This window comes from Pelodiscus sinensis, chromosome 3 (genome assembly GCF_052426305.1).
Source record: "Pelodiscus sinensis isolate ZL-2025 chromosome 3, ASM5242630v1, whole genome shotgun sequence".
NCBI classification, from domain to species: Eukaryota; Metazoa; Chordata; order Testudines; family Trionychidae; genus Pelodiscus; species Pelodiscus sinensis.
In genome coordinates this window covers 119,347,381-119,419,469 of record NC_143054.1, presented here as the reverse complement: position 1 = coordinate 119,419,469, position 72,089 = coordinate 119,347,381, and the positions used below count along the sequence as shown (strand labels likewise).

At 42.2% G+C, this 72,089-nt stretch overlaps 1 long non-coding RNA gene across 1 annotated transcript; it reads left to right on the top strand.

The window, feature by feature from the left end:
- The first annotated feature begins 32,560 nt into the window (after positions 1-32,560).
- On the top strand, positions 32,561-52,595 carry LOC112544035 (uncharacterized). The gene is made up of 3 exons (XR_016349053.1): positions 32,561-32,762; positions 41,315-41,455; positions 49,447-52,595. It is a non-coding gene; the product is annotated as an uncharacterized LOC112544035 (long non-coding RNA).
- The last annotated feature ends 19,494 nt before the right edge of the window (positions 52,596-72,089 follow it).

Genomic DNA, 72,089 nt, shown 5'->3' with positions numbered 1-72,089 from the left:
AACTTGTGGTCCACTATGACCCCTAGATCCCTTTCCGCCATGCTCCTTCCTAGACAGTCGCTTCCCATCTTGTATGTATGGAACTGATTGTTCCTTCCTAAGTGGAGCACTTTGCATTTCTCTTTATTAAACTTCATCCTGTTTACCTCTGACCATTTCTCTAACTTGCTAAGGTCATTTTGAATTATGTCCCTATCCTCCAAAGAAGTTGCAACCCCACCCAGTTTGGTATCATCTGCAAACTTAATAAGCGTACTCTCTATCCCAATATCTACATCATTGAAGAAGATATTGAACAGTACGGGTCCCAAAACAGACCCTTGCGGAACTCCACTTGTTATCCCTTTCCAGCAGGATTTAGCACTGTTAACAACAACTCTCTGACTACAGTTATCCAGCCAATTATGCACCCACCTTATCGTGGCCCTATCTAAGTTATATTTGCCTAGTTTATCAATAAGAATATCATGCGAGAACATGGCTGGTTGAAACCATCTCAAAAACTAAGTCAAGTTCTTCTAGTTAAGTGCAGATGGAAAAAAATGGATGCTCAGCTACTGCTACTACCTACTCACTTAGGAATGCACCAGAATCTAATAAGATTGCCAGATTTTGAACTCATGTATCAATTACAGATGTACTCCTTGAATCAAGGGGGCCAGAGAGTTGGCAGAAACTTGTAACTTCCCATAATCTGCCACTGTTATCTCTGTTTATCCAGACTGAACTGTGGCCCACTATCCCTTACGTATGTCCTTAGTCTTGCAGAGGTGGATTGTTCTACTGTATTTGCATTTGTACCCTCGGTATCAGCACACTGTTTAATACACTGCAGTCTGTCTATCCACACTGTCTTCCAGTATCTTCTGTATTAATAATGAATAGCAAGAGTGACTGACAAAACTGTCTCTGGCAGCACCCCAGGGGAGAGGTCCCCGGGGGCACTACTTTCTGAGACCTCTTGGAAAGACACATATGCAGCCTGCTAGAGAATATATGTTTATGCTTGACAGTGGCTGCAAATGTGTTAATAAAATCTTGTGGTCAGTAGTAATAAAAAAATCTGTTGATAAATAAAAGAAGACCCTTAGGATCATAGAAACTTGATACATTGCTTACAGGAGATAATCCATCAGGACAACCAATGCCGTTTCAATCCTGAATGGCCAGATATAAAATTTGACTGACTGAAACACTAGAATATTCTCTCTGATCTTTGCCAATACCAGGTGACTAGAAACAATTGGAACTGTTAACAAATGTGCTAAGATGACCCTACCCCTCGCAGTCTCCTGCCCTGGGGTAATGTTGACCTGCTCAGCCAACAGAGCCAGTACCTGTTGCTGACCTTCACTAACAATGAAGGATGTGGTTGTTGCCTGTGGGGTATTGCCTGAAGCACCCACAGCATTTCCTAAATCTCACTAAGCCACACTGGCCAAAAATTCAGCAAAATAGATTTAGTATCTATACCCTATAGATGCTGAGCAGCCCCCACTGCTGTAAATAGCACACAGAAGTTATTACACGACTAGAGGTCAATGGGCATCACTCTGGATTTATTCTGGTGTAACAGGTCTTGTCTATAAACCAATGCAACTCTAAATAACATTTCTAATCAGTTTAAAAACTGATTTAATAAAATAATTGAAAGCACTCTGTAGACTCAGAATTCAATTTAAACCTGACTTATGAGTGTCCAGAAAAAGTTTTGTAACAATTTAAATCAGTCGGTTTGAAATCTCACCTTTAATTAAATTGGTGCCACTTCAAATGTAGATAAGTCTTCAGACCCAAATGTGGGTACCTGTCTTGTGGCCTGAGTTTCTGGGGTGACATTTGTCTGAGAAATGAAGAGTCCTATGTTCACGACTTCTTGTTACTGCACTCAAGAATCTTGTTTCTCTTACATCATAGTTATGGAAAATAATGTTTTCTTTCCCTAAATGAAAATGGTTGTCTTTTAGAGTTTTGTAGAAGCATTTCTTGTCATCTAGCGTAATGGCCTTCCATAGCCATTTCTGAAGAAAAGCTCTCAAAATAGGAGTTCCTGTCACTTGCATTACCACTCTGATATTTTTGGACCATATTGTATTTGTTTGAATTGGATTTCTACTCCAAACCTCAAAATCCTAGTTTTTTTTTCATTATCATCATTCTCATCACGATGCCAAATCCCAAAGGGACATGGCCTCCTTGCAGATTGAGTACTAGCTGGATCAGTCTTTGTTTTAGTCTTTAAGGTGGACTGGTTGGATATTCAAGTTACATCTGTCACTGGCAATCTTATGGTGCCACTAAAGCTTGTGGTGTCTGCATCTACCTGAGCGGCCATGTAGCAGTATGCCTTGATACACAGATACTTCAGAATTAATTGGTCTTCTTTCTGGTAATATGTCTACACCAAGCAAATCTCCAAAACCAAACTAGTGCTGTTGGAGGTGATTGCTGGGTTTGTCTTCAAATAGCTTCATTTTTTTATCTTGTCCTGCAACTTGATATAGAGCAGTTGATGAAGATGGCAAGATTCAAAAACAACATTCTTTGGTCTGCTTTCCTCAGCAGCCATGTTTCAGTGCTGAACAGAAGACCCAGTATAACTCTGGCTCTGTAGACCCATAGTTTCATAGTCAATTTGATGTCCCAGAGTCCCCAGAGAGGTCACTAAAGGGCTTGACAGATGGCAGCAGCTGATGCTATATGAGTATCCACGTCCTTCACACATCTTCCAACACTGTCACTGAGGCTGCCCAAATATTTGCCAGTGTCTCCTGCTCAATGTCCCATCTGAACAGGTTAATTCTGAGCTGGCTGTAATCTGGAGCGGTATCTGGATTCATAACCAGACCAATGCACACTGCTTGTTGCCCAACCAGATCAGCCACCAGCCGCAGTGATTCACCAAACCTAGCCAACAAGACAACATCATCAGCAAATCTGAGATCTCAGGGCAGAATGATATTCCGCTTAACACCACCAACAGCTGCCTCTTCTATCCATCAACAAATCAATGCTGATATTGAACTACGATGATGACAAAATACAGCCTTGCTGAACTCCCATGGAGATAAGAAACCATTTCATGTACCTGCCACTGACTCAAATACAGTTTTCTGTTCCATTACAGAGTTCTTCTACCAATGATTGTATCTTCCCAGGAATGCAGTGTCGCCTCATCGGATCCTGCAGACTTGCTTGATGCTCTAAATTAAAGGCCTAACTGAAGTCAATATAAAGGGCTGCACACAACTTATTAAATTCAACCATCTTCTCAAAAGGCTGCCTCAAGGTAAAGATGTAGTTAAAACTGGAACAGCCAGGTTAAAAGTGTGGGAATATCAGTAAAAAACAATCCTCAATTGTCCATTGACCGCAGTCTCTCTTCCACTGAAAAGGACTGAAGTTCCAGAACAGCCACTGTCTTTTGACCATGGAAAGAACCAGATCACAGTCCATAAGCTAAAGTTTATAATATCATAAGTTTATAATATCGCCCAACTTGCAGAAAACGGGTGGAGGACTTCATGGCTGATATAATTTCATTTCTGTTTCATAACTATGCAATATAACTCTGGCATTTCAGTCTTTCAAACATTTAGTTTATCTTAGTATGTCTCAGGGCCACTGTTAATGAAATAGCATTTAATAAAAGCCATTGAGCTAAAAGCTATTAGTACAGCTCAACATGAGTTACAGTGATTTGGCAAAAAAGTCATCCAAAATCACAACAATTTCTATTGGGCTTTTTTCACTAGGAGGTGCTTTTAGACCTCTTCCTAGTGGCACAATACTCAGACCATTAAAATTGGCATCTTTCTTGTCATTCTCAGCAGATCAATAGCAATGAACTAGCTTCTTATTCCTAGAGGTAGTCTTTCCAGGACATGTAAAGTTCACTGTTGAGGCATCACAGGGAAAACTTGCAGTGCTGTTCTCTTTGCAACTGATCTTACAGACAGTCTTGTGATATTTTAGGGCTTAAGCCCAGGCCTTGCATAGTGCATCCATAGAGAAAAAGTGCAAAAACTCAGTCTTCCATGCTAAAAATTTGAAATCTTGCTGTTTACAAGATATGTAATTTTTGCTTGAAGTCTCAGATTTTTCCATGGGAAAGAGGCAAGATAAAAATTGGGGGATTTCTTTATGGCTCCAAGTATCATTGTCCAGCATATAATTGTAGCTAAACATAGCTAAGTCATGTAACTTGTTCAATGTAATAATTTATAAAGTGAGACTTTTTTCTAACTGGAATATAACCATTGCTTGGACAGGTAAATTTATTATTATTATTTTATGAATTTAAAATGTATATAGCAGTTTGAACTGTTTTTCAGCTTGCTTTTTTTTTCTCTTTTTTTTTTTTTGTGGGGGAATCTTTTTTCCATTGTCCTATAATGCCGTAGTTTCCTTTCTTATGATATCACATTATAGCTCTTAAGCAAAGTAAGCTGTCATAGGATAAGAGGGAAAATCCTTTTCAGGGATCAGTAACTGGTTAAAAGATAGGAAACAAAGGTTTGGAATTCATGGCCTGTTTTCAGAATGGAGAAAGGTAAGTAGTGATATTCCCCAGAAGTCTGTATAAGGACCATTGATGTTCAACATACTCATAAATGATCAGTGAGATGGCAAAAATTGCAGATGATACAAAATTACTCAAGATAATTTAGTCCAAAGCAGATTGTGAAGAGCTATAAAGGGCTCTCACAAAACTAGGTGACTGGGCAGTAAAATGGCAGATGAAATTCAATTTTGATAAATGCAAAGTAATGCACATTGGAAATACAGCCCTCCACTATCCATATCAAATGATGGGATCTCAATTAGCTGTTACCATTTAAGAAAGATATCTTGGAGTCACTGTGGGTCATTCTTTGAAAACATCCACTTGTTCAGTGGCAGTCAAAAAACTAACCATGTTGGGAATTATTAGGAAAGGGATAAATCATAAAAGAGAAAATATATTGCCTCCATATAAATCCATGCTATGCCCATATCTTGTATACTGAGCATAGATTTGGTCGTCCCAATATAAATATATTGGAAAAGGTACAGAAAAGAGCAACAGAAATGATGAGGGGTACAGAATAGCTTCCATACACAGATAGGTTAAAAAGGTTGGAACTGTTCAGCTTGGAAAAGAGATAACCGAGACTATGATAGAGGTCTATAAAATCATGATTGGTGTGGAGAAGTGTTTACTCTTCATAACACAAGAACTGAGAGTCACCAAATGAAATTAACAGGCAGCAGGTTTAAAACTCACCATAAGAAGTATTACTTCACACAATGCACAGTCGACTTGTGGAACTCTTTGCCAGAGTAAGTTGTGAAGGCCAACACTAAAACCAGGTTCAAAAAAGTACTAGATATGTTCATGGAGGATAGGTCCAGCAATGGCTATTGGCCAGAATGGTCATGGATGTAATCCTACATTATAGGTGTGTCTAGTCTCTGACTGCAAGATGCTGGGATGCTGGGACTGGATAACAGGGAATAGATCACTTGATAAGTGTCCTATTCTGTTCAGTGTCTCTGAAGCATTGGCCACTGTTGGAAGACAGGATACTGGGCTTGATGGACAATTGGTCTAATCAGTTATGGCTCTTCGTATGTTCTAAACTGGAGACAAAATGTATATCAATAGCTTTGACGATGTACATCAGAGGACATAAAGGTTGCATCCGAGTCAAGAAAAGAATGTTCAATGGTATTGTTCCTTAGTGGAAATGTGCATTACATTAGACAGTTCAAGGGTATTAAAATGCGCACCACAATGTAAGCTAGCAAAGATAACTGTGGCCATTTTAGGAACCACCTGAACTTTTCAAACAAGTGTGACTCATCCCTGTATCATACTACATAGGAATTGTGCTCTTATTTCAAAGTTCGCTTATCTATAGCACAATATAATACTGTCTATATTTTTTCTCTCTTTTTCTCTGCATGTATGCATATTAATTCTATAGGCAACTTCGACTGTGTTAAATAAAAAATAAATGTGCTATTAAGCGTTGAAAAACTCAGATACCTATCCAGAAATTGGGAGTGGACAACAGGGGATGGATCACTCAATGACTTCCTGTTCTGTTAATTCTCTCTGTAGCACTAGGCTTTGGCTGCTGCTGCAAGACAGGGTACTGGACTAGATGGGCCATGGGTCTGACCCCGTGTGGCCATTCAAATATTCTTAACAGTATTTTCATCAGAGCACTCTTGCCTGTGAGACTCTGAATGATGAGTAAAGCTCAAACATCTGGTATTCTGTCTTGATTAGGTCGGTCACACAATAGTTTGGATGCTTGTCAGGTTTAACCAAACACTTCCAACTCTGAGCCTATAAATTAGGTTGACAATATAAAAAAATCCTTTTTTGCTTATGAGCAATGTAGTCTTTCCTCTTATATGCTGGTCTAAGAGTATTATATGAATAACCTTTTTCATGGTACTCAGGAACCTTGCATTTCTGGTCCTATAGGCACTGACTTTTTGGTTTTGTTGGTAGATACCCTGTCCTGGCGCCTCCCCATCCTTCAAGGCCCCACCTCCACTCCATCTCTTCCCGGCCCTGCTCTGTCCCTTTACCCTGAGTTGAGAAGCTGCCTGCTTTTACCTGTTCCCAACCACAGTCTCCTGCAGCCAGCCAAGCTTGGAGAGCTGTACTTGTCATGTTTGGAATTTCATCTTTTACTTTTAAGTATCTCCATGATGGGCAAAACACAAGGTGTGATTTTATTACATGATATTAATATATTTTGTATTTGTTTTATTGGTACATACTTCTATTACTTAGCATGATATGAAATATTCTGAACATTAATTAATAAATACCAAAAATCACTGTTTTAATGAAGCTCAAAGAGCATGCATTGTGACAGTTTGGGGGATATATCTGTGTCCAAATATGAATTCCTCTGTTTTATAGTATTTGACTATAACCTTGAGAAGATATTTAACTTCTCTTTTTGTAGCAGATATCATGCTGCCTGGAAACTGAACCATGGCCACCAACAAGTCATCAACTCTAATTAGTTCTACCCTAAGTTAGAGACAGATCTCTTGACTTCTGACAACTTTTAGCCAGCAGTACCATACAGGGTTGCAGGGTGGAAGATCCCAGCAGGACAGGACCACAGAACAGTTGTCACTGTTTCTAAAAATGACATGGTCTTCAAGCATGGGGTGTCATGTCATTGCTAGAACTGGACGTCTTAGCAGAAAGAATGGAGTCAGTGGGGATCTGGCCTCCCTTAAGGATTTGAACCAAACCCAGAGACTCACAATGGAGGTGAAACCAATCTAAGTGGGACTGTATTCAGAAGCTTTGTGTTAAGAAGCCTAATTCTTAACACTTGTGCTGTGTGGGTTGGGGGGGGGGGGTGCTTTACAAAGGAACTTGTGTTCCTTGCTTGAATGTCCTGTAGTTCCAAAGAGTTAAATTATAATCCAGAATGTCTGTGGGTATAGACAGTGGGAGAGCGCATAAGCTACTGGAATGGCTTGGGAGGTTCAGAATGTGTTTCAGTGTTGAGGGAAGATGGGATTGTGTAATCTTCATGCCAGAGATCGGTGACAGACACTGAATATGCTTAACTGCCCACTTATCTACCCCCAGCCCCCTGTGGGCAGCAGAGAAGCTGCTAGCCTGCCCAGGCTGTCAGCCCTCAGCCCCAGCCTTCTGCAGCCAGCCAAGAAGATGCTGTGTCCCTGATGGCCCCAGCCCAATTCCCTCTACCCTGGAAAAAGGCTCACCTGCCTACAGTCAGAGCCAGGCTGGTAACTGCAACCATTACACACTGGGCCTACGGCTACACTGCCATTTTTTTTGCATAAGAGGATATGCAAACGGCGTGCTCATTTGCATATCTCCTGATTCTTTTTGCGGAAGAGGTTTTGACGCTAAAAAGCCCCATGTAGATAGGGCCATTTTTCTAACTCCTTTTTCACAAGATCCCCTATTCCTCAAAAATTGAGATTTACGGGATCTTGCAAAAAATCCCTGACATTTTTTCCTGACATTTGACCCCGTCTATATGGAGCTTTTTAGTAGCAAAACCTCTTCCGCAAAAAGAATGAGTGCACCATTTGCATATCCTCTTATGCAAAAAAACAAAAAACAAAAACAAAACGCAGGGTAGACATAGACTGGGAGAACAGCTGGATTGGCTTCTGGCCAAATAGATGATGAAGGCTTTGCACCAAAGAGCTCAGTGGCCAGATGGGGAGAGCTAGTTGGCTTCAGTGCCTGGAAACAGCTGATGAAACTACCCAAGCAGTAGCTTATTCGCTGTAGCTTACTGGCTGTCAGCAGCTTATCTTTCCCTGGAGCACCCACTATTTTTTTGCATGGGTGCTCCAGCCCCAGAACTTCCACAGAGAAGGCACTTATATCTGGCCCTGAATCAACCCCCCAAAACGTTGAGTCATGATAATGGAAAAAGGAGTCAACTGAATATTTTCAAGACTCTAAAGTGTTTTTATTTCTACAAGAAAAGCAAATATATAGAAATGTGTGGAGGTGAAGTTTTTCTAGAAGTGATTCTATTCTGTGTAAAATACTAGTTTTTTGTGGATTAGGTCCATGGACTGTGCTGGAGTTACTCTGGATTTGTCCAGGAATAAGTGAAAGTTGGACTTTCAGCTTGGTTGGGAGTATTGTGAGAATTGCCTTTCTTACAATATTTGTTTTTGGAGACTTTGTGAAAACCAGCAATTAAAAAATTATGTCTCTGTACAAGGGAAAATCTAATAAACACTGAATTAAAAAAAACACTTTGATATTTGATTCTTAATGTAACTGACCTGATTTTCTCCATTGCTTATATCCTATTATTTTTATTATCCTGTCTTCCCCAGCATGCTTATTTATCTTTCCCATGTGTTAGCATTCCTGTTAGATTGGAAGTAATTTGGAGCAGGAACTGTCATTTGCAATGTTTGTACAGTGACACACACAATGGAGTCTGGCTGGCTGCTAGGCATTAATACAGTGTAAATGTTAACTAATAGTGAGGTTTAGATTTCTCACCCACCTATGATGGAGAGATTTCACCCAACACAAACCTCTGGATCTGAAAATTCCTGAATGTTGACAGAGCTTACATACAGAATTGGATCCAAACTTTAGGCGTGGGTTTGTTTCCTGTGTAAAACCAATTATTCAGATTAATCTCTGATGGTACTCCTTTGACATCGCTGCAATACTATCAGAGAAGAATCTGGCCTCTTAGGCTTCATCTACACTGCACAATTATTTCAGAATAAGATATTCCAGAATAGTTATTCTGAAATATCTTATTTCAAAATAGCACATCTACACTGCAGGGAAACCTCAAAATTAATCTGAGGCAGGCGTCCCTAATGTAGACATGCTATCTCGATTTAGAGCCCCAGGAGGAATAACTTAGAATGGCCCTGGTGAGGGACTATTTCAAAATAGCAGAAGTGGAGCGTCTACACAGCCCCTAGTCTGAAATAACTATTTCAGAATAGGGGTTATTCTTCGTAGAATGAGGTTTGAAGAAGTTGAAATAAGCTGTCCGTTATTTTGAAATTATTTTGAAATAACTGAATTGCTGCGTAGATGCCTGCATAGTTATTTTAAAATAACGGCCATTATTCCAAAATAACTTTGCAGTGTAGACACACCCTCATTGTTTCCCTTGGGCACATTTTTTCTTCAAAGCAACACTGAAATTCCATGGCAAAGTGGTCTGGGAGAACTGGCCTTCCGTTCTATTGGAACTGTTTGATAAATAGAGTGATAGAGAGCTTCAGAGAAGTGCTTTGTCACTTTCAAGAGGAGTAAAATGTGTTTAATTAAAGTAATCGCTGTTTAGATTAAAATAAATCATTTTAATGCCAAGGGTGTTTTTTTTAATGATTATGGGCTGTCATTCAAAGGAAGGGCAGGAAGCTGATAAAGTACTTAGAGCTTCATTTCCTAGGCTCTTACGATCAATCACTAATGGGATGTGCCCTGCCAAGAAAATAATGTTTGTTAAGCAGTTTTCCCACAAAACCCCAAGTAATTAATTGGACACCCAACATTAAAACAACAACAAACCAATGGTTTGGAGAAGCTTCAAAGAAGCAGGAGCTGTCCAACATATCAGAGGAACCCTTTCCTCTTTTTTCTTTTTTAAAAAGCCGCTCTGCGGGGACTAAGGTTTTCCAAGTGTAGTCTGATCACTTAGTACTTCAGTGTTTGCCAAAAAAAAAAATTGTTATGCATGTGGAGAGGCTCATAATATTAGGGTTTTCACTTATAGCTATATGGACCCATATAGCAGACTGGGAAAGTAGAGGATTAGTGTTTTTCCATTTGTAAGGCCACTAGTACTTCATTCTCTTATCTTATTCTGTCCTAGAGGGTCTCAATCTTTTTAGACTACTGTACCCCTTTCAGAAGTTTGATTTGTCTCTTGTACCCCAGAGTTTCTGCTCACTTAAAAACTACTTACATAGAAAATCAGCCATAAAAATGTAAGTGTCACAGCACACGATTACTGGAAAACTGCTTACTTTCTTATTTTTTCCATGTAATTATAAAATCAATGGGAATAGAAATATTATATTTGCAGTTCAGTGTATAGTATATAGATAGGGCCCTACCAAATCCAATTTGGTCACTTTCACGGTCATAGGATTTTTAAAATAATAAATTTCACTATTTCAACTACAGGCAGTCCCCGGGTTACGTACAAGATAGGGACTGTAGGTTTGTTCTTAAGTTAAATTTGTATGTAAGTCGGAACTGGTACATATTGTAGGGGAAACTCTAGCCAAACATTTCTCCAGAGCTCAGTTTTATTCTCCCACACCTCACTTCCCTCAGTCCTTTATTCTCAAGCTGAGGTGTCTGCTGAGAAAAGCCGCTCCGCGTCTCCCTGGTCTGCTGGGGGGGGGGAGGCGCTAGCTTCGCATCTCCCTGGTCTGCTGGGGGAAGTAGCTAGTGCGGGGTTGGTTCACCCCGTTTGTAAGTAGGGATCCGATGTAAGTCGGATCCATGTAACCCGGGGACTGCCTGTATTTAAATCTGAAATGTCATGCTATTATAATTGTAGGAGTCCTAGCCCAAAAGAGAGTTGTGGGGGGCGGATCACAAGCTTATTGTGGTGGGGAGTTGCTGTAGTGCTACCCTTACTGCTGCTGGTAGCAATGCTGTCATCAGAGCTGGGCAGCTGGAGAGTGGTGGCTGCTGGCTTGGAGCCCAGTTCTGAAGGCAAAGCAACTACGAGCAGTAGCGCAGACGTAAGGATCACAGAGAATGGTATTGCCACCTTTATGTCTGTTTTAGTGCCTGCAAAGATGGGCCCTCAGTTACCAGCTGACGCTCTCTGGATGCTCAGCTCTGAAGGAAGCAGCACAGAAGTAAGAATGACATGTTATGGTATTGCCACCCTTACTTCTGTGCTGCTGCTGGTGGGGTCTTGCCTTCAAAAATAGGTGCCTGACCTGCAGCTGCTGCTCTCCCTCTCACCAGCTTTTGAAGGCAGTGCAGAAGAAAGGGTGGCAGTACCATAGCCTCCCTAAAAAAGCCTTGTGACCTTCCTGCAACTCCCTTTTGAGTCAGGACCCCCAATTTGAGAAATGCTGGTCTCCCCATGAGGCTTTTGTAAGAGAGTTTAAAATGACTTGAACCTGGGCTTAGAGAAGCATACATTCCATTAGATTTGAGAGTGTGCAACTGAATGGGTAAGCATTTTAATGTTGGCTGGAATAATTCCTTCTACTGGATCTGATTCTCTGTTGCTTACAGCTGAACTATTCAAGTAAATGAGATTGGGTAGTGATGTCTGGGGGAAGACCTGAGCCCCTGAAGCTGGTGATGCCTGGGAAGCACTGAGCAAGATAATATGGTGATTGTTATAGGACAGTCAAAACCAGTTACAACATGCAAGTTTCAGGACTGAAAACGGATGCAATCTGCAGGGGCTGCTGGATCACAAAAGACCTTTTTAGGCTGAGCTTTAGATACTATTAGTTTGAATAAATAGTAGTGCATCACCTTCAGTCCATTGTATCTCTGGATATCACTGTCACCAAAGAAATCTTGTAGTAGAAAGATGGTATTGGAAAACATGATGTTGAAGTTGTTTGTGGCTGCTTTGGGGGCTGTTTTTAAGAAAGGAGATTAAAGTTGGGTACTTAACTGGATTTATGGAAGCCCTGTGAGTCTGGACTAAGGCCCAATGATGCAAATGGAAAGAGTCCCAGACTTTGATGGCCTTTAGATTAGGCTCCTGGTGAATACCATACCTTTTAGAGTATCATACCTTTTATCTGGATTTCTCATCTCTTTTGCACTTTTAATCTATTCTCCTTTAAAATGGTATTTGTAACTGGGGAGTGGGTGGGTTGTGATGACTGATGGAAGCTTCAAAAGGCAGGGGAGCATTTCTTGTAATGGTAGTTCAGGATTTCCAGGCTTGGAGAATCATGGGATCATAAAAATCCAGATCTGGAAGGGACATTGTGAGGTCATCTTGTACCAGCCCCCTGCACTAAGGTAAATCTAGACCATCCCTGGCAGGTGTGTATCTAATCTATTCCTTAAAACTCCCAATGATTGGGGTTCCACAGCTTCCTTTGGAATCCCATTCCCGTGCTTAACTATCTTTATTCTGTAGTTGAAAGTTTTTCCTAATATCTCACCTAAAGCTTCATTGCTCCAATGCCCCTTTACTACTTGTCTACTTTCAGTGGACATGGAGAACAACTGATCATAATCTTCTTGATAACCATCCTTTCATATTTAAAGACTGATATAAAGTCCCCCTTCAATCTGTTCTTTCGGGGTATGTCTACACTACCCCGCTAGTTCGAACTAGCGGGGTAATGTATGCATACCGCACTTGCTAATGAAGCCCGGGATTTGAATTTCCCGGGCTTCATTAGCATAAGCGGGGAGCCGCCATTTTTAAATCCCCGCTGCTTCGAACCCCGTGTAGCGCGGCTACACGGGGCTCGAACTAGGTAGTTCGGACTAGGGTGCCTATTCCGAACTACCGGTACTCCTCGTTTCACGAGGAGTAACGGTAGTTCGGAATAGGACCCTAGTCCGAACTACCTAGTTCGAGCCCCGTGTAGCCGCGCTACACGGGGTTCGAAGCAGCGGGGATTTAAAAATGGCGGCTCCCCGCTTATGCTAATGAAGCCCGGGAAATTCAAATCCCGGGCTTCATTAGCAAGTGCGGTATGCATACATTACCCCGCTAGTTCGAACTAGCGGGGTAGTGTAGACATACCCTCTGAAGACTAAACATGCTCAGGTTTTAAAATCTTTCCTCACAGGTTAGGTTTTCTGAACCTGTTATCTTTGTTTGTTTGTTTGTTCTCCTCTGAACTCCCTCCTTTTCATCCACATCTTTCCCAAGTGTGGCACCCAGAACTGGACACAGTACTGAAGCGGAATCTTTTCCAATGCTGAGTAGAACAGTGCAATTACCTTCTGTTTCTTTAATACAATACTTCTATTAGTACACCCCAGAATGATATGAGATTTTTTTTGCAGTGGCATCACATTGTTGATTCATATTCAGTTTGTGATTGACTATAATGCCTTGATCTTTTTCAGTAGTATTACTGGCTAACCAGTTATTCTCTCTTTTGCACATTTAATTTTTCTGTCTTAAGTGTAGTATTTTGCACTTGTCTTTTACTGAATTTCATCTCACTGACTTCAGACCAATTCTTCAGTTTGTCAAGGCCATTTGGAAATGTAATCCTCTTCTCCAGAGTGCCAGCAATTCCTCCCAGCCTGGTATTGCCCACAAATGTTATAAACCCACCTTCTGTTCCATTATCCAATTGATTAATAAAATATTAAACAGTACTGATCTTGAGACAGCCCCCCAGCAAGAGCCCACTTGATACTGCTGGCTGAGTTTGTGTCTTCTGCAGATGCTTTTTTTTAAGTTGCTATGACTCCTTTCCAAGTACCTGGTGGCAGTAAAGTAGAAATGACTAACACTACAGTCTTTGGGTATATATAAAATTGGTTTAAAAGTTTGGGAAAGGGTGCACCACTTGATATGGAAAGCAATTGCTGTACATTGAGCCACTCACAGAGCTGGATTTAAGTCATAAACACAGTACTTAGGCACTATTTCAGATGAAGACAGCACTTAGCTATATATGGCTTGTGCTATGGCTAAAGATAAAATTACAATATTTTAAACATTAGTAGGTGGGAAAAAGCTTTTTAAAAATAAGTGTATCACCTTAGAAACTATGCTGTGATAATTGGCCTACAAATTTACCCTAATTGTAAAAAGTGAGTTGATAAAATGTCACAACCTATAACAAATGTTAATGGGAAAAGGTGCAAAAGGGAGACAGAGAAAGCAAAGTAACCTGCTGATATAATTCAAGAGCTGTTAAGATCATGTCTGGTGAACAAGAAAAGAATGGGACTGGAAATCAATGGCCCAAAATTGGTGTAAGAAAGCAGGCCTAACTGATGAACAAAATAAGAGGATAGACTTTTCCACCCATGCCTCTCTTTTGTGCTTCTTACAAAGAAATGGTTTGGGTGGGGAAATAAGCAGAGGAATTAGCTATCTGACAAGAACTGCTGACTAGGAGATGGGTGAATAGAATATGAGTAGACTTTCAGCATCATGGGTGCCATCTCCACTGTTTCCTGGGATTCATCGTGTGACTGTTGGCCCTAGTGGGGACAAAGAGAGACAGGCACCCAGATGACCTTGCTATCTCTGCCATCTCCAGATAAATCCCAACCACAACATGGGATATGAGACTGTGTCACTCCATCCCCATGTGTCCTTTTTTCTTCTCTGCATTGTTGTCTTTCTTATCCTTCTCCTTTTGCTTCTGTCTAATATGGGTCTGAATTAGTTGGTCAACAATATATATATTTGGCAACAAGGCTGTGAGCCTGGGATGAAAGAGGCAACTAAATTCAGTGCCTTAATTAGCTCAAGGTTGGTATGAATTTGCCAGATCTCAGAGAGGCTACTAAGACCAAGTGCCATGCCTGGGTTTTTCCAGTAGTGGGGGTGTAACGGAGAGTCAGCATCAGAGATATATGTATCACCCACCTTTGCTGTTCTTTTTATGTTCTTTTTGTCTGTGTTGGTTTTGTTTTGTTTTTTGTTTTGTTTCTAGCAAACGGGGTTAGACTCACAATGACCTACCTAGCAACATTCCCAATGGCTAGTGGGACAGGTCCTACCTCCAGGATGTGGGAGGTCTGGAATGGGGGTGGGCAGCGTTGCAGTGTTGGGCCTGGCCTGCATTCACCCTGCAGTAGTGACAGCTCCTCAGCTCCAACACTCATGTGCATCAGGCTAGGGGAATGGCTGTGGAAAGGCTTGGGGCTGGAGCGAGGAACAAATGGTAGAGCAGGGAGGGGAGGGGCTGTGAGGGAAGAAGGGGAGCAAATTGCAATGCCCGAGGTGAGGAGCTGAGCCTAGCCAGCCCTGCAGGACAGGAGCTGCTTCAATTGTGATAGGGGCTTTGATAAGGTGGGATAGCCCTGCAAAACCTGGGACTGTTGGGTAGTCTGCAACAATAACTGCTCTAGCTGTCTAAGCTCACTTTTTCCCACAGGACTGTTATTACTAGCTGAAAGATAGTTCAGTGGGGGTGGGTTGGGTTTCCAATACTCTCTGTAGCTAAAAGGAACAAAAGTGTTGTTAAAATAAATGCCTCATTTCATGCTTTAAGTGTTAATGCTTTAACTGCTTTTCTTTCTGTTACTGAAGCTTTGATAAAAGGCCAAGAGAGATTTTAATAACGCATTTACCATAGTACAAAGCAGGCTGGAGTCTTTGTAAACCAAATCATGAACCCTGCACAAAACTGTTCAACAATGGGTCATATTAACACCTTTGAGGCTCTGAACCCATATATATTCCACCTGAATTTTACTAGGGATGAAATAAATATGATTTTGCTGGTATCTTTTAAAAAAAGGATTCTTATGTACTGCCCCAGTGCTTACATTTCCAGATGCTCTTATGTAGTGGAAATGCTGCTTCTGGCTCTTGAAGGCCTGGATAAGAAGCTAGTTGAATTTCCCATCTCTCTGATTGGGCTCTTAGGGCTTATCTAGACTACACTAAAGTGTCGAAAGAGGATATGCAAATTCCACGGTTTTTTTGGCGATCCCTCCCCTTTGTTGAAAAGCCATGTAAACCTCATTTTCAACAAGGGAGGGGGGACTTTTTGACAAAGGGGGGGTTTGCCAAAAAAGCCCCTGATTTTGAAAGTGAGATTCCTGCGGAATTTGCATATCCTCTTTTGAAACTTTAGTGTAGTCTAGATAAGCCCTTATATACAAATGTCACTTAAATTGTTGTAAATAGCTGTTTCCCAGCTGAGAACGCGACTATGAGGAGAAAAGGGAGGGCGGTCTGATTCAACTAACATAGGGAGAAAGTGGAGGAAGCAAAACAGAATGCCTCATTCCTCCCCAAAGGGAAAGGGTCCCTGAAGGACCAAATTTTGTCCTAAGCAGTTTATTCCCACATCAGTGTGTTTTCTTTTTGATGAGTTTTCTTGTAATTCTTCATAGTGAGGAGATTCAATGTGGAGGCACCTGCCAAATCTACCATCCAAATCTATGGTTCCCATCATGCCTCAGTCAGCAGGATATCTGTAGAACCTGTACATATTATGGAGCTTGCCAGAATGTAGATACATCTGGCATTCCCATCATTGTACAAGGAACCTGACTGAGTTAATTACAGCAGCTGGAGGAAAGCTTTAGAGTTAAGTTTTCTTTCATATGCCTTTCTTCTTTCTCCTATGCTCACCTTTTATGGTGGGGGTGTAGCTCTCTGTAAAAATCCATAAAGCCACTTCATTACCCTCTTGCAGCTCTTTCCTTACAACTCGTCTCTTCTGTGTTGACTACAAGGCACTTGACAATGTCTGGATAGCTAGGCTGCTGTATGTGCCACTTGAGACCCCTCTGGCTCAATTCTCAGAAATGAAGAACACCCATAAGTCCCGCTGAAGTCAGTGGGAACTGCAAGTGCTCACTGCCTCTGAAAGTCAGGCATAGCCTGTCTCAAGCTGGGTACCCAAAATTAGTAGAATTGGACCCTTTCATGGAAAAATTTGGCCTTAACTTCTCTGGTGTGATAAGTTCTCAGGATGCAGAGCGGTATATAAGTGCAAAATGTTACACATTATAACAATCAACCTTCCTCCCAATTTCACTCAGCAATCTCCTACCTGTTGAATGGTTGTATTATTTTTCAAATTGGTCCACTCCTTTATCCTTAATTCCTTCTCTACCGAACAATAGAACAAGCGTTTTCTGAAACGGTAGTAGTAGTACAAGTTGAACTTCTATAATCTGGAGTTTGAGTGCTGCAAATAGCTCATTTGTGGCATTTAAGCTCAGGAACTGAGAGGGAAGTTGCGGGGGGGGGGGGGGATGGAGGTGTAACACCCCATGCCTGGAGGCCTATGGTTGGTGGTAGGGAGTGCAGCCCCTCAGACACAGAGCTCTGCCTTGCTGCAGAGCTTTGCTCCTGGCCCTTAGTCATGGGGCTCTGTAGCTTCCCTGCCTCTTCCCCCAAGCACCCCTCTTTGCTTGCTCCATCAATGCTAGCCCCTCTGCTTCTGCCACAGTGGAATCTCAGCCGTGGCAGCAGAGATGCCTGCAATGACCTCCCTGGTCCAGCAAATGTCCTGGTTCAGGACCAGTCAGGTCCCAAGGGTACCAGATCAAGGAAATTCAACTTGTAGTACAAGAATAGCTCTCCTTACACATACCACTGGCAAGGCTGTGCCTCCTTAGGGCTCAACTAGATGTAAAGTCCCTGGCAGTCCAATAGCTATAGTAATCAGCTGGGCAGATATAAACAGTACATATTCAGTGGGTAAGTTTTTCTTTAAAGGGTAACTCTAGTGGCTAAATTGGGAATTAAGCTTCTCTTAGAATAGCTCTACTATATACATTTCTGTGTTTTTTGCTATTTATGAAGGGGTAGGGAGGAATAACAGTATGGGACAGAGGGAAGTATTAAGATAAATATTTGTGTGATTTCTCATATTTTAGTGCTAAGTACATATGCTTTTCTCTTCGCTGTATTTTTTCTAGTTGTCTTAGTACTGAAAGATGCTTGGATGATGCTAGGGAAGGACACTCAGAGGGAAAGTCTTGCTTCTATTTTACTGGCTTAAGTAGCATGGATTTTAATTGGGAGCAGGCAGTGTCTAGGATGCCGGCACAAAGAGGCTGGCGAGGATGTAAGCAAAATATGTGGTCATGAGGAGAAGGTTGGAGAGGAAGCTCTTCTACTAACTGTCCTCTCTTCACTAAAGATTTTAAGCTTCTTTTGGTGGGGATGAGGATCAATAGTAATTCTGGGCATTGCAATTGCTTTTCAGCTAGAGAGCAATGAGTTAACTTAAGTGTGCAGAAATCCTATCAAAGTACTGTCTGTAGAATTAGCAAAATGTAATACCAGCAAATCTGCAGTTTACTTCTACAGGCAAAAAGTGGCACTTCCACATGCTGAATTCTAAATCCAGATTAAAAACTGCTCTGTGAACAGTGACTAAATCCTCCGCTTCCTGACTCATACAGAAGTGTTCAGAATCATTCAAATATCTTGTGTAATTCTTTGTTTTAGGAATAGAGACCAGTTTATTTGCCAATCCATGACATTTTTAATATACACAGTGTTGCAATTAAAAAAGTTGGACGCAGCTTTTTGTTTTTTATTTATTGCTGAAAACCTCAAGTGCTAACTTGCTTTGAGTCAGGCATTCCAAAGTAGATCTTTCTTTTCAGTGCCCTGGGTATAGTTAGTAAATCTCCACTAGTTGAGTGTACTATTCTGAGTGTGGTCATGCTAATCATAGGATTTATACCAGACCATGATGATGTTATTTTTTGTTATTATTAACTCTGATTAGTAAACTGTATCAGTCACTCCTCCATCATCACTCCATTTGGCTTCATTTTTCAGCTGCTTTATCCAAACATTTGTTCAAATTTGCCATGTTTCGTCTGGAGCGGTTTCTCTATTTGAGGTGGTATTAAATTATTGAAACAACTGATCATAATACAGCAGTATTCCCAAGCTCCATTGTAATTTAGCGCAAGACAGGCTCTACCTGCAGATATCCCGTGCCTAATGTATTGGCTTCTTTTTCGAAAGAGAGCGTCTACACAGCAAAGCACAATGAAAAAGTGACGTGCCTTTTCGACAGATGTCCTATCAATGTGGACGCTATCTCGCATCTCAGTTGTGATTACTGTGGACAGAGTGGCCACCAGAGCACCTGTTCATTTTCTTGGAGGCCTCTTCTTTCGAAAAATCACTTTATTCTGCGTCCACATGTGCCTTTTCCCAAAAAAGCTTTTTTGGAAAAAGACTTCTTCCTTGTAGAAAGAAGTTTGCTGCTGGCAGAAAAGTTCCTTCGTTCTTTTAACTTTGTCGAAAGAATGCAATAGCAGTGTGGACGTAAGTGCAGTTTTTCCAGAAAACCAGCCATTTTTCTGGAAAAACTCTGTAGTGTAGGCATACCTCATTTTTCTTAAACAACTCACAAGTGCTATACCTCTGCAGTACAAAGGCATAGAGTTGTGCTTCTTCCATAAATACTAGCTTAGAATATCTGGACTAAGCAGATATTCTCTTGGGATATTGCACTTAAATTACCAACATGGCCATGTTTGTTAGATGGACCATACTCACTTGGGCCTGGTCAACACTACATTGGAAGGTCAAAATAAGTTAATTACATAGCTGGATTCAATGAATCTTAAATTGTATTTCCATGCTGTCCACACAGTGGGAGGTTGACTGGAGCAAACACTCCCGTCAGTTTCCCTCACTCCTCACAAAAGGAGGAGTACTGGACACAGGCCAGAGCTACCCTCAGTGTTCAATTTACAAGTCCATACTTGACCCACTAAATTTAACACCAGAAGATTGACCTCCAGAGTATCGATCTTCCGCGTAGCGTAGATGTGGTCTTGGCATGCAACTCTTACATGACCAAAATGGCCTTGTTTCCAATTGTACTATTACTATTGCTTCTGTACTTCAAGAACAGATTTCCTCTGTGCTGGGAAGATAGAATTGATGGTGCTTAAATTTCACGGTTACAAAAACACCTTCTGGAAAATGATGCTTTAGTGCAGTGGGTGAGAGGCAGTATTTTTCAATCTGTGGTTTCTGACCACTGGGGCTTATGAAAGGCAATTGGGGTAGGGGCGTATCTCATGGTGTTACAAATTTTATTACAGTCTAAATCAAAGAAAATCTCACTGCTCCACACCTTCTTCCTGCCAAGGTCAGTTATTGTCTGCCACTTCTCAAAACACCCCCAGATAAATTAGGCTTGTTATTACTTTCACTATAAAAGGATCGCATACATATAAGGGAAGCAAAAAATATTTAAGTTTTTATAAGGAGCCACTGACTGAAATGTTTGTGAAATGTGAGCTTAGGGTGAGGTAACCTGTACTTCAGTTAGACATGGACATTTTAACATCCGCTGCTTTTCTTTTAATAATTTTTCATTTTTGCAGTAAGGATGGGTGCATTGAATTCAAGAAGCTGCAGATGTACTAGCTGGCAGCCTCAGTGAAAGATTGCTATGTTATGAGCAGGTATTCCACAAACTGCACATGAGAAATTTGCTGACACCAGGGTCTTTTGTAGAACTTCTTAAAATGTTAAGCACAATATATATTTTTTAATTCTCTCCTTCCCACATGCCACTAGCAATTATACCATTGGCCCAGTGACATTCCAATCTTCCCCATTTTACCTTAATTATGAAAGCTGTGGCCTGCTGTTGGTGCCCTGCCCACCTTCTCGTGGAGATTTCTCCAATACCTTCCTTCCTTCCACAAAGAATTCCTAACAATGTCAAGCATTTTGCCCATGCTGTAGGTCAGTGGCCCCCAACCTTTTAAAGCATGAGATCACTTTTTGAATCTAAGTACAATCCAAGATCTACCTCAAACCGCAATACCCTTGCCCTGCCACTTTCCCATCCCTTCTCTGAGGCCCTGCCCCTGCTCACTCCCTCCTCCCTCCCCCATCCTCACTCGCTTTTATCAGGCTGGGTGCAGGAGTTTGGGGTGCAGGAGGGGTTCAGGACTGGGGCCAGGGTTTGGAATGTGAGCTCCAGCTGGGCACAGCTTAACACAGGTGGCTTCTGGGTGGTGGTGCAGGGGGCTAAGACAAGCTCACCCCTACCCTGACCCTGCACCACTCCCAAAGCAGCCAGCAAACTCTCTCCATCCCTGCCCCCACTCTGCTTTGTGGAGATGGGGTACAGGGTAGAGGGAGGGACACCCTGACATCAGCACCCCCCCCCCTTCTTCTTCCTGTGCCCTGCACAGCAAGGAGGAGACTCCTAGGGGTGAGGGGCACCTCCAAGGCAAAAGCAGCATGGCAGTGCTAAGAGGGGACGATGAAGTGCCAGCACTTGATAGCCTCCTGGCCAAACCTCTCAGGATCACCTGACAAGGGTTCCAAGATCTACCAGTAGATCCCAATCTACTGGTTGGTGACCACTGCTGTAGGTGTATCTGACTTTTTCCCTTCGTTCCAGAGATAACATCACTCTGAATGTTTCATGCATGTGTGCATGAGAATGAGTTGATCAAAGGTTCTGGATTGACAAGCATGGAAAATGATATTCTCTATCCACAAAATAGGCAGAGCACTGGCATTAGCACTACAAGGTTTCTCACTGCTTATGCTACTAGTATGCCTCACCCTAGACCTACTAGCTCAGTCTCCATGCTCATTGTATCTGATCTCTTCTGCAACAACCATCAAGGATGGAGGTGGGAGGGGTAGCTTGTGTGATGGTGACAACTTTCCACTGGGAAATAAAATAATGTAACTGAATTACAGCATTTTAAGTTCTAAGTAAAAGTAACACTGTATTCAGTTCTGGATATCCCATCTCAAAAACTGGATGGTGGGGACCAAGACACAGAAATATTTAACTCCCTAATTGAGCAATTTGCTTGCTTAATTTTAAGCCCATGCTCATGTCCATCCTTATTCAATGAAACACTTAGCACATACTTAAGTTGACTTCTGTTCTTAAGCATTTGATGAATCATTGGTTTAGGAATAGAATCAGACTCTCTGCCACTCATTCCTGGGCATTAGCAACAAGGTAGCATGTTTAAAACAAACAAAAGGAAGTATCTCTTCATGCAATTCAGTCAACCTGTGGAACTCTTTGCCAGAGGATGTTGTGAAGGCCAGAACTTTAACAGGGTTCAAAAAAGAGCTAGATACATTCATGGAAGGTAGGTTCATCAATGGTTATTAGCCAGGATGGGTAGGAATGGTGTCCCTAGCCTCTGTTTGTCAGATACTGGGAATGGGTGATAGGGTTGGGATCGCTTGCTGATCACCTGTTCTGTTCATTCTCTCTGGGGGCACCTGGCATTGGCCATTGTCAGAAGACAGGATACTGAGCTAGATGGCCCTTTGGTCTGATCTAGTATGACTGTTCTTATGGTCAGCCTCCTTTCCATGGTTGAAATTGTAGTACCCAGCTGTGCAGGAATCATGGTTCAGCTCTGGAGTTTATATTTGCATGCTCTTTCTCATTGTCAGGAAACACTCCTGCATGGTTGCAGTCAATATGTCATTCTCTGCATCATCTGTGATTGAAAACATTGTGTATTTGTGTTCCACAAATCTTTACAGGAAAATTGAGTGTGAGGCTGAAATGAACATGCTGGCTCTGCTCTAGGAATTAATGAGGCCTTCTTTTTGTTTCTACCACTTCTAGGGATGGGCATCTCAAAAGCAAAGGAATGCTTTTAGATTTGGTCAGCAATGCTGCAGGTCTGTGCCCCACTTACCTCTCATAAGCCATATCACCATCTAATGAGATGCCTTCACACCTAATGAGAGCATTTCACTAGAAGTCTCATTAACCCTCTATCTGCCTCAGGTGCCTTATTAGTATTGTTCCCCTGTATTCATTTGCCTGTCAAAATAGAAAAGTGAGGAAAGTATCACAATGAATGAAATACGTTATTGTAGAAATGCTGTACTGAGCTCTTTTGGAAAGCTCCTGATAAGAGGGATGTGGGGGGAAGAACAGATGCCATATCTCATTGTATCTTGCAAAACATAGGAGTTGTCTGTATCCTTTTTTTTTTAAAGGATTAGGTAAGCTACAAAAATGTGAGGCTTACACAAGCTGCCCTCAGAACAGATGAGCATGAACCAAAGTAGTAAAAATAATGTTATACATAGAGCCTACCACACAGGCACTGACCTGAAAAATAAAATGAGGTAAGAGACATCGGGGAGAGGGGAGGGAAAGGATTTTTGTTTGTTTATTTACTTGGAGGAAAGAAAAGAATGAGTGTACCAGATGACAACAGTAGGATTGTGCCCATGGATCTCCAACAAAACATAAAGTAGGACAGAACCAAAACCACAGGGCAAACTCACCTGCACATTTGAGGAAACTGGATTGAGATCTAGGTGTTGCTCTGGCCCATTTCAGTACTTACTGCTTCTCTGCTATGATTGAGGTCTTACTCATGGCACCCAATTGCTACTTTTTCTCTTTCCTTTAAATAAATCTCTAGGGCTATGTCTAGACTACATCCCTCTGTCAGCAGAGGGATGCAAATGAAGCACTTTGAAAGTGCAAATGAAGCCAGGATTTGAATTTCCCACGCTTCATTTGCATAATCATGTAATGGCGCTCTTTTGAAAAAGCGCTATTTCAAAAGTAAAACCGCAGAGATCCTGAGGTTTACAGGATCTTTCAAAAAAGCCTTCCCTTTTTGAAAGAACCGTGTCTAGACTGCGATTTTACTTTCAAAATAGCACTTTTCCCAAAGAGCGCCATGATGTGATTATGCAAATGAAGTGTGGGAAATTCAAATCCTGGCTTCATTTGCACTTTCAAAATGCTTCATTTACATCCCTCTGCCGACAGAGGAATGTAGTCTAGACACACCCCAGCAGTTTCATTCATAGAGCATGAAGTTATGTGGATTTTAAGCTGCACAAATAAAACTGTATGAAATCCTGTGGACTGCTTTGTCTATGTGACTGAGCTACTTCCAACCTAATTCTCCACATTCCCTGTTCTACTAGTGTCCCTTCAGTAACAGTCCCTCCAGGAAACATGAGCCTGACTCCATTTCCACTGCTTATGATACATTGGCTCAGTTACGGGCATGTAGTTTAAATAACATGCAATGTATATTGTTTAATTTTGTTTTCAGGCATTTTAATGTGATAATGATTGGTTAATATGGGAGCCTGTGTATAGCAGGTTCTGCTTCAGACAAATAGCAAGTCAAGGGTATTGTGATATAATGAAAACATGTATGCCTCTGAATTTTGGAGTACTGCATGGTGTCATTTCTGTTTCCATTGACTATTACTTTCTTCCATTTTCTGCCATGTAGGTATCTGCTATTTCCTACCAATCGCTTTTTGCATTAGCCAAACTGATGTTTAAAGTTTTTTCTCATAAAAAACAAGGAGGGACTTAGCTAGGCACTACTGTGAACAGCCTTGTGACAAGTGTTAGAGTTCTGCAGAAAACATCTCTTTTGGTTGGAGCAAAGTGGAAATGGTAAGGAGTTCCCTCCCACCTTTCATGAGATTGTTGACTTCCTAGTTTTCCTCATATGTCAATCAAGTCTGTTCCTATTTTTGATTAAAATATGTGGCGTCATAGCTTGCAGCTCACATTGGGGAGGGGGGTGGGTAGATCAGCTTGATAAAAAGCACACTACAGCAAGAATTCTGAGACAACGCTTCTGTTCCTTGTTGTGCCACTAAGTTGCTGTGTGACCGCGCTTAAGTCTCTCTGTGTTTAATTTGCCTGTCTGTAAAATGGGAATAGTAACACTTACTCACCTTTGTAAAGTACTTGGATATTTGAAAAATGATTATAACAACTAAGCATTATTATGGTAATTCTTGTAATGTCACTTTTTACTTTTATAATCATTTTTAATGAGTGCACAGATTTTCCTTGGGCCACTTTTCTCTCTCAGGATTTTGACCTTCTTTATTAGTTTATTTGTAGGCATTTCTAAACTGCTCATCACTATTAAACAGCAACTATGTGGAGCTATGAATGAATTTATCCCACAGAATTTGCTTGCAGGAGAAAAAATGAAGGGTAGAAGTTATATTTTTAAACACTAAATGATTTAGTTTCAAAGATTTTCATCAAATTAAATGGAGGATCAAATTAACTGCCAACTGGTGCCTGAATTAAAGGGAAGCACTGTATTAGCAAGAATCAGTTTCCCCAAGCAAATGCTTATGAAGTGAAGTTGGGTAATTATTCACAGCTGTAAATAGTTATGTCTCCATGATTTTGCCTGTGTCTCTGCTATCTTACTGTCATTTAGGTTTTTTCTTTTCGCATTTCTCTAGAAGACATTAAAATGTGTGTGTTACGTTGCCTGGTGGTTTGCTCTCATAACAATAAGTCCCATACAGCAATACAGTCATCCAGTTTAATTCCCTGCCATCAGGCAGTAACCTAAAGAAAACAAGCAACCTACACTTTGCTGGGAGTAAGATCTTAATGTACAGAGCTTTTGTGGCAGCAATGTAAACAACCCAGCACAGTTCTTCATTACTTTTGAACATACTGTCAGTGTCTCTTGATCACATTCTTGATGTAAGTGATTTTAAAGTAATGTAATTCGACTTGCTAAATGGCTTAGCACACTTTTTTGTTAATATTGCAATTTTAGATATAATTCATTTAAGTACTGGCTAGAACTTTCTTTCTAGCTGTTTGCTAGGAGAGGGAGAAAAATAAAATGAAGTAGTGTGAGATATGAAGTTGCTTGAAGTAAAATACTGAAACTAAAGCAGCAAATGAAGCATAAAGAATTTGGTAACAAAGTACATTAATGTTTACTCTGTTGTTACTTTTTCTGTCATAGATGTAAGCTTTTGACAGTCCTGACCAAACTGCATTCTCAGTAACACCAATTCATCTCCTTTTCCTTTAGGTAATCATTTAGGACCAGGTGCAGCTTAGTAATTAGCAGTTTGTATGGCAAAGTCCAGTCAAATAAGTCAAGTGTCACTGGTAATACTCAACCAATCATTTAGATAGCCACAGTTCATGCTGTACTAACCCTGACTGAAGAAGCAAGTGAAAAATTCCTGTAGAACTCCAAAAATCTCTCTTTCATATGGGTTTCAAGCACAGACAAAATGTGTCTGAGGCAAGTCAGTATCCCTGATGGTGCATTGACTCAGCCCGGCCACTGCATCTGTATTCCTGGAGGATTCCCTAAAGGCTACTACGGTCTGCAGGTTACCTGTATAGATATAGAACTTCAGTGAGACACATGGAGGCATTCTAGAACAATGCCCTGGCTGCTGTGCAAAGGGGAACCTATTTTCCTAGTTAGGACTTTAGGTGAGTTGTAACCGAGAAGTGAATCACCTGAAAAGGGGCTTGAAGCCAGGGAATGGGCTTATCTTATAGAAAGGACTGGAATTTTATAAAAAGACCAGGTCTATTCTTAGCTGGGGCTCTCACCAATCAGAAGAAAGAGGCAAAACTAGGAAGGAGGAGGGTCCATGGGTCCTGAAAGTTCATTGACCAATGCTCAAAGGATTTGTAGTGTAGTGAGGATATTGGAGGAAGTTTTGTGGATCCACAACTTCAGTGGACCTGTGAGCAGATTGCAGTTGGTACTGGGAAGGCTTGGGTGGGTTAGCACGAGTTTCAGGATCTAGGCAGTTGGACTGCAGAGTCTCTTGTCTCAGGAAGGCATGCTAAATAGGGGATTTACACTTCAAAATTGTGCCTAAAAGCTATGATTGAACCCCGTTTGACACAGCCAGCATAGAGCATGTGGAGTCCAAGGCTGTGTCCAGACTCAGGGGTTTTTTCGGGAAAAGTAGCCTTTTTCCGAAAAAACTTCACCTGCGTCTAGACTGCAGCCGCGTTCTTTCAAAATTAAATCAAAAGAACGCGGCTTTTCTTTCGACAGCGGTAAACCTCATTTCATGAGGAAGAACGCCTTCTTTCGAAAGTGCTTCTTTCGAAAGAAGGCGTTCTTGAATGTAAATAGGGCTTCTTCGAAAGAGAGCATCCAGACTCACTGGGTGCTTTCTTTCGAAAAAGCGCCTTGCTCTTTCGAAAGTTCCGCGTGCAGTCTAGACGCTCTCTTTCGAAAGAGCCTCTTTCGAAAGAGGCTTGCAGTCTAGACATAGCCCAAGGTTAGTCTGGTGAGTAAAAGGGAGAGCTCATCCAGTGCTGTAATAAAAAAAAGTTGCAACTGTCTCCATCCAGATTGCTAGAAAGTTTTGAATAAGGTCTTTTTCAATACATTTCTGAGAGATCCTAACTGTCTCCCATTCTCTCCCAGCAACTTCAACCTCTGCTTCAGAGATGTCACTTCCTTTTCCACAAAATCAACACAAAATCAACACACATCTTTGAACTAATGTCTTGTCACATTCTTTCACTATTTCATGCTGTCTGCTACAGTCAGCACAACCGGAATATGCGACTTTTCACACTGTTCTAGCCAGCTGTTTCTAAGCAGCAGGCATTAAAAGGCTACCGAGTTCAACTTTCCCTGAGGCTTTGCTATACTTACAATTATTTTTACTGACGTAATCAACATACATCATGATTTCCACAAGTAATCTGACATAAGCTGCTATTTGGACCTCCTATATGGTGTTGGGGAGATGCCATGGAGAAAATGGCTATTAGAATAAATAGAGAGCAGGGTTGAATTACCTAGGATTCGCAGCTGATGATGTATTGATTTAAGGAAAATATAGACGAATCACTGTAAGAAATGACAACATGAAAGCAGGATGGAAGATAAACGTAAGCAAAACAAATGGGATGTGTAATGGACTAGGAAGGGAAATGTCCAGGTAAGAGTGGTAATAATTTTGCAAGTGCAGGCTAACTTAGTGTACATTCTCTCTCAGTTTCTTGTGATTCTTAATCATAGTTTTAGAAGTGTTGGCCTATTTATGATGGATCATACTGTAGTTGATCATGATCAGTATAAAATATAAAAAAGAAACTCTATTAAAAAGTTGTGGGATCTCATCAATTTTTACATCCCTTCAGGCTACAGTGTGTCCTGATTCTGATGTCCTAGTGGAGTCAGTGATTATTGTTACCAACTTACATTTTTAATTGAAAGCTTTTTCTTTACCACAATAGCCTAATTTGTTGCTTATAAAAATAAGTAAAAGCTAAAACTAGTTACTAAAATATGTTCTATAGCATTATCTTTCACTGTTGGCGGTATCCCCTCTTACTGTGTGATGGCTTTTCAGTAGTCTATACGATAGGATGTGATGATGTGAGTCCCATTCCCAGTGGATATACAGAACTGTTTCATAACCTCTCCAAGAAATATTTTTATTTTGGCCATAAACTGATCAGTACAGTCAAAATCTTGCCCTAAGGTAATTACTTCTTTGCCAACTAAATGGACTTGTTAGCGGTCTCTAGGCACCTAAAATGGCCTGAGGGTTAAACTCTAGAAAAGGCATTTTTCTTTTCTCTCAGGGTTTTGGCAATGCTTCTCAAATGTTGGCAATAGCTAGCCTATGGTTTTTCAAATTGCCCACCCTTGGCAGACTTCCTGATTTAAGAAGGCCAGCTGTTCATCATTACTTATGGCCCTCATGAAAAGCCAGATCTGCTGGACTCATCATGATGCTAAATTCAAGCTACAGGCAAAGTGGTGTTAAAGTACTTATTCTTTGTGGATAGTTGAAGTTTTAATCTTGATTTTCTTGTTGCTCAGACAATATATTGTAGGTTGGTTTTACACAAAATCCAATTTTAAGTTAACTAACAGTAATTTCTAGCTGATTGCCAATTTAATTGTCCATAGTAGATAGTAAAAAGATGTGCTGATATTTATGTCAGTTATGAAGTACTAGCACCATTTGCCAGGCATTGTTTGGCTCCTTAAGAAGGGGTTTGGGGCCGGAGGTGGACGGTGTAGGGGGGGGGTGTGCAGGAGTCAGGGTTGAGGGGTGAGGAGGGGCTCAGGGCACGAGGTGAGGGATACAGAAGTCATGACGGGGTTGGGAAGTGTGTGGGGGCTCAGGACGGGGTGGATGGCTCAGGGCAGAATTGTAGGGAGTGCAGGAGTCAGGGCAGGAGGTTGGGTGTGGGAGGGGCTCAGGGGTTTTGGAGTGAAGTTGTGAGGCTCGTGGCAAGGAGTGTGGCTACAAGCTGCCTGTATGGCAGTAAGTGCTGCCTTGTCTGGCTGCCAGATCCCCAGGCCTCTCTGGCCATGCTTCTTGGCCAGTGGCTTACCAGAACAGGAACCTTATCTGTGTATGGTGGCTGGCAACATCCAGAGCCCCTCACTCAGCCAGCTACTCTCTTACTTGATGTGCCCGTCCTCCTGTGGTCATTCTACAGTATAACTGTGCCTGTTAGCAAATCCCTCCCTTTGCATTTCATGAGAAACAATTGTATTCCAGGCACACTCCATTTTCCTGGTACATTATAAGAGGAAGCTGTATTCCAAATGTCATGGTCCTAGCCCTTACCATTTAGGAGGCGTTCTTGATCAAATGGATGGACAGACAGACACACACAAACTCTCTCAAATACAGAGTAGATTTCTTCAGTCACAAAGACTGTGCTTTCCATGCCTATGGATGGAAATGAAAAATTCTTCCTGGAGCCCTCTGGTGTATCGGAAACTTAAAATTGCAGGCTATCATTTTACATTTCAGAGGGGTTTTGTGGTTCTGCTTGTAATTGAGGAAGAATGTGTCAGAATCAATTGGTAAAGAGACAACCTAAAGTAAAGTGGGTAAGTTGTAACCCTCTTTTAGAGAGCAGCCCGCTTTGAGCTCTGCTTTTGTGTTCTTGTGTCTTTATTGATCTGACTTCTAAAAAATAATGTTATTTTGCAACCTTCCAATATCTCATGTTTTATCTAACTTCTCTGTGTATGTGCCATTAACATAGAGCCTTAGCTCTTGTTCTGGAGCCTTTTTGCACCTAGAATTAAGGCTACTAGATTGGGCCCTATTTTTACAAATTCCATTTTGCTACAGGCTTAAGATTAGTAGAAAAATGAGACAGAAGGGAACAGCTGGTAGGGCCAGGTTCAAGGAGTCATACTGAGACTGAAGGGCATTTGAGATGTACTCTCTAAAGCGTTTATCAACAAAAGACCCACTCTTAGTCCTCACATAAGCAAAAGTGCCCATGATTTTATTGGGAATTTAGCCATTGTATTGACAGCAGGAGCCTGCCCAAAATTAAAATAAGACTATTTGGATACAATTGCAACTAGTTCTCTAACACAGACCCTGAGAACAAGCATATTCTTTTTTCCCAAAATGAGTCTTAAAAGCTAGAAATTGTCTTATGAGACATGTTTTCCCCTAGGATATAGTCAGCAGTTAAGTTCATATGGAAAGTTAATGTATATTTTTAGGAGATATTAAATAGGTAGATGGTACATTTCATTTTTTTATGGTTTAACTCTTTATTTATGTAAAGTGGTATCTAGGCACGGGGTTATATTAGATTTTCAGAACAGCATGTGGGACATTAAGTGCATAACTCCCATTAGTGTTAATGGGAGTTTTGTGTTTAGTTCTCTGTGCCCTGCATGGGAAATACCTCATCGAATCCTACTTTGTGCCTTAAAAAAACAGCCCTGCATTTTTATTTTTGTCCATATGTTCATGTTCCGTGTCTATTTGACCTGTGGCACATCAGCATTTCTTCATAACTATAGACATGATGCTGGCAATCTGCCACATAATGAACAATCTAATGTGTAACTCTTAATGGTTTGGGTCCTAGCTGCCTTAGAGACTCTCTGTCTCCTTATGCTTTGACCTGATAGTTGAGATCAGCTTGAGCACCAAATCTAACAGTAACTCTGTACCATCTCGGGTGCATGTTTCATGGACAAAACCCTCCCTGCACCTTTGCATCACACGCACTTTTTGATTTTTGTTTTGAAGACAACCACTCTGAAATTCACCAGTATGCAAAAGCGTACATGCCCTGCTGCTCTGGTGAACTGCTCCTGAAAAAAAGAAATCATACAATGGCAACATTATGAACCACTATTAAGGGTGAGGAGCAGGACCCGACTGCTGTTTTTTCTAGTGTTTCCTCCCTTACACTTTGACCTGGTAGTGGTAAAATCCTTAGATTTAAATCTACAGGGGCTGGTGGGTTGGCAGTGAGGTTGGAAGAGGTGCTGATGTGATAGCAGTAATATCGTAATCCTACTTTCCATGAATAGCTGAATATTGGCAATGGGAGAGCCCAAGCCTGGGCCAGAGAAATCAGCTGCAGTCCATAAAACCATTTAAATCAGCAGCATTAAACCCACATTCCTAAGAGTTATTAATTCCAACTATTTGTCTCCTCCTCTTAATAATACCCTCTGCAAATTTTCTACAATCAGTGAGGATGCCTTATTCTTTCTGCCCACCTTGGAGATCTGGTGGGCAAAGCCCTTCACTCTGCAGTCATCCCATGCTACCCTGAAGCAGAAGGGGTGATGTCAATTCTGATGTCACAGTGCCCCCTCAGCTGTTTCCAGGCCCACAGCAAAGGGACAAGGAAGGGGTAAAGAAAAGAGGAGGGAAAGTTAATTCCATCACACTTTCCCAACCTGTGAATTTTATCAGGGGTATTAGCTTTTATATGGAAACTAGACTAGTCTAGCTGTTAAAACAGGGCCTGGGAGCTAAACTCTTAAATTCAACCTCCAGTCCTGCAGCTGGCTTGCTGCTGAACTAGGGCTAAGTTACTGAACTCTCTGTGCCTCAGTTTCACTGACCCTGCCCCACTTAGTTGTATGGCTTATGTTCAGATTGTGCCTATGGCATTCAGTGATCACAAAGTGCTCAAGATACTTGCAGGAGGTCTTTGTTATTTGGTGTCTGGTTCCAACTGCCTGCGCATAACAATGGAAGGTTCAAAGCACTCAGACCAGACTGGGCCTGGGAAACTCAGGGTACGTCTAGACTACATGCCTCTGTCACCAGATTAGGCTACCAGACATAGGAAAATGAAGCGGCGATTTAAATAATCAGCTGATCAGCTGTTTGTCGGCTCAGCGTGGCAGCCATGTAAATTTAAATGAAGTTGCGATTATTTAAATTGCCGCTTTATTTTACTATGTCTGGTAGCCTAATCTACATGCCTCTGGCGACAGAGGCATGTAGTCTAGATGTACCCTCAGTCTATAAAGGCACAGGCCCCAATATCAGTGCTCTCTTTGAGGATTTTTCAGGGGCAGTGGATGTGACTTTTCTCCACTTGGTATGAGTACAGCCACTACTTTCTCATTCCTGGATACTCTTAGAAATCTGCATGCACTATGCTGCACCTGGTTGCTGCTTCTGGCTGAAATAAGTTGGGGCTAAGTGCCCCCCATGTCCTTCTCTAGGCTTCAGTGAAATAGCTACAGAATTCCTGGTATTTCCTAGCAACCACAGACTTCTGTGGTCATTCTCAGTGCAGGTTGTGGGAGCAAGACTGGTCCTGCTTTCATTGCTTGGAAGTGGACATATTCAGCTTTCACACTGCAGAGCAGGGGTTGGCTATAAGACATGTGCTCAGCTGGTGGAGTCCCTCAGCTAGAAGGTGGTCTCATTCTGACTCAGCATCCTGTTATGATAGCAGATGAGGTCTGAATAAAGATCTTCCTTATGATTTATAGGTAGCCTCCGCATCAAGCAAGTCTCCCTTTGACTCAGCCCATAGCAGTTATGCATACCGTGAGTTTGCTGGTTAGTATGCCACACAATTGCAGTACCAAGTAATAAGATATCCTCAGTTTTCTTGTAAGCGTTGCTACAGTAAAATAGAGATTAGACTATTTTGATCAAGGACTTCAAAAATCATTTCTCAAAACCATTAATTGGTTACGTAACAAAGCATGTAAGACATCTCTTATGCCGTATATAGTTAACATTGTAGAGTTTGTACAGAAGTTACCTCTGGAGAGCTCTAATGTGAGGTATGTTAAAAACTGTTTTAAAATTGTGATCTACATTCTCAGCGAGTTTCTTGAGTCTAGTTGCAGGGTAGGGAGCTTTGTAGGGAAGCCTGCAGTCATTCAGTTTGCAGCTAGCCAGCCAGCCTAAAGTAACCTAGGGCGAGTTATGCCTTTCTGTCTTAGAAAGCAGCTGTTTTATTTCTCTCTTTCTCTCTGTTTGGGGTTCTAGTATGTTATTGCTGTGAATTCTAAGAAACAGAGTTGTGTTATATTGCAGCCTTCCAGTGAGAGTATTTTATGTCCTTATCTAATGTCTGTGTGCACCATGAAATATAACATATTATACAGCAAGAGAGAAGAAGACACATTCATTGTGAAATGTCATGACTACAGCAGGGTCCAACTCATATCAGAATATTAGATCTGAAATGTAAATTAGTTTGTGCACCATCATGTCATAGTCATCTGAGATTTAAAAAAATAAACAGTGTAGATTATAAATCAGTTGGCATGGGTTGTGGTTCTACCTACCCTCCCCAACTATAGTAGTCCTGCTAACACAGCACTTCACAAATTATTCAATTCAGGATGCAAGGCTGAATGGACCATAAATTTTAAGGGTCCTAGGAGGGATATGTTTGTTTTAGACTCTAATTGTGGCAGAATTTTTACAGATGATACAATAAGTTTAGAAATACAGACAGTAATGTGTACTTGGTTTCATGGATATCACTATCAGAAATGAGTTAGTTGGGCATTTAAATGGGAAAATACCAGCTATTTTAGACAGCATATAATCCCAACAAGGACTGAAGTTTCCCTTCTAAAGAACGGCTGTGAGGTAGGGTTGTGGTAATAATCATCGACAGGGCATCTGCTTGGTTCATATGTTTTTCAGAAACAGAAGTATTGTTTAGGGTGCTCCAAACGATATAATGGAATGAAATTTAGAAAGGAAAATGTAAGTGGATTATCAGGAACCATTTACTGAAGGTAAAAATCTCCTAGAGGGGGTGAACTGAGGTTCACAATGCAGTGAGGATGTTTAGTGGCTGGTTGCCTGGTTGTCTTCATTAAAATGCACTCATTTTTGTGATGGAGAAAACATGAATTGTCAGTGCTGATTTGAAAAGTATTTGGCAGTTTAAAAACAATGAAACAAAACAGATACACGCATGCCCCTCCTTTCCTGCCATCATAAAGACTTTGATGGAATTAAGTGAACCATACTGAAAGTATACGGTGGAAGCATCTGGTCTGCAGTTTCAGATGAATGCTTTCCATTTCATTGTCTGCTTGCTGGTGTGTGATGAATTTCATGGACTGACTCAGGTTCCTCACAGTGCCTTGCAGGCAAAGGCTGCTAACCTCAGCAAAGCACTCAGTGTCCTTCACAACAGATTGGCTTGCCCTGAGAAACACATGTGGCATTTGAGCAGAGATGATACAATGGAAAGCACATTCTCATGGTTTCGTGTGTCAGATGAAATTGTCCCTATTCCAATTCAAAAGAACATTCCAGCTAAATGGACTGCACAAAGTGACCCAGCCAAGAACAGGAGAGGTTCTTGGGCTGCATGTAACTCTGAGATAATTGGAAGAAAACTTGCTGGAAATCTTGGCCCATAATTCAGAGGCATGAATAATAACCTATGTCTAGTAATCTGTTTTATTTGTCTCTAGTATGCCCAATCATCACAATATCTGAATGTGAACAAAGTTAAAGAATGAAAACACTTTTTTTTCTAAAAGACTCTATATAGTTAGCAGAAATTATTAGAGATGGGCCTAATTCAAATGCCCAGATCTCAACATCCCTGATATTTGAATTTCATACTATCGAAATACGTCAACTCTGTTAAAATGTTCACATGAAATGTTTAGATTGCGTTGAATCAGTATTTTTTTTAATGAAAAACTGTTCTGTTGAGAAGCTTCTGACCAGTGCTAGACAGATGTGAGATGACAGAGCTGGGTATCATCAGTATATATAATACACTGCAGGCAACTTTCCTCACTAAATCTCCTAATGGTCCCTTAATGGCTTCATGGGCACTCTGAGCAAGAGAGAGTTGAATACTAGGAGGTTGTGTGTAGACTGACAAGTTTTTCTGCAAAAGCAGCTGCATTTGCGGAAAAACTTGCCAGCTGTCTACACTGGCCACTTGAATTTCCTCAAGAACACTGATGATCTCATGTAAGAAATCAGTGCTTCTTGAGGAAATACTGTGCTGCTCCCGTTTGGGCAAAAGTCCTTTTGCACAAAAGGGCCAGTGTAGACAGCTCAGATTTGTTTTGTGCAAAAAAGCCCTGATCGTGAAAATGGTGATCGGGGCTTTTTTGCGCAAAAGCACGACTAGATTGGCCATGGATGCTTTTGCGCAAAAGTGCTTTTGCGCGAAAGTATCCATGCCAATCTAGACGTGCTTTTGTGCAAATGCTTTTAATGGAAAAGCTTTTCCATTAAAAGCATTTGCAGAAAATCATGCCAGTCTAGACGTAGCCGGAGAGTCCAAAATAACCACTCACTTCCTCTCTTGTGGCTTTCTCCTCCTCCCCACAAATAAGCTGAGGGACAGCGTAATTAGAGAGCACTCAGTCAGGAAGGTATGCTCTAGAGCAGAAGGAAGGAGATGGTGACTTGGCAGCAGGCTGGGCTGTTGGGAATGTATGAATTTTCCACCACCTGACTGGGGCCCTATAACCAATAGAATAGTATGTTAAGGCTGGCCTTAACCCTACAATGATGTTAATATAAATCCCAACCCCACACTACCTTCTACATCCTATGACTTAAACTACCAACCAAATAATGGAGGTGCTAATTGTTCTTCTTAGCCTGTTGTAACTATTTGAACTATCTACTCACTGTCTCTCTCTATTTTTTTCGCCTTTCCCTCTCCTTTTTCTCCCTCCTTTTTTCTCTCCCCGCCCCCCTCCTTCCCTTCCCTTATTTATTCTTGGATCTGAACTTCTAATACTCCTGTCATCTGAAGAAGTGGGTTATGCCCACGAAAGTGCATGATACCATCTACATGTTTTGTTAGTCTTTAAGGTGCTACTAGTCTATTTGTTGTTTTTTAAATTTTTCCTGTTATAGACTAATTCAGCTACCTCTCTGAAGCTACTGGCTTCATGCACCCAAATTCCAAAGGTAGTTAAAAAATCCTTTTTTCCCCACTGGCAGTGGGATGTATCTGCATTATCTGCATAGTTCCCCGCCCTCATTATAGAAAATAAAAAATAAATGCTTTTACTGGTATAAGCAAGGATTCACCTAAACTTTTGTCCAGACATTGAACCTAATCCATCATCAAGGATTTCTGAGATTACCTTTCCCCCCTCCCCATTTTTAGCTTTTGTGTACCAATGTCATGGTTTAGGCCAGCAGCCAAGCTGCTGTAAAGGAGGTTTAGGTTGGACATTAGGAAAATCTTCCTGTCAGGGTGATAAAACACTGGAATAAGTTGCCTAGGGAGGTTGTGGAATCTCTATCACTGGATATATTTAAGAGCAGGTTAGACAGACAGCTATCAGGGATGATCTAGACAGTGTTTGCTCCTGCTGTGAGGGCAGGAGACTGGACTTGATGACCTCTTGAGGTCATTTCCAGTTCTAGTATTCTATGAGTTTATGATTCCTTGATATTGCCAACCAAGGTTGCAGATTCAAAAGCTTGGCTGAGTGACCCCACTGTTGGGTGCTTATCCTAAGACAATAGACCTACTGAACCATTGAGATTCACCCATTGATATGCTATTCAAAATGTGTCTTCTAAAAGCATGTACTGAAAATTGTGGAATGTGTATTGCCTTTTATATTTTAATCCTGGAGATGTATTGTGACTGATCAATAAAATGAAATGCCTGTGCTTGGTGCACAGTGAGACTACAGAGGGTATTGTACTGATTCAGACAAAATCTAAAATACAGACTTTTCTTAAAAATGACCAGAAAAGTAAATCAAGATCAAACCATCTTAAATTGTGATTTTACTTTAAAAGGAGCATGTGAAAATGGCCACCCTACTCAATGTATCTTCCCCTACATCATACTGGCTTACATGAAGTTCCAGCTACATGTATTGTGGAATGCTCATATTGCAAGCTATCCTTTGTGGGTGGGCAGAAAAAGAAAGAGTATGAAAATATTCAGATGAGCTATGAGTGTAATATAAAAAGTTACAAGTTTTGCCTTGGAAACACAACCCATTTTTAATCTGCAGGTAATAAGAATGTTAGAAACAAGCTTTAAAAACAGAAACAGTTCAATATTTTTACTTCACCATCCATAAAATGACATGAGCAATTTCTTTCTAATGTTGTAAAAATATTCTCCACCATGCTGACAGAAGGGATTTTTCATTGTTGCAGAGATAAAGGAGGGCTAAATATAAGGGCTTAGAATGGGAACTTTTACTGCTATCTTAAAAAATGGAAGTGCTACCAAGTAATTCTAAAATAAACCTAAAAAGATGTTTTCATTCCCAAAATCACTTGAATTGTAATCTCTGATTTAACAACTGATACTTCAAATAGATCTTCAGTACATAAATATGTGAGCACACAAACCCCTTTCCATTAAATTCTGACTTCAGCATTTAAAACTTTATTGGCCTATGTTTTGCTTTGCTCTTAAGTATTTACAACTGTGTGTAGAGAGTTTGTATAGCAAAGTAGCTTTCAGGACAGTGTTTGCACACACATTTGCATCGGCGTCTATGGATTACAGTAAGGGTTTAATAGGAGATCACAGAAGTGGTAAGAAAGTGTATCTTCTTCCCTGCTCTCATGACAAAAGTCAGTTTCCACTGAACTCTTGGGCTGTGTCTAGACTGGCCAGTTTTTCCGGAAAATCAGCTGCTTTTCTGGAAAAACTTGCCAGCTGTCTATACTGGCCGCTTGAATTTCCACAAAAGCACTGACGATCTCATGTAAGATTGTCAGTGTTCTTGCGGAAATACTATGCTGCTCCCATTTGGGCAAAAGTCCTTTTGTGCAAAACTTTTGCGCAAAAGGGCCAGTGTAGACAGGTAAGCTTTGTTTTCCGCAAAAAAGCCCCGATCGTGAAAATGGCACTCGAGGCTTTTTTGCGGAAAAGCGCATCTAGATTGGCCACGGACGCTTTTCCGCAAAAAGTGCCTTTGCGGAAAAGCGTCTGTGCCAATCTAGACGCTCTGTTCCAAAAATGCTTTTAACGGAAAATTTTTCCATTAAAAGCATTTCTGGAAAATCATGCCAGTCTAGACGTAGCCTTGTGGTTTCATGGACCTTTAGGAACTGGTAGCTTTTTAACACTTTCCATCTTCAATGGAACACTGAAAAGAATTCACTTCAGTGCTGATCTAATCCTGCTTTTAAAGTGAAGGCAACATGGGTGCGTGCTGTGCTTAGATGTAAGCATTGATATTTTGTTCCTCAAGCATGAGCATCTTCTAAGAAGTTGATTTATGGTTTATAGACTCTCATGACTCCACATACACAAGACATTAGTAAATACAAAGTTTTAAAAACAAAATTAACTTTTTTTATGAAAATGAACTCAGATTGCAAATATTTAAGGTGACGAAGGCTCCCTGTGATGAAGTGTCCATCCCATACAGGGCTTGAGCAGGTGAAAAGGGACAATTAATCTTATAAGCTGTATCTAGAGGAAAGCCAGAGCCTAGTAAAGTGTATTTGAAGATGAAGCCCAGCTGGGCAGGTGCATGTTGGGCTTGAATAAAGCTAGGAAGTTAAGAGCTGCAGTGAGTTGCAGAGAGGAGATTCACAGCCATTTCCTAAAGTTGGGCTGGGCAAAATATGGCCTGTGGGCCACATCCGGCCCACCAAGCCACTGGATCAAGCCTGTGGACCCAGCGGGGAGTCCCAGGTAGGCTCCCTGCTTGTCTCGCCCCACCTGCACACTGCTCAGAAAAGCGGCTGCTTGTCTATTTCTCTTTCACAACTGTCAGCCTGGAAGGGAGGAGGGAAGCTACATGTGCTGCCCTTACCCCAGCACAATCCCATTGGCTGGTTTCTGGAGAATGGGAGCAGCCTTTCTGAAGAACAGGCAGCACATGAAGCACCACATCCTCTTCCCCTCTGGCTCATTGTTATTCACACACTCATGTGGCCCTTGCAGCCTGTGCAGGGGCGGGGCAGGCAAGGAGGGTACCTCAGAAATGTGCTGGCTGGGAGTCACCCAGGTAAGTCTCCTGGCCAGAGCCTGCCTCTAGCACCCCAGCTCCTCCCTTCCCCCAACCCACTGCAGCCTACTCCACATAATTCAAACTCTCTGTCCCCCTCCTGCACCCCAATCTCCTGCCCCAGATCACAACCCCTTCCTTTCCTAGGTCAAAACCCAACCCCCTGCACCCCAGTCCAGTACCCTAGTTCACAACCCCTTCCTTCACCCAAACTTCCTTCTAGACCTCACACTCCTTCCTGCACCTAAATTCCTTACCCCAAGCTCCCTTTTGCACCCAACACCCATCCCAGACCCTGCACCTCCTCCATTAATATCATGGAAGAGTGTGGCCCTCGACCACTTTCCAAAATCTTGGAGTGCCCCCTCCACCATCAAAAATTATTGCCCACCCCTGCTCTAGAAGAAAGGGAGTTGGATAGAGACAAGGATGAGTTCTAGGGGGAGAGAAAGCCCTGGGATCCTGCATTGGACTTCAGAGTCTGGTAAGAAGCTGAGTGTGAGGTGAAGTAGCTTCTGACAGTGGAAGAAACTTGGGCTGGTAAACAGTATTCCCTCTTATTTTTCCTACCCATAAATGGAATGGCTTTTCTTATGTACTCCAGTGTGGAGATGACGTACCGGGGGTTCTGTGTGTGGGAGAGGGCACAGGACTGAAGCAGAGGGTTGGGATGCAGGAGCATGAGGGCTTTAGCGGGGGTGTGGGCTCTATGGTGTGGCTCAGAATGAGGAATGCAGGGTTGGGAAAGAGAACTGGGGTGCAAATGCTATAGCTGGGAGTGTAGGCTTTGAGGTAGGGCAACACTTGATGGCTATGTCTACACTGGCGCCATCTTGCGCCAGAGATATGCAAATGAGGCTAACCGTGGAATATTGCCACGCTTCACTTGCATATCTAATGAGCCGCCGTTTTTGCAGAAGAGGCTCTTGCACCAGAAGGAGCGTCTACGCTGCCCCTTCTTGCTCAAGAAAAACCCTCTTGCGCAATGCCGCTATGCTGATGATTTTCAGGAATAACCTCAGAAAAGATACATAGTGCAAGAGGGTTTTTCTTGGCCAAGAAGGGGCAGCGTAGATGCTCCTTCTGGCGCAAGAGCCTCTTCTGCAAAATGGCATCTCATCGGATATGCAAATGAGGCTTGGCGATATTCCATGCGTAGCCTCATTTGCATATCTCTGGCGCAAGATTGTGCCAGTGTAGACATAGCCGATGGTTTTGGGGTGCAGGAGGGGCACTCCAGGTTTGGGGAAAGACTCTGGGCTGGAGGGGTTGGGCTTTGTAGTGTGACTAAGGATGAGGGTTTTGGAGTGCAGAAGCATGATCAGGGCTTGGAGGGCTCAAGATGGGGCATGCGGTTGGGGCTTGGGCTTACCTGGGTGGATCCATGTTGGGACTTCAGCTTCAGGAAGTTTGCATTAGACTCAAGGGCTATGAATTTTACACAGACAAACTTTGCACAGATAAATGGCTGAAGAGAAAACCCCAAGCATCTGAGGGGCTGAAAATAGAGTTCAAGGGAAAGTTCTTACCACAGGTACATGATTCAACCACAGAGGTGTCCTGACAATGAACTGGCATACTTAGTAGGCACATGAGATTACATCTAAGGCTAGCCTGTTTGCTTGTCTAAGTATCTTTTCTGGGAAGGTTCTTATTTTTATGGGTTTGATTATTTGTTTTATTATAGTAGGTTTATATTAGAGTATATTTTGGCTGTAACACAAGGGATCTACAGGCCACATCCTGTGTACTGAGCTAAGGCAAAGTCAGTCTACATATGTTTGGGACCTTTCACCTAGATAGATAGTAATGAACTAAAGCATAAGGTCCATATATGTGTCAGGTCTATTGACAGGTTGTATACTGCCCCTCCCTGAATCAGGACGAGGGCAGCGGACTGTTTTATACTGCCCCATCCTGAACCAAGGGCTGTAATAGGTTTTTATGTGGCATTTTTTATGCTTACAGTTGAAGTTGTGTTAACACCTAATAATGTAACATTGATATAGATAATTTTTATGCTCAGCTGGAAGTATAGAAATCAGATACTGGGAACAATTCTTCTTTTTCTTTAAGGCTTTGGTGGTCAACATCTGAAGAGAACAATGTCCATGTCAGACTCCCAACTGACTCTCAATCATTCTTGTTCCTATTCAGATCAGCCACCAACTATGTTCTGCAACATGTCTGTTTGCTACACCTAAGCCCAACCAGAGAATCCTGGCCTGACCAGAAGGATTTCTGCAGGAGTGGATACATCTGCCAGTGTCTACATTGCCTCTTACTGCACAAGCCAAGGTAGGATTTGGCCCTTAATGGGGAAAAAGAGTGTAAGAACAATCAGACTTCTGGTCCCATGGCATGTAGTTGTATTTCCATTTGCATTTTTATGTAACTCTCTCTTTAAAAGGTTCAGTAAGTGTAGGGGGGAAAAAAAGAACATTGACTCTGGAGAACTGGTGGTACAATAAGCATGTATTTACAGGCCACTACATAGGCTGGCACAGTTGACAGTCCCTGCTGGAGTAGAGATTGGCCATAGGAGAGCATATGATGCTTTAACAGATCTTTGTGGTGAAGTTTCTACAACATCAAGAATCATAGAATCATAAGGCTGGAAGAGACCATGGGAGGTCATTGAGTTCAACCCCCCGTGCCCAAACCAGAACCAATCCTAACTAAATTATTCTAGCCATGGCTTTGTCAAGCTGGGACTTAAACTCCAGGGATGAAGATTCCACCACCTCTCTAGGCACCCCATTCCAGTACTTCACCACCCTCCTAGTGAAATAGTTTTTCCTAATATCCAACCTAGACCTTCCCCACTGTAACTTAAGACCATTGTTCCTCATTCTGCCATCCGTCACTAATGAGAACAGTCTCTCTCCATCCTCTTTGGAACCCCCCCATTCAGGAAGTTGAAGGCTGTTATCAAATCCCTCCTCACTCTTCTCTTCTGCAGATTAAATAAGCCCAAATCCCTCAGTCTCTCCTTATAGGTCATGTGCTCCAGCCCCCTAATCGTTTTGGTTGCCTTCCGCTGGACCCTCTCCTCGCTCATGCCTGGCTTGAGTGAATGCTGTGAGTTATGTTTTTCCCCAATGCTAATTGTATTTCACAAAGCTTAATATAAATGTAAAAGGGGACAAGAATCACTGCAGGTAAGTGTTTATTTCCGTTAGAGTATATGGCTTTGCACTTTGCTGTGTCTGATATACACAGACAAAAAGAGTGGCACTCATAAGCCACAGTGCTTAGGAAAACAAAATAGAGGAAATAAACTGCTAATTAGAAAAAGGGCCTTAATGGCAGTACTTTGATGGTAAACACTGGAATCATCTATGGTTTTCCCAGAATACTGGGAAAATATAAACTGCCCTTTCTATTCCAACTGTAACAAATAAATGTGACTGGGAAGAAACACTACAGATCATTGTGATAGCAGCGTCCTTGTGCTAAATGATTTTCATTTGTTCACCTGCTTCTACAATGTGCTTTTGGTAACATTAAGCTCTTCCGAGCAGTCATTTTACATCTCGAATCTCTTCATTGTCCAATCTCAATTGGATGAATCCACTTCCATGCAGTCACAAATATTTTTAAATTTTCTTCATGCTGCATATTTCTTTCACGTGTATTTAATTTTAATTTGGTAAATATGTGCTACCTGCCAAGAACGCCATACTTACTAGGGAAAATGACAAATTTGGACAGCTTCAGTCAGTGGCATCTTATCCTGTGAAGGTTAGATGTATTCTTGTGTGAAATTCTCTGACTGAAGTAACTGGTAGGTAAAGTTGGAAACACAATTTAATTCCTCTCTAGATCTTTTCAAGAATTCCTCTAAGCTTTAGTTCTGGGGTTGGCCTGATCTTTATGTATAATCTACCTTATAGCAAACTCTTCTTCTTTGCAATCCTATTTCATTTTTTTCCTCGTGCATTTCACTTCTGGTTTTGGCATACTGACCCTTCATGCTTGATGATTATACTTGTTACAATAATCAGAATTGTAAGATGGGAGAGGCTCAGGACAGGGGGTCCCCAAGATGCGGGCCGTGCTGATGCTACCTTCAGGGACCATGGAGGTAGCGTGGGCTTCCTGTAGGGTTAGGGGGAAGTTCTGCAGCCGTTCACCAGGTCCCGGAAGGGTGCAGGCTGCTCTCCCCCCTGCCCCAAAAGCGGGCGCAGTACCTAAAATTCCAGTCCATCACAGGCTGGGGACTTCGTTCCCGTGCTGCCTTCCTGTGCATGGGGGAGAGGGTGGGGATCTGGGACTGTGCTGACTCCAGCTGCTCGGGCGGTGCGCACTGCTGTGGGGAGCAGAGTAGCAAGGCGCGCACTGTCCCGGCGGTTGAGGCTGGTGCTGTCCAGGACTCCCCCTCCCCCAGCACAGGAAGGCATCAGGCATATGACGGACCAGCATTTCAGGTATCGCGCCGCTGTTTGGGAGACAGAAGCAACCCACGCACTTCCTAGGCCTTGGCGTGCAGCTGCAGGATCCCCAGGTATCGGTCCCTGTCCCCTACCCCCAACTCAGACCCCCAAGTACCCTACCCCAGCACACACCAGCACCCTGTCTTCTGCCCCAGCATGCATTGGCACCATGTCCCAGCAGCCACAAGCACCCTGCCCCAGAACTCTGTTCCAGCACCCACAAGTACAGTTGGGGCCACATTAATGAGGTTTGAGGAGTTTGGAGGGGTTGTGTTTTTGTATCTTACTTGCATGGCCCTGACTGACTTTTCTGTGGGCCAGTGACCCCTGACTCAAAACAGGTTACCTGCCCTTCTCATAAATAAAGACAATGCTGAAACCTTTTGTGTTTGACATAATATTTTATTTAAAAATGCAGCCTGGCCAACAAGCCCCCAATTGGGGCAAAGTCCTCATCTGGCCACAGCATCAAAACACTCCTGTACCCCTCCACCCTGACTCCAAGTCTGAGCCTATCATACATTGGAACCCCCTGTCCTGAGCCTCTCACATCCCCAAACTCCTGCACCCCCCACATCCCCAGTCTTCTGCCACAACACTCCTGCACCATCCACACACTGCAAATCTCTGTCCTGAGCCCATCAAACTCCCAATCAATCTGTCCTGAGCCCCGCACACCCCTAACCCAAACTCCTGCACCCTCACATCCACAAGCCTGTAGCTTGCTCAGCACCCCAACCCTCCACCTGAGCCCAGCACTTCCCAGGCTGGAGCCCCCTCCCTGAGCCAGCATCCCCTTCTCCACATCCTCCTCCATCCAAATCCCTCCCAGAGTTTGCACCTCTCACTCTTTCCCACACCTAAATCTCTCATTCACACCCCAGAACCCGCACCTCCTGTCTCAACTCAGTGAGGGTATGGCTAGACTGCAGGAGTTTTTCTGGCAAACATGCCCTTCTGGCAGCCCCTGTATTCCTCGTTCCAGAAGGAATGAGGGGGCTTCCAAAAGAAGGGGGTTTTCTGACAATTAGCCCAGTCTACATGGCCAAATGTCAGGAACATTTCTTCTTTCTTTTTTTCACTGCCAAAAAAAAGTGGCAGTGTAGCCGTACCCTGAGTGTATGTAAGGGCTGGGGATAGCAAGTGATGGAGAGAAGGCGAACAGAGAGGGCAGAGCCTCAAGGAAGGGGTGGGGTTTTGGGGAAGGGATGGGGTAGATCTTGGCTTGTCCTGACATTTAAAAAGTGATCTTAGGTGTAAAAAGGTTGGAGAGCACTGCTGTAGTGTAACTCACTGGAAACTTTCTTATTTTAGTTGGAACGCAGTATAGTTAAAATAAAAACTTGAAGGAGGTACATACACTTATTCAGACCTGCAAGATCAAGTAGATGGTCACTGCAATTTTACTCCAAATATTATTCTTCTCCACCTAGAGATCATACTGTGAGGGCAAACAGAATGCTGGAGTAACTTAATGTAGCCTGGATCACTATTCCTTCATCTAAACTGATTTTTGTCATGCTGGTTCAGCTTTCTACATTCATTGCTATATTTTTAGAATAAAACAGAAGATTAACATTTAGTCAGGTGGGATGAAGCATGTGATCAAGGGTTATTTGCAATGGATGACCTAATTGAGATTCCTTTATTAGTTATTTCCAGATGTTTTTAAGGTGTAGAACTCTTGTTTAAAATAGTGTGCTTTCTGGATGTATATCGACTGGATTCCATTGAAACAAACGTTCAGTCTTAGCTATTTCTTGAGAACAATTTTTGTGTTTGGGGAGAGTCATTAAGGCTCTAACTTTTTTAATAGAATTTTTGCTGGGATTTGGGGGTAGGTTTTTAAATGTTTCATGAAGTCACACACTAGAAAAAACAAACCATTTGTTTAATTAGTTTGTCCATTTTGGACACTTAATTATGAAAGCAGTTCTTTATATTAACTGAAATTCCCTTATAGTTGAACTGGAAGCTGGTATGTTGCTGGTTTCCAAGTCATTTGGTGTCACTTTGGATGTGACAGAAGGGTATTGTCCATAGATAGAGGCATTTCCACAAATCATTAACACTAGTTGGACAAAACATTACGTTAGGAGCTCCATTCCCAATAATGAATGATAAAGATTAAACACACAGAAGTACAAGATTAGACCTTATATTCGCTGCCGGATTACACTAGTCTAAAAAAACATTTTAAACATACACAGTTTATTCACATGTGCCAAAGCAGCACAATAGCTGTGTGGCTAATCCCTAAGGAGTGCTTATATCCCCATACAGAGATGCTTGAACTATTTTTAGGGACAAGAGTGCTGAGCTGTGTGTTCCTCCCCCCTACCCAGGCTGTTTGCCTCATAACCCCAGGCTGGGGCCTCACGTAGAATTGCCAGCTCTCCCAGATTGGGAAGTCTGGCCACTGTTGCTGCAAAGTGCATCGGTTATGGGAGAGTTGGCAACACTAGCCACAGTTGGAAGAGGCTGTAGAGTCCCAGGCCAAGGTCAGGAGTCGAGCCTTAGGCCAGCAATGGGACCCAGAGTGGCAGCAGAGCTTCCAGGGCTGTGGCCTGGACCCCAGAGATGGTGTGCAGCAGAGTGTGTGGTAGCAACAGGTGGTGGGATCTTGAGGGGTGGCAGGGCCAGTGGGATCCCAGAGGAGCCCCCAGAGGCCAGATCTGGGGACTGGTGGAGCTGGAGGTAGAGCCAGCTCCTGGACTGAGGGAAGCCAGGTGTAAAACCTGGCAGTGCTACAGCACCCTCCCCCATCCCTACTTGCTGTGCCCCATATACAGTCAAGTGCTCTCATGTGCATGGAATAAATAAAATGTATCATAGTCAGCCTTATTTGCACTGTCCACTAATCCAGCTCTGCCAAGTCTACTGACTTTCAAAACCTCTGAGCAGCTTTCTAACAGCTCTCAATTAAATAACAAAAGAAACCAAAAGTGATCTCTCAAAACCAGGAGCTTCAGAGCATGCTTTGGGCCTCTGTGCTTGACCTCGGTATCCTAAACTGGGAATTACTACAAACTGAAATTTGTTACACAGCTGTTCATGCTGTGAATTGCAGTCTTCAGAAATGTCAGAGAAAAGGCTCTATATTCCATCTATCCCTTGAATCATCCAGTACAATAGATTTCAGACAACACAGCACCGAAGTATTTCCTTTAAAACTATTTAGTGTCAACAGGATTCAGTCGAATCGATCTCTTCATTGTCACTTGCATGCTATTATCCTTTCTTCAGAAGGTCCTTTGACAAATCCTATTAAATTTTCCCTGAAATGTAAACAGCGATATTTGGGTCTGAAACTCTTCTGCAGTGTGACTCGCTCTTTGATCTAGGAGTGAGAGCTGTTATACATGAGTGTCCCATGTTTGTACTTAATATTCTTTTTAAGCACCAAACTGTTCACTGCAGGATGCAGACCTTTTTCTTGGGGTTCCTGAAGTTAACGCTTCCAATTATGTTGCTGTTGATCTATAACGAGGTAAAAGAAATCAGGAGCAACCTGCAGATATATTGGAACAAATCTTTGAATTGTAATCATGGTGAGTGCAAAACTGGTATTGACTTTAATATGAATCCAATTATATTTTGAAACCAGGTTATATTTAATCTTTATATATATTCAAATTTCAAAGTATCTCAAATCTCTTCCTTCCTCTTTCCATTTTCTGTTCTTCTGGACCTGTAAAACCATCCCCCTCATTGCTCCTGACACCATTTTAATGCACAGTCAATATCCAAAGATTGGACAAACTGGAGAAATGGTCTGAAATAAATAGGATGAAACTCAGTAAGGACCAGGGGCGGCCCGTGAGTCTAGGTGAGCTAGGCAGCTGCCTAGGGCTCTGCTGGCCCGGGGGCCCCGTGATGACATCACAGCCACTGACGGCCGTGCAGACAGGGGCGCCGATTGTGCTGCCCTGCCTAGGGCACCAGCTGCTGCAGCCGACCCTGGGCCGCTCCTGATAAGGACAAATGCAAAATACTCCACTTATGAAGGGACAATCAGTTGTACACATATAAAATAGGGAATGGACTGCCCAGAAAGGAGTACTGCATAAAGAGATCTGAGGGTCGTCGTGGTTCACAAACTAAATACGAGTCAGCAGTGTAACACTACTGCAAAAAAACCCAAATATCATTCTGGGATGTATTAGCAGGAATTTTGTAAGCAAGACATGAGAAGTAATTCTTCTGCTCTACTCTGCATTGAGTAGTCCTCAACGGGAGTATTGTGTCATGTTCTGGTTGCCACATTTCAGGAAAGATGTGGGCAAATTGGAGAAAGTCGAGAAAAGAACAACAAAATAATTAAAGGTCTAAAAAAATGGCCTATCTGGGAAGACTGAAAAAAATTGGCTTTGTTTAGTCTGGAGTAAAGAAGTCTGAAAGGGGACATAACAGTTTTCAAGTATATAAAAGTTGTCACAAGAAGGAGGGAGAAGAGTTGTTCTTGTTAAACCTCTGAGGATAGGACAAAAAGCAATGGGCTTAAATTGCAGTAAGGGTGGTTTATGTTGGATGTTAGAAAAAGTTTCCCGCCATTGTACTTAAACACTAGAATAAATTACCTTGGGAGGTTGTGGAATCTCTGTAACTGGAGGTTTTTGAAGAGAAGACTAGACAAATACCTGTCTGGGATGGTCAGGATAATACTTATCTCTACCATGAGTCCAGGTGACTGAACTAGATGACCTTTCAAGGTCCCTTTTCAGTTCTATTGTTCTGTGAAATCCTATGATACTAACAACCTGAAGAAAATAAAGCCATTGCATCCCTGGAGCTTTGTTGTCTGCCATATGGTGCTTTCTAGAGTTTCTACTGTATATACCAGGAACCAAGTTTCTGTTTTATAACCCACACCTTTTGCTGCTCCATTGACGGCACCTAATCATCCCCTTGTGCAAGGGGTGTCTCCACCAATCCTAGAGTCATCAAGCCACTGCTGCATCAGTTCCTTGTGCAACCTGTCTCCAGGGAGAGATGCGTTGAAGATGCATGCAAATCACTCTGCAATCCAGCTGTTGCGGGACACCACAGGCATGTCTGCACTAGGGACACAATAGTGGCACAGCTGTAGCTATGTGGTGTGATCTTCCACTCTCACCTGAGAAGAAAGAAAACATTGAGCCCCTTTCTATATCAAGATTGAGTGTCTGAAAAAAAAATGGTATCTTTATGTGAAATCTGCCCTGCCCAGCCTGGATTCATAGGAGGTACTGGAAATCATTAAGTGCTTCTTCATTTTCTTGAAACCTCCTCACTTGATATGTTGCCCTCTCTGGTGTATTAGGTGTCCAAAATTTGGAGATTTTATGGAAATGTTGCATTATTACAAATAATAAGTTAAATCCAAAAATCAAACTGGGCTCTGAAGGCAGCAACATTGGAGCTTCCTGCAACCGGAGAAGGTTTGTTGAGATGGGTCTGATCACCTTTTGAGTGTAGCTGCCATACAGGGAGAGAGGAAGTGCTGTCCCTTCCCAGCCCTACCATGAGAGTGTTGTACAATGACAAAGTCACGTTAACACCTGTGATTCTCGGGGCCCATTTATTCAATCAAAATTAACACAATAGATCCCAGCAACTTCCTTCTGTAATTTAGCGGGTTGCAAGCACCTCTGCTGCAAGAGGGTTGCAAACTAGCATATCGCAGATGAGCTTTCTCCAGGAGATGGAGTGTGTTGCCTCTGCAGCACTCACATCTTCTACTAGTCTGAGCAGCCATCCGCTTCAAGGTTACTTCCACACCCAGGTGTGGTACAAAATGAATAACAAGAAGCTGTCTAAAATAAAGTGCCTGCTCTCCATGATCAGTCCCTAATCATTATTTATTCCTTTCAGAACTACGGCAAAGTGTCCACCCGAGATCTGCATCAATGGTGAACAAATCCTTCAATGCTATTTACAGTTTGAGAACACGATCCTCTTCATTTGTTAGGCTCCCATCCAGCTTGTCTAGCTTCTTCATGCTCTCTGAGTTTATCAGTTGCTTGAGAGAGAGAGTGAATCAAACAGAGGATGCCCACGCTGGAAATACAGTGTAGTCTAGTTGCTGTACAATGGCTCTAGCCGCATGTGATAAATGCTTCTCCTATGTCAGAAAGCAGATGCCTGATTTTACACTTGTAAAATGCCTGAAAGAGAGAGTATTTATTTAACCATTTGACAGGTGCTACGCAGTCCTGTTTAAGGTTAGAAAATACAGGGCCATTGCACAAATCCTTTTTCACTTCTGCTTTGTGGCATACTAAACGGGCTGATCCATGCAATACACTGACAAACCCATTCCGGCCTGGCTTGTTACCAGCAGGGCCATTCCCAAAAGGCCATTCCTCCCCCACCCTGACTCTTCCTGCCCCTGTTTTGCCCCCTACCCCAAGTGATGTAATCTGAGAGGTTACTAGGGGGCCTGGCACCAGCATCAGGGATTAGATTCCCTCCCGGACTCACCAGGATGGCAGGAAGCAGAGCAACCTGGATCCAGGCTGCTGTGCTCCACCAGAACCCACCCATGTTACTCAGGGGAGCAGAACAACCAGGCCAGGAGATATCAGAGCGCAGTAGGCTGCGTCTGAGTTGCTCTGCTTTTCTGTGGCTCTTGCCACCGCTGGTGGCTGTGGGGGGAGGCCTGGAGCCTGCTCCCAGCACCAGCCTCCCCTCCAGTAGTCACTCACAGCCCCCTAGGCCACACAGGGCCCCCTAAAGCATGGGGCTTGGGGCGGACTGCTTCCCTGAACCATGCAAGATGGAATGGCTCTGGTTACCTTCACTTTGAATACCTTGCTGCAAATGATAGAGGGATGTGGATTTTTTACTACGCTTTTGGGACCTAGGAGGAAAACCAAAGACAAAATTGCTAGTCTTTGAGGATCAACAGATTGCTCCAGTGTGGAATCAGCCTCATGCAACCCATACAGATCTCAAGCAAGGATTTGGAAGGCCAGTGCAGATCATCAATACTAAACATATGGAAAGAAATGCAGAAACATGTGTTTTCTTATGGGGGAGAGAAACACTATCTACTGTCATGTTGGCATGTAGGAAAACGGAGTATTGTATTCATGGTTTAGACATAGAGAATTTAGACAGAAACATAAATACTGTTGTTGGAATGTTGCAACATAGCTGCTGCTTAGAATTCAGAATGTTAACACTCAGGAACCCAAAAAGATATGGAGAGAAATCAGGCTGCTTTCTCAGGCAGAAAGACCGTACTAATCTCACTTTGCTTTAAATTAGCTTTTTTTCACAGTGACTTAACTCACGTGCTTTGTAACACAGCCCTCCAACTTGCAAGTGGGACCTAGAAAAACACCCACACCCACAGATGCCCTTCCAGCATAGTCGTCCTATGCCATCTCAAGCACAGGAAGTGGAACATTGACCTTGAACAAAGAAATCTGTAGTCCAAGTGGAAATATTAAACAGCAGACAGGGTCCAGGAAGAAATGGAATATCAGGGGGATGGAGAGAAAAGATACCAACTTTAGTCGAAGGGTCCTCAAGAAGGAGAGGAAGTACAAACAACTTTATATATTGCCATAGAGCTCTCTAAGCCTGATACTGAAATAGAAACTGACTCAGCAAAGTGGTTAACCCTGTGATTAAAGTTAATGACAAGCCTAAGCGCTTTCCTGAATTGGGCCAAAAAGAATTCACTGAAATACTTCTTCCAAGCCCTTTGGGGATAAAATTATCATTGCTGCTTTTTTTTTTTTTTTTTGAGGGGTGGGGAGGAGGGGATTTTAAAATTTCAAGACAAAGAAAAGATCACCAAATTAACTCAGGAGATGAATTCAGTTTACCAGGGAAGGAAAAAAGCTATTTCACGATGTGTGTTCTGCCACTCAATGAACGCTGTGTATTTCTGCAAAGAAAGGAGGGGGAGAGAGAGAAGGTACATCTGTTGCTCATGGGTATACTGCAAGACTGTAGCCAGCTACAGGAATCAAATTAATTTTTTCAGTAATCAAGAGGAAGCAATGCCATTGTTGGGTCTTTCAGAAAATCAAGATGGATCTAAATAATGAATACGTAAGCCCAGTAGAATTCTTTAGCAAAGAGAGAATCCAAATGAGAGAGAGAGAGAGAGAGTAGAACTCTTACAGGCTCAGCTGTATGCCTTTACTATTTTCTTATTTAAGAAATCTAGTAAAATAAAATGTAGATGACGATGAGAGCTCCTATATTAAAATGTGTGTTCCATTTCTAATACAGCAGTCTTTGTTGGGATTAGGGTATGTTTATAAAAGGAGCATGAGAATACATTTCCCCTGTCTTTAATCAATGTTATAATCATACAAATTTAGATACTTCAATAACTGAATATGTAATTAAAATGCCTCAGATTGTTATAAAGAAGAGATAACTGGAGATTACACAAAGTTCAGTTGATGAAGAGTGGAGGGTTCTCTTATGCTCTTTGGGGCAGGGGCAACCTTTGGATTACTATTTGTACAGTGCCTAGAACAATAGGGCCCTAGTCCATGACAGGGGCTCCTAAGTGCTACTGAGCTATTAACCATGTTTCCTTTTTTTGTTTCTCAGAGGTCCAGGTAGCAGGTTTTTGTGGATTTGTGGAATTGGGCTGCTCCCTGGGCATGCTAAGAAAGTTCTTTGTTTAATTGGTACCCTCAAATTTCCTTCCTCCCACGCACCATTTTTGCTACATTAGAATTCTATAACGTATTGTAATTAGTTCCTTTATTCCCTGTTTCAGTGGCTTGTCTATCTGGGGCCAGCACAAAGAGAGTCAGGTTCTGAAAGGAGAGGGATATGGGGAATCAAAAGAATCAACTTAGGTTGGCCGGGTGCCTTTACACACCCTATTGATCGTTGAGAAGGAAAAGGATTCCTCAGTTGTTGTAAGAGCTTGTCTACACTTGAAATGCTACAGCTGCGGCACTAACTATGGCAATGATAGGGGCTGACCTATTAGTGCAGTAAAGCCACCTTGACAAGTGGGAGTAAGGTGTTTAAAATAATATGGAGTGGCATTGGGATATGCATATTCTCTTTATAAAAAGAAAAAATACCAGATCACTACCTGTATCATGCCTTTTTATTTTGAACAACACAGACCTTATCTGGTGGACTTGAAATCCCACTTTCTTGGGTAGCATAAACCTACCTGCTGCCAGAGGAATATCAGAATTAACTGGTTGTTAGATCTTGCCTAATATGTCAGCTGTGCTCTGCATATGACAGAAGACTAGAGGACTAGAATTAATAGGAACATCTCATTAATTTTGGGGATGGGGATGGGGAAGGGAAGGGCATGATGCATGATTTTTGGAGGCTTGGTATTGGCAAAACTGACTGACAACTGCTATTGACCTATGGCGTCTCTCTCATAAGTCCTTGGATAAAAGTTTTGTAGCTACGAGAGCCCTTTTTTACCTGGAGCCCAGATCTCTGAACTCCTAGACCTTGCTTCATGACATGGAAACTAAACTCTTACTTCTGGAGAAATGGTCTTTCCAGGTCTGGGTCATTGCACTGGGGACAGGACTGTGGTATGGGAAGCCTGCATGGCCATGCTGACAGTGGATCTAAGCACACCCTTCTCTGACACAGAGTTTTTATATAGCCGAAGGCGGAGGCCTGCCTGCATAGCTCTGGGGGTTGGCACAAGCATGCTACCCCGGTGATAGTGGACTTGCTCTGGTTGCAGTCTGCTCCAAAGTGCAGTTTAAACTGTTGGTTTTAATTTATGAAGTTCTCTGTGCTTTATAGCTGACTTCCTAAGCAAACTAGGTTTGTCTAGCAGTCAGAGAACACGACTGAGAGTAGAGAGCTCTGGATTTTGTTCCCGGCTCTGTTCCTCTCTGGGTGACCATAAGCAAGTCACTCTGTGCCTGTTACCTCAATTTTAAAATAGAATTTGTAAAGAGATTTGAGATTGTCAGGAGGCAGGTACTAGGTGATGGCTAAGAGTTAGCACATGAAGGCCTGCCTCTCTCCACGCACACTGTCACACAGACTTGAAAAATATTATAAAATATACCTAAAACATAAGCTATAATAATACATAATTACAACTGTCCTATAGAAGTACATTCTCTTTGGTGTCCCTGAAAGCTATCAGTTTTCATTTGTGTGGCTCTGAGGGCTTCAAGTTTGACATGCCTGATCTACATGTTTGTTAGTCTTTAAAGTGCTACCAATTTATTGTTTTTTACATTTTTCCTTTTGTTATAAAGTATCTTTTATTTAAAAAAAAGTAACCCCAATACCCCCCATTCGAATACAACATCCCTTCTCCAGAGCAGGGACCTTAGCCCCCTCCATACCAATGCAACTATAGGTGAATCTCATTAATCTCTGTATTAATCATTTTCTCATTTTTTTAAAATTTTAACTTTGTATCAAGTCCCTTTAGTTTTGTAATAAGTCTTTAGTTTGCTGTTTTATGTCCTTTTATAGAAACTTTGTTTACTTTTACAGAACATAGAAACTTTGTATTAAGCCTTTTTACATAGAAACCTTGTATCTTGCAGTCTTATACCCCCTCCTGCTCCTTTGCTAAACTGATTGTCCTGTTGAGTGAATGAGGTGTGAATGGATAAGGCATGAATGACATGCATCTCTGGGCACTTGCAATGGTTGGAGAAAGGTGGAAGCCAGATTCAAGAACAATGGGACCTGTGAAGTGGGCTCATTGAAAGAAGGTTGGCCCTATGGATGCCTTGGGAGTAAGCAGCAAGCACCTGCTTTTGGAAGGTCCCTTTTTGAAGGTGAATGGGAGAGCATTAAAAAAAAAAAACCCCAGAAGAAGGTACCATAGATGAATAACTGCATATGCATATGATGACTCTCTCCATGGCTGTGTCCAGACTCAGGGTTTTTTCGAAAAAAAGTAGCCTTTTTTCGAAAAAAACCTCACCTGCGTCCAGACTCAAGCCGCGTTCTTTCGAAATTAAATCGAAAGAACGCGGCTTTTCTTTCGATGGCGGTAAACCTCATTTCACGAGGAAGAACGCCTTCTTTCGAAAGTTCCTCTTTCGAAAGACGGCGTTCTTCAATGTAAATAGGGCTTCTTCGAAAGAGAGCATCCAGACTCACTGGATGCTTTCTTTCGAAAAAGCAAGCCGCTTTTTCGAAAGTTCAACGTGCAGTCTAGACGCTCTCTTTCGAAAGAGGCTCTTTCGAAAGTATCTTTCGAAAGAGCCTCTTTCGAAAGAGGCTTGCAGTCTAGACATAGCCCATGAGAGGGAAGACACTATACATCTCTAAGGTACCTTGCAGTCAACATGGGAGCATTGATCCTGCTCCAACCCTCCCCCACCTAACTAATCTGGCCAGCAGTTAGGTGGAACATCTGTTGGTAAAAACACGACATGGGTGTGTGTGTGTGTGTGTGCGCGTGTGTGTGTGCGTGCTGTATTATATGCATATAAGTATTGACTACTATCTGTGTATATTACCAATAAATGTGGCATTTTGACGTTTCCCCCCAAAAATCCCATGTGGTACTTTTAAGTACAACACAACCATCCCTGCCTCAGAGACAGCCTCCCCAGTATCCCTCCATCCCAAAGTCACTCACCCCCTTCCCCTGAGCCAACCTCCCCACAGTGCTCCCCATCCCAATACACTCACCTCACCCCTGCACCAGAGCCAGCCCCACCCCATGTACTCCCCCCAGAGCAAGGCACCCCCAGTGCCGGGGGAGCACTCCCTGAATCACATCCTCCCCTCCCCCCCCCAAGCCAGGCACAGAGGAACGTACCGTTCTTCAGAGCACTGCTCCTTGCACGCAGCTGGCTGCTTTGGCTTGCACTTTGGAGAGCCGGTGCTGGCAGCCGCAGCAGCACTTAGCTGGCAACTTGCAAGAGCAGCGTAGCCCCTGGGGGCAATTGCCCCTCTCTGCCCCCCCTTCGCTACACCTCTGTCTTTTCTGATATTTTGGGGCCACATAGGCAGGGGTTGTTTGTGCTGCCCATGGTTGGCAATTTAACTTTCTGTGCTTATTTTTTATTATGTGTGTTCCTGTACCCTAAACATTTAACATCTCATAACAATCAGACAAGGAAAGAATCCCAAGTATCACTTATTTTTATTGTTAATTTCAGTAAAAAGGTCCCCTTTATCTCTTGGGGCATTGTGCAATGCAAAAACGGTAGAGTTGGTGCTTAGGGAAGCATAGGAGAGGGAGAATCTGCTGGAAGATAACGCAGTTGGCTATTTCCTAATGTCTGTTAATGAACCGCTATAGTTTATGAGAAAAAACAATTGGGGCCTAAAATAGAATCGGTGGAAAAACAAGAACAAACTTCCCTAAAGCATGATGAAATAGAAACAACCATCCCACCTCCTCCCATCCGTTTACATTAATTTTTGACGTGAGACTGAAACTGTTGGGAAAAATCTGATGGTTCTACAGTGAAGTCATTTTGTCCTCACTTCCTTAGCACTTGCAAATTAAATCTTGTTTTAAAAAAGTTTGACTCCAAGTAAGGGTCTTAAGGGCAGTAATGCGAAATTATATGGATGTTTAACTGCACCATATCACTGTGCTGTAATTAAGGCAAAGCACCTTACAATTATTTCACCAGCTGGGTTAATATATTCAACATTCATGCATGCAAAATGAATATTTATTTATTTTAAAGAAGCTGTATATTAAAAAAAAAAAACCAAGTGGATTAGCAGTTCAAGTTCTGAAAGATGAAAAGAAGAGCACAGAAAATCCAGGTATGATCTCACTTATAAACAATACGAAATCTAATGTTGGATATTTACTTGCATAGTTACTCTTACTAAAAATACTTAGCATTTATTGTCTCGGCTTCTTTGTAGACTTTAACTGTTAAATCCTCACAACACATCAGGAGGTTAGTATGTTTTATCCTACTTTTTTCATGGAGAAACTGAGGCAGAGAAGTGATGGCCAAAGGTTTCAAAGCTGGACACCAAATTTGGGGGTGTAAATAAAAATGGCCAGACTTAGACCACAGGTTAGAAAAGTACCTAAGCACATGCATAATGTGTCTCATGTTTAAAGGTAGGGACATGTTTAAAGCTTGTTACAAGAAGGATTAAATGCCTTGTTGAATCAGGGCTTTAGCACGTGCTTCATTTTAAACATATGCTTGTGTGCTTTCCTGAATGGGTTCCCTGCACTGGAGCTCCATAGCTCCAACTGGAGTCACTGAGAGCTGCATTCTTTGTGCACAATTGACACTAATTATGTGTTATAAATAGCTTATTTATAGGCTAACTGATTTATGAAGTCTTCATGCCCGTCTTATGTGTAAACGTAATGAAAGCTTGGATGAACAGAGGCATTGCAGACCCTTCAGTGTAGTTTGAAATAGCTGGTGGTGTCAAACTAGGGATTGGGTTTGTCAGCTCAGACAGAGTAGGGATGGACCACGGTCTGGAGTCCTAATGGGAAATATTTAAAGAAGAACTTCTGAATATGCTCCTGAATTAGAAGTACATCGCTTCTGGAGAACCCTTTGTAAATCTGACTGGGGTCCCAGAAGACAATGAGTTTGCTGATGCTACCATCATGAATGGGAGGGGAATAACCCTAGTTCAAGTTGTACCAGAATTGTACTAACAAGTTTGAGGTGGACAGGCCAAGTTCTGTGGAGAAGCATGTGATCTTCTCACTCAATATACTTTTCCCTAAATGTTTAGACAGACCTTCCTATCAAGGCTGTCTTTGCTGCAAATGAGAGAACTGACTTGAGGAATCCCAGTGGAGACAATGGACAGGTAGTTTAGATAAACTCTAAGGCTGTGTCTACATTGGCATGATCTTGCACAAATACTCTTTAACGCAAGAGTACTTGCGTTAAAGTATTTGCGCAAGAGAGCGTCTACACTGGCATGTGCCTTTGCGCAAGAGATGTGCTTTTGTGCAAGAGCATCTGTGCCAGTGTAGATGCTCTCTTGCACAAGAAAGCTCCGATGGCCATTTTAGCCATCGGACTTCCTTGCGCAAGAAATTCATGTTGCCTGTCTACACTGGCCTCTTGCGCAAGAACAGTTGGGCAAGAGGGCTTATTCCTGAGTGGGAGCATCATAGTTCTTGCACAAGAAGCACTGATTTCACACATTAGAACGTCAGTGTTCTTGGGCAAGAACTCCTCTCCAGTGTAGACAGGCAGCATGTTTTTGCGCAAAAGCGGCCGTTTTGACGCAAGATCATGCCAATGTAGACACAGCCTAAGGGTACATCTACACTACAGAGAAGATTGTAGATGCCACTGTCGATCTTCCAGCATTCAAATTAGTGGGTCTAGTGAAGACACGCTAACTCATATTGAGGGGGCACTCCAGTTGATGCTGGTAGTTCTGCTTCCATCAGGAGTAAGGGAAGTGGAAGGGAGAGTGCTCTACCTTTGACTCAGTATGTACAGCATCAAAGGTTGAGTTGAGGTACTTTGATTTCAGCTATGCAATTAACGTATCTGAAGTTGCATATCTTAATTTGACCTTATCCCATAGTGTAGACATACTCTAAGGGTACGTCTAGACTACATGCCTCTGCTGACAGAGGCATGTAGATTAGACTACCAGGCATAGGAAAATGAAGCGGTGATTTAAATAATCGCCGCTTCATTTACATTTACATGGCTGCCGCGCTGAGCTGATAAACTGTTTGTCGGCTCAGCGCGGTAGTCTGGACGTTCTGCGGTCGACATCAAAGGCATTTGTGTACCACCCGGGTATGCCTCCTGGGATGAGGCATACCTGGGTGGTCAACAAATGCATTTGATGTTGACCCCGCGCGTCCAGACTACCGTGCTGAGCTGACAAACAGCTGATCGGCTCAGCGCAGCAGCCATGTAAATGTAAATGAAGCGGCGATTATTTAAATCACCGCTTCATTTTCCTATGCCTGGTAGTCTAATCTACATGCCTCTGTCGCCAGAGGCATGTAGTCTAGATGTACCCTAAGTGTATGAGGAGGCATAGGGTTGATATGGACTAATGAAATAAAGGTAAAAATTACCTATGTTTTCACAAAGCTTTTACATTGAGGTAGCAATCATGACATTAAAAACACAGACATGGCCTACATCTCAGCTGCTCTTTCACTTCTATTTAAAATAAAGAGTTCACTTTAGTCTCAGGGAGAGAAGAGCTAGTATTCTCTCTCCTGTTCCATTAGTTGCTGTCCAGCTGTGGAACTGTTAAAAGTGGCCCCAGGGGGGAGTGCTATGTAAATGAATTCAAAATTGACATTGTGCTGGCAGGGACAGGTGATGCCTGTGAGAGGTTAAGTGACTGCCATCAGTCTGCCTGATGGATCGACTCCCTTCATCGCAGAGCCAAAAGTCATTGATTTCGCCTGCTCCTCCTCACTGGGATAACCTTCTCCACGGGAGAGCTGTTTGATTTTTCTCCCCACCCACCACTTCCTCCCTGATCCTTTTGTTTATTTTCTTATTTTTGATTGTCAGCCAGTTCCCTTAATCTCTGCTAATTACAGATAGAAGATAAGGAAGGGGAGTCGATGGCCTCATCAGAAAAACAAAGTGTGGAACAAACAGATTCCTACCAAAATAATCTCCCTTTAGCTCACTGGCTGGGAGAGGGAAGGAGAGTAAAGTGAATTTAAGATCAGGATATTACAGAGAGCTGCATTATTGAAAAGTGATAATCTTTCACTGAATCTGGTCCCTCGTTTACTGCAAGACTGACTCAGAATATTGAATGGAGTGATGAGAAATGTGCACAGCGGCCTTAGCTATGTCTACACTACAATCCAGGATGGGACTGTAGCACACATCAAAATACCTACACTAGTGCCATTCAAAATAGCAGTGTAGATGCAGGGGCACTGGGTTCAGCATGGGCTACCAATGCAAGTCGGTAGCTATGTTCCCTGGCATGCTTGTATAGCTTGCGTTAAAGCCTATCCAACCACATCTACACTGCTATTTTTAGCTGTGGTAGTGTGGATAAAGCTATCTTGGGTATATCTCCCCAAGCTGCAAATATCCTTTGCATGGGGGTACATACCCTTAGGTGCTGGAGGTGAGCAGGTACAGGGCTAATTGTAACTTATCCTGCTGCTGATTTATCAATACACTGTCACTCCTCATCCTGATTCAACATCTGAGGGTAAAACTGGTGCTTATGAAAAAGAGGGAATGAAAACATAGCATTGGGAATCAAGGACCTGTTTCCTGGCCGTGCTACTGACCACATGATCTTAGGCAAATTGCATCTTTTAGCACCTTAGTTTTGCCATCTCCAAAAGGAAGCTAATGATATTAAACCAAGGACTTGTGGTCAACTCAAGTAAAAACCCAGGGTTGACTATCATCAGCTATAAATATAACTTGTCTGCAGTAAGTTCTACAATATTTTTAAACAGGATTTAAGATGTGTTAGCTAACAACTTAGTAAAACACGGCTTTTCTGAGTTAAGACAAGACCTAACAGAGTTTGTAAGGCTTAAATCTTCAATTTGTATAAAGTACCCTGAGATCCTTGGGTAGAAGTTACCATAAACATGCAAAGTGTGATTCTTCAGACTCCTTCATGGATTCCTCTTGGGCATTTCTCAGTGTGTGCTCAGGGAGCATGTTGACATTTGAAAATACAGGTTTTACAACAGAGGTTTTTTTTAAAGGATCCAACATGTAAATATGTGAGTGTTACTGTGCAACCTTGCTAACAGTCTAGGTTGTAAGAATGCCTAAATTTCTGATTACAATGAAGAACCTATGCTCCCCATTCTTTTTTTAATGATATGCCCCTGATTATAATCCACAGAATCCCTGGTTAATATGGACATTGAGAGCTATATTTTGTTTGAGATCAGTGAATTGGCTAAAATAAGATTCCAAATGTTGAATTAAATACGAACTAAGTCTATTATGAAAAATTTGCTTTTAACTTTTCCTTCCTGTTGTTTTTCAGTTTCATGTTTTTAACTGTTGCTGGAAATAGGAATTCATAGCTCAGTTTTGCAAATTCAAGAGGTTGTGGATAAGCATCTGAACTTCTCTGAATGGAGCCTCCACTTGATAGTCACTTATCATGGTATATTTATCCACTTGCTTCTCCACTGTTAGCATCTAGTTCTAACGGCTCTATCTAATCTGCCTATTTACTTGCTTTTGAAACATCTATCACTATGGTATCCGAGTGATGGATTCTACAAAAAATATTTCTGCCCCAATAAATCTATCAAGACACAATATTATTAAATGACACATTCTTGTCATTCATGGCAATGGAACCCAATCCTGGAAGTGCTGAGCCCTTTTTATAAGGCACAGAGTATTCTCAATGTCAATTAAAGTCCACAGGAACAGAGGATGCTTTGCACATCTCAGAACCAGCTCTTTAATGAGCAAAGAGCAGTTGATGCCTTTTCTGTCCGGAGTCCAATTCAAGGATAAATGAATGTACTGTTCAGTAAAATGTGTTTGGTAGTCTCTGCTTAACCTTTAGTGGAAGACTGTAAACACAATATTGAAAATATAATATTCAATTCAACACAGTCTGAAATGATTGACAGTATCTGCTTTGGAGAAGCCCAGGACTAAGCTAGCATGAACACTGCATTACCTCGTGCTCAAAGAAACGACATCACATCATGAGGAAAGTCATTTGAAGGAGCCCATACTGTGTGTTGGAGTTTGATTGCATTCCAGCTGCCTTCTCAGTGTATGTTCTATAGGCAAGGGAGATGACTTCTGAGTCTGTCAGATTTCTTGAGCTTAGTTATCTACCTCCTGTCTTCTGCCCAACCCATAATAAAAACACAGAAACCTGACAACATTACTAAAATAAGGAAAAGTCTTAGGATTTGTATGTTGCAGATACTAAAATGCCAGTGATTTACATTTTATGGTACATTTGAAGGAGGAAGAGAAATGAATCTAATCTTTAATTTAAAAAATTGCCAAAGTGAGTAAAAGTGATGTTATCATCGCAGCTTCTGCAGATGCTGTACGATGATGAGCGAGAGCTCCCCATCATCTTAATTACTCCAGTCCCCATGAGCAGTGGTAGTTCTATTAGCAAGAGAAACTCTCCCACCAACATAGCACTGTCCCCATCAGTGCTGAGGTCAATGTAATTTATGTCACTCAGGGGGATGACTTATTTTCACCACAGAGTGGCATAAGTTATACTGCCATAAATGGTAGCATGTACCTCATCTTTTCTGGAGCAAAAGTCTAATTTTTTTATTTTATTTTATTTTTACATGACAGGTTACTAACAGGATTTCTCTGTTCTGCATGGCAAAAAAAAAAAAAAAAAAAAAAAGGTAAATGTTTGCATTAAGAGGATATGACATTTCAGCATGATACAATCCAATAGGTTCAGGTCATACATAAAAACATCAATTTGTCCTCATCCTCCACCTTCCACAAAGACTTGGCTAAAAGGTGAGTTTTTGAGACTGGGTATGCACGGTGGGTCACAGCCTTGAGGAAGTCCAGGAAACATGTATACATGGTGGGATACAGAGTCAGAAATCGTGACTAGGAAGGAATCCTTGTCAAGCAAGCCACAGAGGTGAGAAAATTCAGAGTTGGCTGCATGCTCAGCACTGATTGGGTGAGCAAACCACGGTCCCCCATTAATGGTGGGGAGGGAAGCAGGGACTCTCTGCTGCACTTCATCCGTGGTGTGGGGAGAAGAAAAAAAGGCTGTGTGCTTGGTGTCCTATCAGTGGTGGCAGTTGGAAGCAGTGGCTGCATGTCCTGTGCTGTGCTGATTGTGGGGGGAGGAAAGTGTGTGTGTGTGTGTGTGTGTGTGTGTGTGACAGACACAGAGAGAGAGAGAGAGAGCGCGCACACGTGCTCTGCATCAGTAAGTGGCAGGAGGTGATTTAAAACGAATCCTATTAAAGTACCGATTTCTTTAACTGTTTTTAAAAGCCTAGGACCTCGGTTGAGATCTGCAGCCTTTGAAAGGTGTGGAGAGGAAGGAGCCATGCTGTCACAGCTCTGCTGTACTGGCTGCAGAGTGTGTGATTTGAAAAGGTGCTCTAACAGATCTAGTAGGTTTACTTGACTTATCTGGGAGTAGCAGAGCGCCTACTTTCTGTTTATTCTCAAGTACACAGTTCAGCTTAGAATGAATGGCTGTAGTAGAAAGCACTTTGAGCAAGATGACTTGGCTAGTATTTGCTGAATTTCCTAAACAAGTGGTGTAGAAAGTGTTGGAGCTGTATGGGAACTGACCTGGAAATACATTAAATCCACTAGGTGGAAATGAGAAAGGAAGTGAGAGAAAAATGTGACACCTCACTGGGGAAAAACATTATAATTATCTAGGCTGTTTCAGTGGAAAATATATTCCTAGAGGAGACAAAGGAGTCAGAGCTTTAAAACTATATACCTGACATTGTGTATGACTTGTCATAAAAATTATTTCTGTGAGTTAAAAGACGAGGGATCCCCACAGTCCGGGCCTCACGATGGGAAGGGAAATAAAACAGTAAAGGTCTGATCCACTGAAGTCAGTGCTAGTCTTTCCAGTGACTGAAATGAGCCTTGGATCTCATCTAAGGATCAGTTCAGCTCTGTACACAAAGGGCACCTTCTGTTTCAGTCTGTGGAAGTAGCTCCTGTGTAATCAGAGCAAAATGTTGCTATTCCTGGCCGGTGTGCTGGAGGGGTGCAGAGAAATGATGCAAGGAGACTCTTCTGCCCTAGCACAGCCAGCTGCCATGCAGGGAGCAGCCACAGTATGACTCTTTGCACATCCAGAGCACAAGGGAGTGGCTAATTAGTGAAGCCAACAGAGCTCCTAAAGGGCATGTCTGGACAGAGAGAGTGCACTGGTTATGCAGAGGCAAAAGCCGCAGGGTTGCTTTGAGGCAGTACTTAATTTGTAAAGGAAGAGGTGCTGGGGCTCACACAGTTTTTACAATTGACATGGCAAGCCCCTACGTGTTGGGGCTGTGAACTGCCAAGCCTAGGGGCTTAGCCCTGGTAAGCTCTGGCACAAACTGAGCACTGCTCTGAGGTAATGCACATTACATCTGTTCTGTGGAAGTTATAGCTACTGCTGCTGAAAGCTCTCCTGCCAGCACACCCTGGAAACATTATGCCTCATACTAGATCTCAGCTGGCCTCATGCCTCCAGCCACTGCTGCACAGGCTGTGTGCCTCTTCACTTCTCCTTCATCCCCTTCTCCCTCTATCTTAGTGCATTTCAGGGGGGTTGAACCTTCTCTGAGTTGAGGTGTCAGGGAGCTAGAAAGTTTCATTATTAATGAATGAGCTAATTCTCAAGGAGCTATTGTGCTCTCTGTGTGTCTGTGAACTCTACAATATAGATATCAGTGACATTTTTCTTGAGTAAGAACCTGAGGGTTTGGTCTTCTATGTTTGTCTTGGCTAATCTTTGCCAAGTGTGTACTGTGCTACGTGCATGTATTGTGCATGCAGTCCCAAACCCACTCTTCTTGGTGTAAGACCAAAGGGTACCTTTAAGTATCCTTTACAGCCTCCTAGGCAGGCTGTGCTCATTTGGAACCCACCACACAAGTCAAAACATTCTAGAATTTAGCACCAGCAGCCATGGTGCAGAGATGGTCTGGCCTCTCTCTTTCTCCTTTGGATAAACATACTGGCTTGGGGGCCAGGTCATATGAAAGTCACTAGGGTACATTTTCTGCCATTTCCAAATCCTCCCAAGAACAGAGAGTTAAGCTTGCCTGAGCACTGCTTTGTGGTATTGGAGTAATGCAAAGTAGCCAGTGTTGGAAGAGGTTCTGGCATGTAAAGTGGAAAGTAGTTCATAGTCAATGAGTGCTGCAGTTCCTGCACTGCCCTTCAACATTTCCCATGCAATCAGGCTTCATTGCACTTACCACCCCACGTTATAGGGCATTGGAGACATTCACGGATGCACCTGTGAAAAAACAACTGAAATGGAAATGACAGTTCTATTCCATTCATTTATTACATTTTATTTAGTTCTAAATATGTTTATTTGCCTGATTACAGAATAAAGTTCTGTTTTTGGAATGTAATTTGATGGAACTATTAAGCTTCCAACAAGCTGGCTGATGACCACCATTTTCTGTGACTTTTTGTCACAGAACCTATAATGATATTCCCAAACAATATTCAAAAATACATTGACAAAATTATAGTCCTACACAAACAGCACTGACTACAAGATTCATACCTGGCTGCAAAAGAACAAGGACAGGTAGAACACACTGCATCAACACACACAACTTTGACTCACTATTAAAAAGGTCTTTCAAAACCTCCCTGCCTATAGAGCTGCACAGTGAGTTCTTATTGTCCTTGTATCTGGCAGTTCAAATACAACAGACACTCCTCTTCCCTCCATCTTGACAGGAGCCTTTCCTGCCTAAGCCTCACAGATATTATGTAGGACACAACAGATAACTATAATCATTGGGATATTTTCCTATTAAGGTCAAATCTTGTAAGTAGACAATACCAACAACTCTTCAAATGGTCAATGGCACATTCAGGTATTATTCTGCACTTTTTGATCTTGCGGTTGAAATGCTCCTGTGAGCTTTTGATTTGGCCAATGTACAGTTTTGTGAGCCAGAGAAGTGAGAGATAGGCTGGGCCCACTATGATTATTACTAGCATCTCAACAATCCTAGTGGTAATCCACTGGTCAAGAAAAAAGGTCCCCGCTTATAGCTTTATGTAAAGTCCTACGTTTTTAAAGTTGTGTATGTCATGCATTTTTCCTGACCAGCCTAAAAATATTGGTAAAATGTCCCCAGTGATCCACCAGTGCTTAAGTAGCCTTTTCTGTTGACAGACTCTGTTGCAATGTGGTGTAGTGCTAAAATAGGGATGTGTGTCATCTATCACTCCACCACAGCTCAGGAACCCCATTGCTGCAAAACCGCCCACTATGTTATATACTCTGCCCAAAGTCACAGTCCTGCATAGCATCACCCTGTGCTCTTGCATCACAGCAACCTTTGTGGTGGATTTCCTAATCCCAAATTGATTGCTACCAGTCAGGTGGGAATCAGGCATTGCAAGTTTCCATAGTACAGTCACCATAGTACAGATCTGTGTAGGACAGTTGTTTCTGTCACAGATGGTAGGCATGGTGGAGGGACACATACATAGGTGATGAAAGTAGGGCTCAGGAGACAAGTTCCTAACCCAAGTCCTTTCATGCAGTGTGTCTGGCATGCATATGCCCACCACCACCACAGGGGTGGGGACAGGTGGGTACGTGTGCCCCAGTCTTCTCAGTCTGGAGCAGGAGGAGGGTGGGCATTGCACTTCCTCAGCCTCTGTGTCCCCAGATCATGGGGAGAGTGGGTGGCACATGACTCCAGCCTCCCCATGTTGGAGCACTTACAAGGTGGGTGCTGGGAGCAACAACACTCTGCCCCCAAAATGCCTACAGTAGGTGTTCTGGGGGTTGAGTGGGGGGGAGGCGGGACCTGATTTGGGAAGGCAAGGCCTTCCCCTGCCTATTATACTGGATGCCCAAGGACACATGGATTTTGAAAAGGGATGTGGATAAAATTATGGGATGAGGAAAACTGCATTATGGGAAAATGAGCACAGGCTCCCAGTCAGGCTGAACTACTCATTTCAGCCCCAGGAAACTTTGTAAATACATCTCAAAATACCCAGTATTTTTCATTTTCTGGGTGTTTGACTTGTGACATTAGGCCTGATTTGCATAAATGCTGCAACTGAAGTCGATAGGAGTTTTGGATATTCATCATGTCAACTGATAAGATAGGTCTGGAGGAATGAACACAAGGCTGAGGCTTAGCAGGTTCTTAGTTCCAATTCAGTCTTTTTTGGATTTCCTGTGTGGCCTCAAGCAAATGACTCTGTTTTAGTTTCCCCATCTATGAAATGGGGATAACAACATTTTCCTTTCTCAAAGGCATGAAGGCAAAAATGTGTGAAACTTTAGATCGCATGGTGATGAGCACTGAAAAAACCCCACCAGAAAATTAGTAATGATCTGTTCAGAGCAGGATTTGATTGTTATGTATTAAATAACTTGGGTCTATGCAATAAATAATGAGGATTAAAACATCTGAGTAGCTATTTTATATCCAGAGCCTCATCCAACCTGTGCACTAATGAGGCATGGGTCATGTGGAAAAACTGATTTGTGATTATGTAATTAAAAGGTCTCACAATGCTTCTCCACCAAGGGGGCTGAATGAAGGTTGCACAGACAACCTTAAGTCTGGCATTCCCTAACTTTTGAGTTCTTCTTTTTGCATCTTAAAAAACTTTCTTTCGGTGTATTTTTCTGGTGAGTAATACGGCATTTAATCTTTCTTTTAAAAAGCACCAGGAATTGATTTGGATAAATATTGAAGTGGAAATTATCTCATCAAATGTCCTTCCAATAAAAGGAGGAAAGTTAATATGAAAAAAACCCTCTGGTACAGTTAAATGGAGGAAAGGAAAGCTACCTACTGATTCTGACTACAAGTTGGAACTGGCTCCAAAGGAGTATAGGTTAATTATGATAATCTAGGCTTCAAAAAATTGATACCTACGAGACAAAAGACTAAGCCTACTGCACGGCATGAAAATTACCAGTGCCTCCACTTCCCTTGTAACATAAAAGAATGAGGCAGCTGTGTACTGTTTGTGTACTGTATTTAATGGTTGTAGTATCAATCAGCTATTATTTATGTTGTGATTGTGCCCCAAATGTACTTTTCAAACATAGAGGAAGATACTGTCCCTGTCAAGACTAGCATTTCTTCTATTTATAGCAATTTTATAAATAGTGTAACTAACTCCTAGGACAGGTTAAAAACTTAGGGAAAATATTCCTATAGTCAATGAAATTCACCAATATTTGTTGAATATTATATTAGCCAAATAGCATTTGGCCAAGTAGTAAGCTTGCCAGAAACCACAAAAAAGTGTTTGTTGAATAAATTATTTAGCAAATATGAGTGGAATTTGTCTACAATATTTGCTGAATACAACTTGGCAGGCCCTACTTACTGAACCTCAGTTGCTTTTTTAAACCTCTTTCCCCTCTTGACACCACTCCACTATTTTTTTTTCTCCTGTAGTAGATGCTACTCTGCTTTTTCTTCCCTGAATTATCTCCAGTGTCTGTTTCCTCTTTTTCCTTCTCTTGCACCCTCTTATCTTTTTCTCTCTCCTTTTCTCTGCATTAGGATCTATGTCTGCTCCTGTATACAGGTTGCATCTTCCAAAACTGGATTTCTTTGGTCCGACAACATGGGTGGTCCTCCACCTCTCTCCCCCTCCCCCTCCCAGCTGACAGAGTCGGCGACTGGGGGCTGTGGCAGGGAACCATCTTTAGCCCAGAAAATTCCCTGGTTCAGGACTAGTCAGGTCCCGAGGGTGCCGGATAAGAGATGTCCAACCTGTATTTTTGATTCCTCCTTTCTGCTCCGACATCTCCCCGTGTTGGCATTCTCTCCAAGAGTCTTTCTACCCAGTTTCCCAAGAACTCAGTTCAACTCCAGGTTGCGTCACTTGTGTATCTTAATTTGCTATTTAGAAAGGCTATGATGAGTTGTTCTGATTCAAGCACCAGGGGCAGGTGCTGAAGTTACATAGCAAACCTCTTGTTTTCTGTATATTGACCTATTACATCACATTGCATCATACATCCCAGGACTTGCTAGTTACTTTGTGGGAAGCAATCCTGGTACTGCTTGCTCTATCCATGTGGTGTTCATGCACAATCTGACCTCAACTTTATCTTACACTGAAGCTTGTTGGCTACTGCCAGCATGTTCCTGCTCAACTTAACTAATCATCCAGACTCTTACATACTCTTTTTCGTGGAAACTTAACTTGTCATTCACCTTCCTAACCATGCCCACAAAAAATTAGGCAAGTTAAAATTTCTTATGTCAATCCAAGCGTGCACCCCCAACCCCCAAATCTATTTACCCAATCTTCCCATCACTGTCCTGCCCACTAACTAATCCTCAACCTCTCCTGTGTACAGCTTGGAAACTTTGCCAGACATCTAGCATTCAAAGGACTAAAACCACTCACCGTAGGTCAGTATGAAAGACTGGGAGGAGCTATGCAGAGACAATGTTTGGATGAGAAGCTAGCTCTTCTCCATCAAGCTACTGGGAAATCTGTAGTGCCCTGAGATTCCTGGTAGGGTAGTGAGGCCCTTAGGACTCCATCTTTCACATCCTTCATATTTGTCTGGCACTCATGATCAGGGGAAGTCACCCCCACCTCCTTTTATGTCTGAGTGGAGAAAAAACATTTTCTCTCTCTCTCCCTCTCCCTGTTCCTCCTTTCACTACAGAATCTCCAAGTTGCTATGAAGATGCCTGGGCCTCATCTCCACTGCTTGTCTTTCCCTAGTGTCCTGGCTATTTCAGGGTGGGTCTGACTGTCACTTTATCCTTTCCTCTGCTCTGATGTGTCTCAGTACACCCCAAGCAGCCTGTGTCTGCCTCAGTGCCGCTTAGCACTTTTTCTGTAGGCAGAGCAAGCTAAATTTAATTCTTGCCTTCTCACTGTTTCCCACACACTCTTCAGCCAGAGTAGTAAACTGGGACAAGACAGTGGACAACATCCTCTCTGCTACAGCTTGGGGAAGATCTAGCAACAGCTCAGGCACTCGAACTGCCTGTCTGTAAATCTTAGTTTGTTTGTTTTTAATGAGGACTTAGATTCTGAATAACTTAATGGCTATTGCCCAGGAAAGAGTATGTCTATACTGCAGAGTTTTTCCAGAAAAACACTTAGGCTGCGTCTACACTGGCATGATTTTGTGCAAATACTTTTAACGGAAGAATTTTTCCGTTAAAAGTATTTATGCAAGAGAGCATCTATACTGGCACGTGCCTTTGTGCAAAAGCATCCGTGCCAGTGTAGATGCTCTCTTGCGCAAGAAAGCTCTGATATCAATTTCTTGGGCAAGAAAGCCCGATATTTAAAATGGCTGTTACCTTTCTACACTGGCCTCTTGCGCAAGAACACTTGCGCAAGAGGACTTATCCCTGAGCGGTAGCGTCAGAGTATTTGCGCAAGAAACACTGATTTCGTACATTACAACATTAGTGTTCTTGTGCAAATACTCGTGGCCAGTGTAGACAGGTGGCAAGATTTTGCGCAAAAGCAAATGCTTTTGCGGAAAATCTTGCAAATGTAGATACGGCCTTCAGACCACACTGCAATTGTGTTCTTTCTACAGAAAGTTGAAAGAACGCAGAGGGGTTTTCTGGTAGTGGTAAACCTCTTTTTCTATGAGGAAGAAGCCTTTTTCCAAAAGAGCTTTTTCAGAAAAAGGTGCGTGTGGGTGGGGAAGAGGATTTTTTTCCCCAAAAGAAGAGGCCTCCAGGAAAAAGCACAGGTGCCCGTCCATAGTAATCACAACTTAAATGCGAGATAGCGTCCACATTGATTGGACACTATCTTTCAAAAAAGCAGATTTGCTTTTTCTATGCACTTTGGCAGTGTGGACACTCTCTTTCAGAAGAAGTTTTTTGGAAGAACTCTTCTGGAAAAGCTTCTTCTGAAAGAAGCCTGCAGTCTAGACATAGTCAAAGATTCCCCTTCACGTTCAATGAGTGGATTTTCAAGTCGTTGCTTATGATACTTTGCACTTTTTTCAATCTATAGTTTGAAACTTCTTTTCAGTTATTAACTCTCACAAGCTTTTAAGGTAAGTAGGGGTAGATATTTATTTACTTGTTTTAGAGATGAGAAAAGTGACACATGAAGAAATTAAGTGATGTTCTACAGGTTACACAGGAAATCAGTGACAGAACTAAGGATAGCAGCCCCCAGTTTTCAACACTAGATAACTTCCCTGTATGTTTGTTTCATACTGAGTTTTTTTCCTTGGGTCAAGTGATCTTTCTAGGCTTTGTGTTTAATGCAGGCAGCCGTTTCCAAATACCTCAAATTGTACAGACATGTTGGGTGGAAAAGTAGCACCCTTCCAAATAATGTGCCTCCACCCGTTTAACTTGTCTGCTACAAAATTTGTGAACTAGATGCTGAAAAGTCACATCTCATCTCATTCAAAGTGTTCAGGGAGGGGAGTGAGAAGTTCAGTTTATAGGATTTTTGTCTGTGATGGAGGTAAAGGTTTCGGGCCTTGGGGTATGAATTTTTTTTATGTTGTTTTTTAATTTATTGGCTAAACTTGAGCTCAGTGTTGGGGATGGGAACACACTGCACGGCAGTTATTTCCTTATGCACTGGAGAGAGATTTTTCATTTTATTTTCATTCATCATTTACAAGTTGCTGCAATGATTCTACCAAGTCAGCATATTATCTTAAGTTGACATATCATGAATGGGAAGGAAAAAAATGCACTCTGAGGTTTACAGGCACACTGCTCACTGCCCATTGATTGACATAAGTCTTAAATGCAATCAGAAGAAATAATATTTTGGTGTTTAAAAACTATTTCAGGTATTTTCTGAGGACCTTGCCCACTGGTCTCATTTTTAATGACCACATCAATATAGAAAAACCACTTGTTTTGCAGTTGAGGAAAAAAAGAAAAGAAAAAGCTTGTGTTTTCTTTACAGCATTTACCGCATCCAATTTGACATACAGCACTGACAGATTACCACAAAGTAGATAAGAAAGCAAGAGAAATATTTGAAAGTTTTCTGCCATGTGGGCACATGGATCACTGATTTCACACTCTTTGTTCTTTATTGATGTAACAAAGTCAAATATTGCAGGCCTTTATTAACACAAAGTAACTTAGAATCATAGAATCATAGAATAATAGGACTGGAAGGGACCTTGAGAGGTCATCGAGTCCAGCCCCCCGCCCTCATGGCAGGATCAAGCTCCGTCTACACCATCCCTGACAGATGTCTATCTAACCTGTTCTTAAATATCTCCAGAGAGGGAGATTCCACCACCTCCCTTGGCAATTTATTCCAATATTTGACCACCCTGACAGTTAGGAATTTTTTCCTAATGTCCAATCTAAACCTCCCCTGCTGCACTTTAAGCCCATTACTCCTTGTCCTGTCCTCAGAAACCAAGAGGAACAAATTTTCTCCTTCCTCCTTGTGACACCCTTTTAGATATTTGAAAACCGCTATCATGTCCCCCCTTAATCTTCTTTTTTCCAAACTAAACAAGCCCAGTTCATGAAGCCTGGCTTCATAGGTCATGTTCTCTAAACCTTTAATCATTCTTGTCGCTCTTCTCTGTACCCTTTCCAATTTCTCCACATCTTTCTTGAAATGTGGTGCCCAGAACTTAAACTTAGGAAGTGTATATATAATGTAGCCGTGCAGGGCCATATATTCAGGAACGTGTGATGGAAAATTTAAATGCACATTACCCTGTTGTATAAGCAAAACCTGCAAATTAGTTAACTGCGCACACGACCATCTATCTACTGAATCTATGTAAATATCTAAACTTTTGATGAAATTATTACAAGTGTGCGGATTTGTGGACACCATATGTGTTTGTACAATTTTTTCATTGTCCCATATCTAAAAATGTGACCAATAATTGCAACGCTCCCGTGAATGCATTGGACTCTAATGTTAATAGCT